General features: G+C 37.1%; 2 protein-coding genes and 1 pseudogene across 2 annotated transcripts; all 3 read left to right on the top strand.

Annotated features, from left to right (window-relative positions):
- Positions 1–3,343: 3,343 nt before the first annotated feature.
- On the top strand, positions 3,344–12,076 carry rce1a (Ras converting CAAX endopeptidase 1a). The gene is made up of 8 exons (XM_060874252.1): positions 3,344–3,610; positions 4,349–4,451; positions 5,206–5,289; positions 6,127–6,205; positions 6,847–7,014; positions 7,142–7,213; positions 7,305–7,367; positions 7,967–12,076. Exons 1-8 carry the CDS (start codon positions 3,447–3,449, stop codon positions 8,191–8,193), a joined length of 960 nt encoding a protein of 319 aa, XP_060730235.1. The 5' UTR covers positions 3,344–3,446; the 3' UTR covers positions 8,194–12,076.
- A 17,267-nt stretch (positions 12,077–29,343) lies between these two features.
- Positions 29,344–31,836, top strand: LOC132848129 (uncharacterized; annotated as a pseudogene).
- A 14,326-nt stretch (positions 31,837–46,162) lies between these two features.
- Positions 46,163–49,154, top strand: cd248a (CD248 molecule, endosialin a). Its single transcript, XM_060874251.1, has one exon. The coding sequence runs from the start codon at positions 46,378–46,380 to the stop codon at positions 48,697–48,699; it is 2,322 nt and encodes a 773-aa protein (XP_060730234.1). The 5' UTR covers positions 46,163–46,377; the 3' UTR covers positions 48,700–49,154.
- The last annotated feature ends 3,105 nt before the right edge of the window (positions 49,155–52,259 follow it).

Below are 52,259 nucleotides of genomic sequence, written 5' to 3'. Positions count from 1 at the left end.
GCAGCTGTTGCAGAGAGATTCATAAAAGAAGACAGAGAATCTAAATGCATTTGTCTACAAAATGATGCGTTTTATGCATCAACTAATATTGCCAAGTCATATAAGGTTCCATTTTTTTTGGCAAGTTATGATATGTATTTATGATAATGTATGCATTCTTTTATTTTCAGTTGCATAAAATAATTTAGATTTTTATCTTTTAACTTTGTAATTTGTCATTTTATAGTATATGTTCTATGCCTGCTACAGTATATGTGGATGAGTCCCTAGCCCATTACATTGAAGAGAAACTGTTAAAGGATTCTGTATAGCTTGACAGGACCCTCAGTTATAATATAACGATGTTTGTAAATGATGTGCATATAATTTTGATAGTTTGCTGAATGCCTGTTACACTTCATTGCATTTCAGAGATGGATCGTGCCTAAATGTGTCTTCTTTCATGGACTGCGGTGGACTTTTGCACAAACAGCAGCCTAGCTGCCACAGAGCCATCCTGTGATGATGGGAAGTTTGTATCTTGAAGTATAGGCTCTGATGTTCTTTTGAAAGCTTTAGTTGCCGCCAACAGAAGCTCATCTATGTCACAAACTAGTTGTTCTACATACTGCAGGAAGTTATTTTGCAAAGCATATCAGTATCAGAGGGTGAAAAGCAGCTTCAGAATTTCTGATTTGCTGGTGAAGTTTTACTGTGCTTTACCCACTTTATGATTTTGGGGTGATGTGTAGTGCCATTTGACCTCCAAACATAGTGTGTATTATAGCATCCTAAGAGTTACATTTTGGTCAGACTATATTCTCCCAGTATTTCACAGGCTTGTCTAAATGTTGTGCAGCAGACCTTAAACAAGCTTCAACATGACTTTTCTTCATCAATTGAGTTTTGCATAGTGAGCTTGCATACAAACCATGGTGGTTGAATGCATTACTTATTGTTTTCTTTGAAACAATTGTACCTGCTAATTCCAGGTCTTTATGAAGCTCTCCAAAAGTGGTCCTTGGCTCTTAGACAACTCTTCTTATAATATTCAAAAATCAGAAATATTGCGAGGATCACCTGTTTGTGTCCGGTTTATGGCAAAATGATGTTCTTTCTACTTTTCATTCTGTAACCAATGACATCAACATCTTTCACAATCTAAAATCATTGTATTGTATAAGCCACAGAGCAAGAAACATAGCTCAAAATAAACATAATGGCATCATGCAAAAGGGGAGCTTTCCTGGTGTAATGGTTAGTGCAATGGTCCCTGCCTCAGGAGACCCAAGTTCAATTTCTAGAAATCTTCTAAACTCATTTTATGTATAGGCCACATAATAAACATAATAACATTGTATTAAAGGAAAGCTTTCCTGGTGTAATGGTTGCTTTTGAATTCCTGAACACGCATTATAAATTTGGTGAAAATCGGATTTGGTGGAAATTTTCAGCTAAAACACTGTAAACCAAAGTATTTATGTTATCCATAAATTGACTGATGATGATTAACCACCATACCAACTTACTATTGAATTCCCAAACGCATAGTGTGAATTTTGGGGCCAATAAACACGTAAACCAGTGGCCTCAGAATTTTCCTATTTTTTTTAACCAACAATTTCACATTGTCTTCTCTTTACCATGTCTTCATCATGAGCCTGAGATTAGAGAAGGTCCCTCTGTTATGGAAGACGTCCTGCCTCATCCCTGTTCTAAGGAGTCACGCCCCAATTACCCAAAGGACTACAGGCCCATGGCGCTACTGTCCCATATTATGAAAATATTAGAGAGACTAATGCTGGAGGAGCTCAGGCCCATGGTTAGGCCATTCACAGGCCCCCTTTAGTTCACCTACCGGCCCCACTCGCGAATTGAGGACACCATCCTCTACTTGATGAACCGACCCTACACTCACCTGGACAGGGAGTCAAGAACTGTGAGAGTCATATTTTGACTTCTTCAGTGCCTTTAACACCATTTGTCAACTCTGCTGGGTGAGAAGCTGACAGTGATGCAGGTGGATGCTTCCCTTGTGTCCTGGATTGTGAACTACCTGACTGACAGACCACAGTATGCATGCTTGTAGCACTGTTTGGCACTCCACAGGGGACTGTTCGGTCTCCTTTCCTCTTCTCCTGGTACACCGCAGACTTCAGCTACTGTCCTGCCATGAAAGAAGGAAAGAAGGATGTTGTCTCTAAGCTACTGGGCATCTCAGACAACATCTTCCACCCACTCCAAGATGTTCTGGATAGATACAGGAGTATGTTGTGTGAATTTGGTGCAAATCGGATTTAGATACATTTTTTTGGTCAAAAAAATACTCAGACCCACGGGCTTGAGTGCTGAAAAATTCACCCAAATCCGATTTTCATCAAATTCACACTGTGTGTTAGGGAACTGAAAAGTAACATGGGAGGGTAATTAGGTTCTTCCTATTTTCCAAAAACCCTGTGATATAGAAGAGCAAATTATTTGCTGATAGTGTATATGCAGTAAAATAAAGAACACTAGATATGATCTCAGCTACCAAACATGATAGGAGGATATTAATTAAGCCACAATCTAAGTCTTGACCCCCCTAACACACAGCACAAATTTGGAGAAAATCAATCAATGTCAACGTTTTGCCGAAAAACACTAAATGGCTAAACAAGTGAGTAAATATTTTTGGCCCAAATTTTCACAAAATTCATACTGCGCATTATGTATCTCAACGGTAACATGCTAGGGCGATTAAATTCATACTATTATGCAAATATTCTGTAATAAACAGAGCAAAATATTTGATTATATGTGCATTACAGAACTATTTGAACTTTTACACCATCTGGCCACCGCTACAGAGCCACAAATACCAGCACAACCAGGCACAAGAACAGCTTCTTCCCCTCGTCTACCTCATGAACAGTTAAATGTTCCCCCATTACACAATAACAATGTGCAATAATCTTACATTTATTTGTTACCACCTCCATCTTAGTACATCCCTGCATCTCAATCTAATCTATTCTATTGTATTCAATTCCATTCTATCATCTATAGCACAGATGTACATACAATTTATTTACTTTTAAATGTTTGTCTCTATTTTGTATTGACATACGTGTACATACAGTATGTGTACATTTGTTATTCTCATCTTATTTTTATTGTCTCTGTGTGTGTTGTCTCTGTGTGTGTACTGAACACTAAAACAAATCCCTTTGAATGAGCAAAAGGAACATTATTTGACAATAACGTTCTTTCTGACTCTGATACAGTACAATACAGAAATACTGGCTAATGCATAATGACGTCCCTTCATGCTTAAAAAAGACAGACGCGCGTTATTGACGTCACTTTCCAGCGCCCTAGCGGGATCGTTTAGCTTGAGAGACATAACGCGTTAAACCATCGGTGTTAAACACGTTCGCGGCGTTTAGTTTTATACCGTCTGGAGTCTGCATTGTGTCAGGGTCACCATGCCAGAGGACGATGGTTTGATGCCGGTTTTGAGTTCTCAGCAGATCCACAACGATGAGCTTATTCTTCCGGATGGAGTCTGCTGGATCTCTGTACTGTCCTGTTTACTGCTCGCGTGCTCTTATGTCGGAAGTTTATACGTGTGGAAAAGTGACTTACCGAGGTATTGTTTGTTCTGCTCTGCTTTACGTCCTGGGATATACAGCTACACTAACGTGCTTTGGATTAAAATGTCATCATTCTGCCTAACTAGCTCGACAGGACCTTGTGTTTATTTACTCTCTGCTGTCACTGTGGCTGCAGGTCGAATGAACAGATTTTGATGGATAGAAAACTCTTTGATTGTTTTCTAGTGGCTTTTAATATTCTTACATGCATGTCTTATTATTTTTAGAGCACATTTAACACAACAGAAACTGACCCAGAGTGAGAGAGATATTATCTTCAGTCGACATGACAACATAACAACAGGACAAAATCTTAAGCCTTAAGATTAGCTTTAAAAAAGACTGATTTGAACAGATGTTTATGAGAGACAAGCTTTCCTAACCGATGAGCCTATAGCTTTAAAATGTCAATTCAAACCATAAAGTAATGATGTAGAATAGCATCCTTCTTTGTATGGTTCTTTACTGAGAGGTAACCTGTGCCTCTAAACTTTTTGCACATCCATTTGATTTCATTTATGATCTAGGCATTTTTGTTTCATGGTTTTAAATATGATGCATATATGAAGGTCATGATAAACTAATACGCTGAGAGATTTACAGTCATAGCACAAGGTTAAATTCCACACTGGTTATGAGACTATGATATTACACTCTGTATTATATGAGCTTGTGTGTGTGTGTGTGTGTGTGTGTGTGTGTGTGTGTGTGTGTGCGCGTGTGTACACGACAAGGGACCATCCATCAGTGATAAAGAGGCGTTTCACTAGTGTGCTGATTGTGTCAGCTTTATCTCCACTCTTTGTATGGGGATGGAAAGAGTTCACAGGCATTCAGGTGAGAAGATCTTGAGATTGTGCTTCAAGAATCTGCATTCTGCCTTCTAATATTTAAATCTTCTTGAACATTTTCGTTAGTTTACTATAGGCCTCATCAACAGTCGAATCTTCTATAATAATCAAATAATTTATTGTGTTTTGAATGCTGTGCAAGAAATGTGATTTTTTTTTTTTTTAATGAAATCGAAAATCCTGGATACCTCTATGTGCGTAAACATATATAATATACACACAGTTTATTAGGCACATCTGCCTTTTATGTATTCATCTGAGAAGTGTGTGTGTGTGTGTGTGTGTGTGTGTGTGTGTGTGTGTGTGTGTGTTTGTTTTCCTGGGATGAGTGTAGCAGATACAGAAGAATTCTTGAAATATTTAAAAACCTCTGAATCCTGGTTTGGTCTGTGGTCAGATACTGCTAAAGATCAAGAGGGCAATTAATACACATTCTTACAAGGGAAATAATAATAGTATTACTGAAAAATTAATAATGAACGTATGACTAATACGGTGGCACATCAGAAAATGTGTCCAGAACCCCAAGAGACATATGTGCTACCAAAGGTAGATAGGCAGTGTAACATAAACTGGCACTTCAGTGTGTGACACGCATCTATCAAATAGAATAATCTGTGTTTAAGTTGTAGTTTAAAGTGTGTTAGAGTTATATTTAGAAATGGCTTGAGTAATATTCACCATAAATGCTCTGTTGGTCTAGTGTTGCTTTTTATTTGTCTCTGTCCTCCACTATACAGCCTACTCCATCCTTATTAGCTCTCATGGGAATCCGATTTGATGGCTTCATTCCTGCTGTCATTCTTCCCCTCATACTGACCATGGTAAGGAATGATTATCTGTCATACGGTTTAATAAGTGCATCTCGTATGATTTACCTTAATGTATTATAATGTAAAAGACACAGAGTATCATCTAAGAGGTTTGCATGAAAAGAAAATACAGGATGAAGGTGCATTTTTAAAAAAATGATTGTTTATACTCCATTTCAGTTGATTTCTCAAATAAAGATTGGTCAGAAGGTGTCGGTGGATTTTGTTTGTTAATAGTTCTGACAGTAGTTCTGATTTATATTCGTGCACTACTGTTATGTTCTAATATTTTACAGTCTATAGTAAAATATTAAAACTTTCAATTTTTAAATAATTTTTAAGGACTTGCTCCACATAGCCCAATGTTCACATAACCAAATAAATGAATTAAAAAATGTATTTACCAAAGCAAATAGTTTATATACAGAACCATTATGTATGTTTATGTACAGAAACATTCTGTATGTAGGTCTTTATTTAACATTTATGGGTGGAATTCCCATCTGTGCTTTATACAGTGATTTATGTTTCATTTTAAGTTTTTTTCTTGTTTTATATGCATTTCTGGTGTGTAGTAAGTGACTACTGGTACTTTTTCTCATCCTAGTCTTCTATTTATCTCACTGCTCTGCTATGATACTAGTCTAGTCTTATTATAATATTTCAGTGATCAAGACTGTGATGTATGGGACTTTCACTATTTATTAAATTGCTTCTACAAGGAATAAAAGAATCACATTTTAGAATCATAAACTCGAAGCTATATGGATTGTCACAAATCTATATATATATAAACTCCTTTGAACAATTCATTTCCAGGTAAATAACGAGTGCGCTTTGTTGTCTCAGGTACTGTTTCTGGGTCCTCTGATCCAGCTGGCCATGGACTGCCCTTGGGGCTTTATTGATGGAATCAAAGTTGCTGTTGGTGAGGAACACAAACGTTTTTGTACATTACACAATGTTTGTACAAGTCTCAGTGTTTGCATTTTTTAATATACATACTTTTCAAATATATTTGCTAAAACTGTGCTCTCCACCACATCATCAAAACACCTGAGGGTTTCTCTTTTGGAAAAATGATATGCAGCCCTCCAGTATATTTTCGGGGAATTGTAATAAAGCAGTTTTTGCAGCTCCTCATTGTTTGTTTGTTTAAATGTCTTCGTTTTATTCCTATACTGTCCTCGTTTTGCAGAAAAACATTTATGTACTGGGGAAGCACTCAGTGTTCACATTTAGCAGAAGCATTACATATTAAAAAAAAAAAAATTTGAGAAGCTCATACAAGTGTTTGAGTAGGAATCAGTGTTTTTCTGAAACGTTTTTGGGAGTGAGCCTGAGATTTGAGCTTTGAGAATATGTCTGCAATGTGTTTCTATGTCTGTTGTAAATCTACACTATGCAAAACACTATGTAATTTACTTAAATTAACAATATTCACAAGCCAGAAATAATTCATATAGAATTAGGATTCTATTTGTCTATAAGCTAACATGAGACATATATTTCAGCTGTTGCTGTAGTCTTGCAGCTGTAAATGTGAAGTGACTTTTCTCTTGGTTGCAGATCCTTGCTTCTGGGCGTTATGTCTGAGTGACATGCGCTGGCTACGGAATCAGGTTGTGGCACCGCTAACAGAGGAGTTGGTGTTCCGTGCGTGTATGCTACCCATGCTGGTGCCCTGTGCTGGACCCTCCACCGCCATCTTCACATGCCCACTTTTCTTTGGTGTAGGTGAGTGTTAGTCTGCAGCTTATTCACAACATCTCTGATCTGGTTAAGAAAAGTGTCTCCAAAAATCTCCACATTTTCATTATCTGGTGTGTCTGTGTGATCATGTGTATCTGACTGATGATGGCAGCACATTTTCACCATGTTATTGAGCTCCTGCGCTTCAGACAAGGGACCATCTCAGGAATTTTTCTTTCTGCAGGTATGAAAAAGTTTCCTCCTCTATATATAAATTCTATAATGTAAATATACATTTGGCTTAATGTTCATGGATATCTGCACTTGTGTTTCAGTGTTCCAGTTCTCATATACAGCAGTATTTGGAGCTTACACTGCGTTCATTTTTCTCAGAACAGGTGCGTTGAAACCGGATCATTTCATGTTTGATATTGGAGCTCAACTTTAAGTACTATATTATAACATGTTTATATAAAAGCATCATTTTCAATACACTAAATGAAACATTAATAAAAAAAATGTTTATCGAATTATTATTTCAAAAAAGTTTGAAAATGTTTTGCATGTTATATTTAACTTGCAAATAATCAGATCCACAATGTTGTGCCAGTCGTATGCAATTATATTTTATGTGGCATTATGTGAAAAAAGGACTGGAACTGGAATAAAATGTATTATAATTTTCAAATGGAAGAAAGATTCAAGAACATGCCAAAACTACCTTGTCTTACCTCAAGGCATAAAAAGCAATGCATAACATGACTAGGCAGTTCATTTATCAGTTATTTATTTAGAGCATATAATTATAAATTAAGCTTTGAAACACTTGAGTACATGTATACTATTTAAATTATATTTGTTCTATCAGGCAGCGTAGACAATTAAGTTAATTTCAAATGCAGATATGCAGTGTCACAAATAGGAGGCCTAGTCACCAGGGTGCTTACAAATTCTATCTCCTCCTCTTTTTCATGTTTGCTTTTTCTGCCCTCCCCAGGTCACTTGGTAGGCCCTGTGCTGTGTCACTCATTCTGTAACTACATGGGTTTTCCTGCGTTGAGTTCAGCAATGGAACATCCACATCGCCTTACTGTTTTGTCCTTCTATGTGCTGGGAGTGTTACTCTTCCTGCTGTTCCTCTTTCCTATGACTGACCCAGTGTTCTATGGCTGGCCCACACCCGTCTGCACTCTTGCCTCCTCACTTGGTTCCCTCTGCTCTTAATTTTACACATTCCACATTGTCCAGCTCTTCTTAAGGACTCATGCTCTTTCGTACCCAAGAGGTCACCTGTGTCACCAGGTTGTGCGTTGTAATGAGGATTACAAGGGCCCCATGGAAAAGGTATGAACTCTCCCACAATGTATCTGTGGGCAGTTTGCACAAAGTTTGTGTACTCACTAGTTCACCAGAATTGCTCTTCGTGCATGGATCACACAAGTCAATAAGTCAGACTCTGGAAGAGTTTAGCGAAGACGGGTATTTATACATTGCTGCATGTTCATCATGTTTTTAATATATGATAATATATTTTGATTTGGGTCTATTTGGAAATAATGTTTTTATTATTTTATTGTTCCACTAAGAAGGGTTATACACTGTATGTTGCATCACCACAAGAGGATGTAAGACTTCTTTTTATTATTGAATTCACTTTGCTCAAATTAACATAAGCTGCTTGGTCTGGTGCTAGTACTTGAAGAACAGTGTTTAGATCTGCCCTGAAGCCTTTAGTTTAATACCCCTTATAGCAGGACTTGGCTCTTTAACATTTGCATTTCATGGCTCACCCAAATATCACTTCACAAAAGTTAAATCTAGGATTGTAATTTCAAAAATGATTAAGTCTTAATTCTCTTTCATAGTTAGGAATAGGTTTATGGATAGACATGCACGTAATTGACCTCATGCCGGACAGCTTTTGCCATTTTAATTATAGTTCGATGCACAATAGAAAGCTGTTTATAGATTTAAATCTACATGATCTGTTTTTGTTACTTTAAACAGATATTTGTAGAATGTACCAGCTTTCTGAACAATGGCATGTCATCTGTATGTGGAGAATTTTAATAGCATATGTGAAGTCAATTGTTACATATGTAACTGTGCTTTTATGAAGTCTGGTCAACCTTTAGGGGTGGTAGGAAACACCTGGAAGCCTCCTTGTTCGCCTTAGTACTCATGCTATTCCCTTCTGAGCAATGTCCCATTTTGAGAACCACAACCATGAGTTGACTTGGAATCAGCAGTGATCTACCTGAACCTTATCACACCATTGCCAGATCTTGGCTCTCACTTTTTTTTTTTTTGATGCATGAGTGGACTTTCCTTTGGAGATTTTATGCAAGACCAAGAGAGCTTCTCAACCCTTTGCCACCGTGATGGTTCATACTGCTGACCATCACAATTATCTGAATGGACCAACATATGGAATTGACCCAGAGCCAGATGTGGGCTGTAATTCCAGCTTGTTGATGTGTTTGATGATGTTGCAACAGGAGGCCACATGCTCCCTGTTATAATGCAGCATCACACTGCTAGCAGGCTGTGGAAAACATTGCTCCACTGGTGCACCATCTCATGGGGACAGTTTCTGTTAAAATTACCCTGTGACACTAGCAATCGAATGCTTGAATATCTATCTCTGAGACAGGGAAGATTGTCCATGGTACATGGATCTAGCTGTTGGCCTATAACCTACTTCTGAAATATCTGTTACTCCACAAAGCCTAGAGAGAAATCTCTCGCAGTAAGCATGCAAAAATGGCATTTATTAACTGAAAATGCCATTTAAATCCTAGTGACATAAGCTTTAGGATACACTAGTTTGATGTTTGTTGGTGTCCAATAATAAAGAATTCCATTGTTAGCCCTATTTTACTGTTGTGCTTCACAAATCTCTTTGGTTAGGATGCATTAGATAGATGAGGAGCACTTGGATCCCTTGGATACAAAAGGCCCTGGATAGAAGTGCACAGGTTTAGAAATCTTGAATTATTACGGCTATATGGAATATTTGTCTGGCATGCACAAGGAGGTGTTTCACACCACCCCTAGAGGATAGAAGGAGTAATATGAGACCACTTTCTGCACAACTAGATTGAGTGCTTTTACAAGTTGTACCTAAGGAAAGAAATTATTGCTGTGACACTCAACAACCTTTAATATTGAGTTTATACTTGGTTTTGAAGATCAAGCCATCGAAATGACAATAATGACAAGGAGTTTTTCATTATGGTCAAACTTCTAAATATTGTTTTATTATATTATGCATGATTGATTTCTATAAACAGTTTTACAATGACCACTACTCTGTATGCTGCTACACTGCTGGCCTGGGGATTTTTGTCATTGTACTCAAACTGGCACACACAATTTGATATCGGCATGAAATTGATCTGATGTAGAAACTGAATAACTTGTCATATATGGTTTGTAGCTCAGCATGGATAGAAACAGACTTGCAACGCGCATTTGTTCAGATCTTATGGGTAATGTTGGTATTTTGCCCTCTACATGTTAAATCTCACTAGGTTTTAGATTTTCTTTTTTTTTTCACAAAATATTGTTAATTGTTACTTTTGGAAATAACTGAATCATTGTATAGACTTGCTCATACTTATTCCTTTAATAGAAACTCTTCAAATAGGTGCTATCATCATATTAGGCTATTATTATGCTGTGAAGTGTGAAGTTATTACTGTTGTGTATGTCAAACGATTCAAATGAAACTTCTAGCAATAATAATAGATGTGACCAAATCAGGGATTTACATGTAATACAGCTACATATTTAGCCTTTATTAGCTCCTGCTGGATCATTTTCAAGAAATGTGCCATAGCGATTTTGATTAAAATCGTTAAATGCTTGGCATAACAAGTTAAGTTTGATATATGTATCATCAATAACTGACATGTTTACAGAGAAACAGATTGCTTGCAAATGCAGCTCTGCAGTTTGCTGCCTAATTGCTATTCTGATTGTATCAGGTCAAATGCTGCTTTTTGCTGTATAGGTCTCAGTCAGAGGTTTATCACATACTGCTTATGTGATATTAAAATGAAATTAAAGAGCAGAGAGCTATAATTTATGCTCATGTTACTTCCTAGAGTAAAGTCCTAGAAGTTAGATAAGGTTTTTTTTTTTTCCCATGATTTTTTAAAATATTTTATTTTTACCCTGTCGTTAATCTACATTATTATTATTATTATTATTATTATTATTATTATTATTATTATTATTTTTAAATTACAACCTAAAATATACAGAAACTTCTGTTAGTAGAACAGTAACACATTTATAGGAACTTATGTTTTGTCTGCTCACTCCTAGTGAAAACGGGGGGAAGTGACGATTTCCTGTAGAACTGAATCATTTTGTTCTGAAGTACTTTTGTCTAAGCTCAGCGTGTATGAGGCATGTTCTTTTGTGGCATGATCTTAAGCTCTCTTTAATGTTGGAAAACCGACTGTTCTTTAACCGATGTAGCTTTTTGGGATGGGATGTTTCTGAACTTCTGTCAAAAGCAGTTGCGTAGTCTTATATTGATTTGAAAACTTTGAAAAGTATGTTCTTTCCTTTCATTAACGAACGTCCACTGCTCATTCACTCTCTAGATGTTTTTTTTTTTCCCTTTGCTTTGGCTGTCAGCTTTTAAAAAGTGATTTGTGAGCCAGACATTTACTTCTGAAGATCTGAATCTTCACTTGAGCAGAGACGCTTTTAATATACACTCATGAACAGGAGGAGCAATAGACATTAGAATTTATTTTTTCAAATACACACCGCTGTATTTCAGTAGGATAACATTAAGCAGTGTTTGCATTGAGGAACACTGCTGTACAAATGTGCTGTTTTATAACAAGACTTTTAATTACCAAGAGTTCATATGTTTATACTGAGGACTATAGTTTTTTTATTCAAATGTATTTTGGTGTCACATGGAGGGTTAATGTACATGCAGGATGTTTTTAAACTAAGGCCATGTGCAATGCAGTTGACACACTGAAGGACAAATATTTTTTGACAATCTTTTCTGGGGGGTGTTTTTTAAATCACTCATCAATAAACTGTTGTTTGAAAATAAACTTAAAATGGTTAAACACTCCATGAATCTTCTTTTTTCTTGTTCGAATGTCTGTTAAGGGAATTAAATCTTATTCTTAATTAAAATACAAAGTTTTCTGATAATGTACATTTCCTGTCATACCACTAGGTGGAGATGTTGCGTTACTTTGCAGTACATATATGACATTGCCCAGATAGAGTATATGATATTTGGAGGGTGCCTTAATGATTTGAGGTACTCTTGAAAACCAAGATTGCAGGAAAAACAAATTTGGATTCAAATTTAATGTTAATAATGCATGCCAAACAGTAAAAATTAACTTTGATTCACATGGAGTCGATTGCAAGCACAAAACCACACACACTTGCATACATACATGCATACATACCTACATATATACATACGCACATACCCACTGACTTATGGCACACTGAGAACTTGCCTTGGCCTAGTTATTTTTATTATATTTAAAAAGGGTCAATCGGGGAATGTGGTAACTTAGTGGTTAAGGCATTGACCAACAGCTTGAGATGTTGTAAGTTTAAACCCCAGGTCCACCAAGCTGCCACTGCCGAGCATTTGAGCAAGATCCCTAATCCCTCAATTGCTCGGCTGTATAAAATGAGACAAAGTGTATGTCGCTCTGGATAAAAGTGTCTGCCAAATGAGATAAATTTAAACGTCATTCTTGCACATGCAAGTCATATTTGGCAATACGGAAAGGTAAAGGCATACAGGTAGAAAAGTAATGAGAGTACACAGATGAGGTCTTGCGTGCATGACCACTCCATCAATCTTCACTATTTCTGTCAAAAGATACTTCGTTGAACTGTTTCATGCTCAAGTGATTTATCTTCATTACACAAAGCTGAAGAGGAGAAGCTGACCGAGTTGTTGAAAAGCTGCACTAGAAGGTTACGTTCATCTTCTTTGGTTTCCTTCTTGATCTCTTTTGGCTTTATGACTTCTATGACTGCTATCTCCAAATTACATATTCCTGTCAGTTCTCTGTTCTGCCACCAGCATGTGTTAGTCATTCAGTTGTATGTTGTATATACTGTCAAATAAAGTAAAAACAAATAAAGTCTTTCTGTTGTTCAAATGCTCTGAAACATACACCGATTTTTGGTTGCATTACCTGCATTACCAATGCATTACCTTTTCTGCTTAGAAAAACAGTTTAGTGACCCTGTCAAATGTCTTTCTGTTTATATTCATGTGCCATGACAAGGTGTGTATTATTACATCATCTTTTATCCCAAGTAAAGGTGTTCATAAAGATAAGATATTATTACTATTAAACATAACCTCAAATTATTTTTTTTTTTTATAAAACACAGACAAAAACAATATGATGTAATTACATAAATAATTAAATGTATTATTTATTATATTGCAATAAACATTTTTTCTACTATGCAATGTAATCTATTATGAATAAGCTTTTGTTGCTAAGCAACACAACGGTCAAAGATCAGACCATTATATTGTATAGAACAAAGGCTGTAGAGTAAACGGTTTCATTTGTTTTGCACATTATTTCAGAATTTAAGCACGCGTGTGTGTTGTAGACACAGCTTTAAACTAGCTCAGCCAATCAGATTTTGGACCAAATAAAAATATCATATAAATGTATGTTGAGAATTTATGGTACAGTGAGTTGTACCTGTTATAGCATGTGACAGTACACATTTGCTTGATTTTACAAAAGAAAAGAAATATCAGAACACAGATCTAATATATTGTATGTTTGCCAGTTGCTGGTCTATTTTTCACGGACATTAGGATAAAAAGCACGTTAAAAAAAAAGTTCAATAGAAAACCATGATGATTATGCAACGAGGATTATTCAATAAATCTCTGAATCAGCTAAAGACAAATATACTGAATGATGGAACCCTATTGCAGTGCTACTGTATGACTGTCATTTTTATGTGTTTACATACAGACCTCTCTGGTGGAAGTTTCCACTTCAGGGTCAGATCAATGCCCTCAGATCAGCACACATATTTATGCCACAGTGGTCAAAGACCCCACATATACTTCCTAGTATGCTATGTATGCTTCACTGTATGCTTCACTGACTATTGATGTGCATTTCTCTATGTGGTGCAGGATTTTTAATTTTTTTTCCTGTTTGTTTTTGTGTCTCACACATTGGTGTGAGGTTAACCTTGACCACTTGGAGATTAGGAAGTACTGCAGCTGTGTATTGACTAAAAATATACATTTAGCTGAATCGTGTAGTCCCTCAAACACAATTTGGTGTTTTTAAAGTAGTAACAAATAATAGATATAGATAACCTAAAATGTTTGCAGAAATGATTGTTGGACTGACATCATTAACAACAGTGCACCATATGCCTGTCAAAAAAAAGTTTAGAAAAACTGGGATGAACTCCTTGATTGTGTTAAAATGTCCCTCCTGTCATGTTTTTACATGCACACTTCAAACACCCATTCACTCTATCCCCTTTTAGCGATTAGAAACAAGTTACCCTTTGGCCAAGCATTTATACTGAACCCTTTTATCCAGTACACAAACACAACATGTGTTATCAAGACCTGACCTGTACAATTTCCTTTTAACTCTTTTTATCAGAATTGATAAAAAAATGGGGGGCACGGTGGCTTAGTGGTTAGCATGTTCTTCTCACACCTCCAGGGTCGGGGTTCGGTTCCCACCTCAGCCTTGTGTGTGTGGAGTTTGCATGTTCTCCCCGTGCCTCGGGGGTTTCCTCCGGGTACTCCGGTTTCCTCCCCCGGTCCAAAGACATGCATGGTAGGTTGATTGGCATTTCTGGAAAATTGTCCGTAGTGTGTGTGTGTGTGTGCCCTGCGATGGGTTGGCACTCTGTCCAGGGTGTATCCTGCCTTGATGCCCAATGACGCCTGAGATAGGCACAGGCTCCCCGTGACCCGAGGTAGTTCGGATAAGCGGTAGAAGATGAATGAATGATAAAAAAAAGGAATTTGTGCCTGTTTTGTGGTGTCTATGTTCAGCAGTGAATTATTTTGTCAAAATTTTGTTACTATTTTGAGCAAGCAAAACACAACAAAATCGTAAACTGTGAGTCCAGTTGAATTTTGTACATATATAGACATCATTTCCTTTGTTTCCAGCTTCACTTCTGATGCTGGTGTATAAAAAAACCCAGCATGTGCTTTAATAAAAATGATCTATGGGGAAATAAATCAGGCAAACCCCTTTTTAAAGACAGATACAGTATATAAATGTCTTTCAAAAGAACCAGCTTCATAGATTGTATGATACTTCAGCTGATGATGCTTTAAATCTATTTATTATTATTACTAATGGCAGTGATTTTCTTTGATGACACTCAGTGTGATAGAAAATGATTGCTGTCTCTATGTCTGCACTTTAATAATCCATTGATGCCTCCATTGATCTTTTAGAGTGAAATTGCACGTTATTATGAATAAGTACCTTATGACTTGAAAGTGATGTTGTAATAGGTTGATGTTATGATAAACTCTTGACTGGCATTGATTCTGAACTCTGATTCATTTGTGCATGATTGGAAGGTGAATGGAACTCCTAATCCTCCTAGTTTGCCAACTGACTCTTTCATGATATGTTTCTAATAAAGACAGGTTTAAACTGTTTCATACAGAATTTTAAGTTTTAATTTGTAGTCTATCACAAGTATCTCTGTATATACCTAGCCTAATAGGGGAGATCTATTTACTGAAACATTCCAAGAAACACAAAAATGCATTAGATTTTTTTTTCATGCAAATGTTTATATATTTAATTTAATGGTTATATCCCTTTAGTTAAGTATTTCTACCACATTGAGATTTATCTCAGCAGATCTTTCAAATGTACCTCATGAATGTCATTCAACATAAAGCATGAAATATTTCCAGACCAAAGCTTGCCAATTTACAGTAATGGCTTGGAGTGAAATTTGTGAGCAAGGGTGATGGGTTTGGTTGCAATCTCTAAATATTAACTGGGCCAGAGTATTCCAGTAATAGTAAGAGAACAAGTTTTTTTTTTCCACTGGATTAAATTTGACACCAATAAAAATATTTTCTTAGACCAAGTAAGTAATATAATTTTCAAAAAAATATTTGTAACATGGTTAGCATTTCATGCAAAACTAGCAAGCTGCTAAACACTGCAAAATATCCTAACAGATTTCTACAGCTTTTACAGGTACTGTAGCAACACTGAACAACTTTCACTGCTCTTACAATGATGAATCAGTAGACAGCAAACTGGTGTTTCATTTTCAGATTTTCTTTGTGTATTTGTGTACTTGGTGTATCTTCAGATTTTTCACCAACAGAAGTATAACATCAGAATGTTTTCAAAACCTCAAGTTACCCATTGAAATGGTCTAGTTTATATACAAAAGGAAAAGAGAGCAAATAATTCTATCACCTCATTGTCACTATCTAAAATGTAATATAAACGATAACATGCACTTAAAGTCTCAACTGAATGTACAAAAATGGCATGCATGACTTTCTGAAGAAGAGAAAGTGAGAACCTACTAAAAACAACCAAAAACTGTGGTAAAAACCTGTAGAAAGATCATAAAAGAAGAAAGCAACAGATTTGTGATGTCATTGTGTCACCAGCTTGATGAAGATATTACAAGTTGGTGACACAATATTTTTGTGGGGGGACTGTATTGTAAGATAAATCAGGGATCTCACTTTTCTCTAACTGCTCCTGTTTCTTACAAGATAAGACTTGTTTTCTATAATGCTTGAATGTAATTTCATTTTCCCACTTGCTGAGAACAGAATGTGGCAAGTCATGAGATGGGATTTGTTTGGGTGACATAAGCGTATGAGACAAAATTTGACAGTGTGTGTTTTATGCCAAAAGTTGAGCATTATGATCCCTGAGGAATAATGTTGGCTCTCAGGATGCATTTAATGTTTTCACAGTAAGTATGACTACATGTATTTTGGAACAATTTGAAAGAAATACTGACACTTAACCTGAGATTTTAACTTATGACCCTGACATAGGATCAAAGTGTACACTCTGGTGCGAGGACGTACTGTATGTGTGTCTCGGTGCTACACTTTCTCTGCATGGTCACTTTACTGCACCATGATCATGAATACCTTTGTTTGCACACAGTTCATGGTACTGTGTTCTTATTTTAAAGACCAAGCTTGCTAATATAACTCTGTGGCTCAGGTTGGCTCACTTTCTATAAAAGATAATGTTTAAACAACATAACATTTATCAGGTTTCTTGCATCGAAGGAAAATGCTGTAGTATATCCTTTTGATAATTTCACAGAGCACAGTTTGCTTTTCCAGTTTGCCATTTCTTTTTTATTTTGCCATTCATTTTGCCATTTCACAAGACGTATTATGACATGATATCAGATGGGGGTTTTGAAGCATTTGTAAAACTAGGCCTATGAGTAAACAAGCAAAATAATGAAACAATACTAGTATCAGTATTGATGGTCTCTAATAATATCAGCTATACTGTATTAGACTTCAGTACCCCATACTGGTTCGAATGAGATCTACAAGACTGCTTTCTTTCATTACCACTGTATTTCATCTGCCATAGTGTTGTTTAGGTTTTTAAGAACATTCCCTTTTTTTTACCTTGTTCTTTACCAGCTGTGTACATACTGTACTTTCACCTATTTCTGCTGTTCCATCTCATAATTTATTTATTTCTCCCATCCTTCAGTAAAATTCCTTGATTAGAATGAAAACTAAATAGGGTGAGGAGTAGACGGACATCGATGAGGAATCTCTTTTCAGCAGGCAGCTGGAGGCTGAGAAGCTCTTCATTAATTCTTGGAGCAGTGGTTTTGCTCACATCTGCCATTGCCAGCAGCTGTAGATTTTAACACAACCAGAGACACTTACTGTTACGTTTGTAACTCTTACTGTTTGCTCACAATCTTCAGTTGTGAGCTTTTGCTTCGGCGTGTGAGACTTTGGTGTGCCAATCTTTATTTTGTACAACTGCCTTCCCTGCATTAATTCCCTGAATGGCATTCCCTGCCCTTCAAGTCCCTCTTTATACACAAACATTGGCAGTCGTATAAAACTGATATATTTTTGCAAAAGATAAATGCCATCATTCCAGAAAATCAGCATGGATTTTAATGTTTTAATCAGCCTTTTTGGCGTGCTGGACTAATGCAGCAACAGTCTGAGCAATAGTCCCTGATAAAGCATTGGCCTGCAGAGTGAGTGTACTGGTTCATTTGTTCATTCAGATGTGAAAAACTCTAGCAGCTCTCTAAGGTTCTGTAAAAATCTGGAAAATTGGTGAAACGGTTAATCTGCTTATCTTTAACAACTGAATAAATCACTTTATAATTACGTGACTGTTCCTTGAGTCACATTGCCTTTCTCACTTTTTCGCATTGCCTTTCTACCTATGAAGGCAATTCGTCCTCTGCAAATGATCCGTAACGCAGCTGCACAACTTGTTTTCAACCTGCCTACGTTCTCGCATATCACCCCCCCTGCTGCGATCCCTCTACTGGCTTCTGGTAGCTGCATGCATCAAATTCAATACACTGATGCTAGCCTACAAAGCAAAAAATGGACCAGCTCCAACTTACCTCAAAGTCTGCCAAATGCAGTAAATGTAAATGTCACTTTAACACAATTGATATAAGTGTGTTTTGTTCTCTTGTCACATGTTCATGTTGCTAATTTGAGAAGCAGATGCTTGAGCAGATCATGATCAGAGTCTTGCTGTGAGCTTGCTCATTTTCAGTACATCACCCTTTACCATTGCACAGAACAAAGAGGCAGTTTATCATTAGGTACTCATCAGCATCCCAACAGGAAACGTGTCCAAACATATAACTAGACTGCTCAGTGGTATTCATCTGTAATCCGATGGTAATTTGATGGAATAAGAGGCATGGTGACTGCTTTTAACGGACCTTTTCAAATGACTGTGTTATGGTACTACAAACCTTAAAAAGTTGGTTGCTGTTTCTGCCTTATTGTACAGTGTATAATGTAATGTGCAGTATTTTAGCACACTGAAATTGTGTTTGGTGACAGGTTAACTTCATCTCTAAAGCAGCATGTATTTTGACAGTCTCTGTGCTGTCCACATTACTCTATCATGTCTCTTTTGTGCTTGAATTTCACAATAAACTGATGATATGTATCGTAAATCGCAAGCTATTTCCATCAGGCTTTAAACACACATTCCAAGGAGCTTAGGCCGTATCAGACTCTTTGGAAAATGTATATGTATATATATCAGACGATGTTCCCTGTCAGATATGCTGCTGTCAGTCTTGTAGTTCAGTCTGAATTCCAAGGACTTTCTTGTAAAATGGTTACATAAAAAGTATAAGTATTCAGCCATTCAGTTGCTGCCATGTTTATTTGTTTAAACATGTAAAGGGTTTTGTTAGTGCTTTCATTATCTTTGGCTTCAATGTGCACTTAACCAGACAGTTGATGCTACATCTGTCACATAAATGTGATACAGACACAAAACAACTTAAATGGCCATCAGCTTCTCAGGAAATACGATAATGAAATAAAGTGGTTTCCAGAGAGGTATCTGAGCCATTGTTTTAATGCTTCAGTGTGTGCAGCCTGCACATATAAAAACCAGATGAGATAAACAATGGCGTATTCTTACTAAGTATTACATTTTGAAATGTTCATACTAAGTGAAATTGAACGGATGCCAAGCCACAAATACAAAGGAAAAGGAGTCACTAGGAGCCATATTAGTTGTCATGCAGATATGAGGAAAAGACCACAGGGTTATAGGACATGGGTAGTAATTCCATTGACCTCAAGAGACTCTGAGCACACACAGCCTCAGAACAGACTGGCAAGTATTTCAGAAACTTGAAAAGCATAAACAAAATACTGTACTTTTAGCCAAAGTTGAACCCCTCTAAATATGAAACAAATGCATGGCCAAATATATTATGCCATTTATTTTAATAGTGAATATTAAATAGTGAATGCTTCACTCAGGTAAGGACTCATGTGTAAGGACTTGACTTTATTTAAAAAAAAAAGAAAAAAATCATCATGTTTTTAGATAGATAGATAGATAGATAGATAGATAGATAGATAGATAGATAGATAGATAGATAGATAGATAGATAGGTTTTAGAAGCAATTTGAGCAATTTGACTAGCAATGGGGTTCTGGCAGCTTGATATATTATTAAATAAAACCAGATACTTAATCCATGGATGAGGGTTATTTATATAACCCAGATGGAGTGCACTGTGACTCCATTTTACACTGAAGATGGCAATAAATAATGGCATTAATCACATCTCTCATATTGTTTCACTTTATCATTCAAAGCACAGGGAATAGGATCTTATTGGAAAGCGATAATGTTTCCATTCCTGCTTTTCTATCTAGTCCCAGAGGCACATCAGCACCTGAACACAAAATGCCTCCGCTACTGTGGTACAATTGCTATTCAGGGCTACTCAGCATGAATTTTATGTATTTTGTATATCTGGGGCACTTCTTCCAAAGGGTCCTGCATTTGACACTCAAAAGATTCACACCAGATGACAGTAACATGCAGAAACAATGCCTGCCTGTCCCGTCACACAAGGATTTGTCATTGGTTTAATTGCCTTGTGCTTGTATTTTGCGCTATGGGATTCTGGTGAATAGAGTCTATGTGACCACATTCCTCCTAATTCTGTGTGAATTCTGTGTGTCTGTGTGAATTTTCTGTCCATGTACTTACTGCGGGTTCCCCCAAATTCTCTGTTTTCCTTTCATCAACTAAAAACATGCAAGTAGGTGGATTACCTATGTGTCCGAAAAAGTAGGTGGATGCAAATGCAATGAATGTTTATTGTGACAACCACAATTTTTGTTTCACAAAATCTTTTTCAGGACAGGCTCTACAATCCTGACCAAGATAATGTGGTTACTGAAAGTGAGTGAGTGTTATGGAGTTCCACACAGCACAAAACTGACCAACTGTCTATGGTTATTACTTTAGTTTCCATTGTGCCAAGCATTGTCTCCTGATCAATATAATATAATATAATATAATATAATATAATATAATATAATATAATATAATATAATATAATATAATATATCTGTGAAAAAGAGGAAGTTTTAGCTTGCACATTTTTGGAAATGACTATTTATTTGAACAATCATAAAGTGCATTGTATTCTGCCTAACTGTTATGTAGATACTCTTGGAATGCATCTCAACCAATTAAATCAGTAGTCTGTTTTATGAAATGAATACCTTTTTCAAAACCAACAGGATTTAAGAATTCCGCATAATGAATTTTTACAAATACTGTTTTAATATCTAAGTAGAGGTAATCATGGAGACAGTAGAGCAGATTCTGGAACAGTCTGTAGTACAAAACACAGCAAAACACCTTCCTACCTATTCTGACATTTTCTCAGCCTTTTATCTATAGCCTATCAAGGTTTCCTGGAATCAACTATTCTACACAAGCAGAGATAGTGGTTCAATATTTGATTGCTCATAAAATATCATCACATTCATACACTTTTTTAGTCTCATGAGCTATAATACTTGGCATCCTTCTCTGTAATCTGTATCACCTTTCTTATACGACATATATCTGTGACAGTCCAGTATGAAGAAATGTATTCTATGCATTTTCTTAGAGAGGAATTGTGAGAGGTGTCTGGAAGTGCAATAGTCCATATGATAGACTGCTCGACTGTGACATTACAGATCTGTCAGTCTTTATCCTTGATATAAAATGCAGCACAAAAGAACTGACTTTAAATTGCAAATCAGCTGCCTCACTTCTTCTTGAACACCACTGGATCTTTGTGAAGTAATAATTTGTGGTAAAAAAAAAAAATGAGTGTTTAATATTTCATATAGTGAAAGTGACTATTTTATGGCTGTCTTCATTAAAAGCTGGATTTCCAGAACACATAACGTGCTGTCACCCGACAACATGGTTTAAAAATTGTTATGGCTCAGTACGAATCTATATAGTGATACGTACCGTATGAGCTGCATGTTATCAAATGTTTACCTAACTTTACCTCACCAATGATAATGGTGCTCTTAAGAGTTTGGTATGGCACCCTGAAATGCCATCTTAACCATCCTTCTTGTGTTTCTTTCATGTAACATGAAAATGATCTTTTCAGCATTTTCAGTTTTTGGGTTGTTTGGGTTTCCATTTACCTGATGTTATCATTCTTTGCAATATAAGTATTGCAGTGACCTTTGGGATATGAACCTCCTTCCCAGGAAATAAATTCACCTTACAGTATATGCTGCTAAGACATGACCCACAAGGGGCATATACACATTTCTGAAAGGGGAAAAAAAACTTTTTCTACAAAAAAAACTTTTTCTACAAAAAAAGGCAAATGATTATGTAGTATTTTGTGACCAGATGTGTAAATTTGCACATTTGTTAAATGATTTAAATAAGGTGTCCATATCCAAATTAATGGAGATTAACATTATACTTTAAAAATCCTCCAGGATGATCTTGAGACCCACAATTTTTAGTGAGGTATGTTTTTAATCCCAGAGACAATGTGTATATGTTTAATGTTCCAAATATAACATACTGTTTCTATATTAGGATGTAAACTCAATAGAGATCTAAGGCATACTAATTTGTAAGCACAGCCTTTACAATTATATGCGCTTATTTGCTCATCATGCATCTTGATTAAATCTCCTTCAGATGTATGTGTTATCTGTTGAAAATCATCTTAGGACAGTGGTGACTCAACTGAGAAACAGCTTTCTAGCTTTCTGGGATATGCAAAACAATATGAACATGTATGAATGTAATGTATATGTGACAAATAAAGGCTGCTGCTGCCGCTATTAGTCTTCATATAACAAAAAGTAGTGATAATTCTTTTTTGCTATGGAGCAACAAGGAGAGAAGGAACTTTTTTGAATAAATGTTTCCATTTTAATACCAGCTCTTACTCTACTGCTTCATAAGGCTTTAAAAATCTGATTAAAGGCTTGTGTATAAACCTTGGTTCTTCCAGGAAACTCTATACTAGAGTTTTTAACCTCTTTCCCCTCTATATACAATCCATAATTCATGACGGGGTTCAATCAACATATTCTGAAATTGCCTTTCAAAGCTATATCTGCTATGGGCACTTCTTTACCTGTGAAGCTGAATGCAGCTTTTTCAAAGTCCACTTTAGGTTCACTTTATGATCCAGCCTGCTCTAGCCTCTCGCTTCACCACACACACGTCAACATCTACCCCATCTACACGCTTTTCATCTTTGATCTCGTGGGTAACGTATATAAATAATTCAGTGGGTGTGCTGTGAATTGTCAGTGCAGTACAACATATACTATCTCACCAAATGAATGATTCATAGATGTCATTTTAAGAACTATCTTGAGGAAGTAATGCTTAAAGAGGCCAGACTGAGCTAATCCAGCTGTGAGGTGTGTATTGGAACATTAATGGACACATTCTTGTACACATTTGCATTAGTTAGAAAGTGCACACAGTTATTCATTTGTACACTCTGTTTTTCTTTGTGCTTGTTTTGTCATAACTTACAAGTCACTTACAAATGAGGAAATACAAACAAAGCAATACATCAAGCAGAGGACAATACATTTAAAGAGACGTGTGTTAAGTCACTGGAATGCGCTGCAGATCTCACAGCTCTCTCGGGGGACAAACAGAGTCGACTGACAGCAGCCTCACACTACACCTGCACATGAGCAAAGAAATCCTGCGCTCTTAACATTACCATATAAGATTTTTAATTGAGTGCTAGAGGAGCAAAGTGCACAGAGTAAAGATAATGTAAGAGCTAGTAAAAGTGAAGAATTTTTTATTAATAATCTTTTAACATATATATGTTATATTATGTTATATGCAAATTCACCACCAGATCATCAAAACAACTTCTATGTTCTCTAGAATAGTGTGATTAAAAATAATCATAATGCTAATCATAGTCATTAATTCATTCATAATCATACATTATGAACCACATTAGAACTTAATGATACAATTCCAGTCCCACACTGATTTCATTTTACCCAATTAGTAAAAAGTCTTCAAGAGCTGTCTTAGGAAAACTTCACCTCAATCCAGCCTAAAATTTTCATCATGACTATGCAAATATAACTATCAGATTTATGTTTGTGGTGTCGGAGGTGCCGTCTTGAAAAATAGTCACAAGTATTGGCCAGATTACACTGTAGAGGATTCTCTGCTTTTACAAAAGAACACAGTGATGGGAAAGCTGCTGTTCTTTTTTGTTTATTTATCTTTTCCTTTCACACATCTATCCATATTCAAGGGCATTTTTTTAAATTATATGTGTGTACTTTCATCTTGCCATTAGTACAATTTATTGAAACATAAACAATTCCCTAAATTCTATCTTAGTGTCAGAGATTTTCAATGTCCCTAAAATCTCTGATACTTAGGGAAGGTTTTGTTGTTGTTGTTGGGGGAAATGTTAGCCTTTCATACCATATTCTTTATTCATGTCAACCTCAATGTTTATTTCCTTTTAAGGAAGTATGGGTGTCTGTTAGGGCCAGGCGAAATGGCCTACAGCCTGAAGCTCTAAGTCATTCTTAAACTTATGTCCTTCTGGTCTGGATCTTTTTGCTCTGTGGTGTCTGCATACAGCATGATCTTTTAAAGTGTGCAAGCTACTGTTATAGTCAAGAGGATGTTCAAATATAGTCACAAAGTGGACTTTCTCATGCTTCTCTGTCAGTGAGAATGCGGATGACTAAGAGGACACTCTGAAACGCCCCATGGAAAAAATTGCTTACATCCTACACAGTATCCTCTAAAGAGTAGTTCCATTAATTATTGAAGCTGCAACAATTAAAGTCATATGTGACGCATTTTAAAATTGGAAATGGGTGTAATGTGATGTGATTATATTATAATTTTTATATAATCACCAATTAAGTACAAAGGTAGGATCCTGCACTTCCATTGCCGTGGCCCAGGTTTGATTCCCAGGCAGGTTAACAACCCAACAACTAAGTGTTTAACTCTCAGTACCGGTGCCAAGCCTGAATAAATTTGGATGGAAGGGCATTTGGCTTAAAACCTTTGCCAAAATCAAATATGTGGATCAGATGAGCCACTGTGATGACCCCAAACAGGGAGCAGTGAAAGGACAACAACCTAATTACCTCTTACAATTACAGTAACATTTATATTTAGGGTGGCATGGTTGTGCAGCGAGCACTGTTGCCACCTCACAGCTCCAGGGTCTGTGTAGAGTTCTATAAATTGTTAGATTGGTTAACCTTATGATATTTCTGTTAGATGGCCCTAAAAACAGTTTACAATGACTTAAATGCTACGATGATACATTTGTTTAAATTTATGTTCCTTTATATTATATGTGCTAATACATAATTATACTACGTTATATTCCGGTAACTTGGACTATGAGTTAAATGTGGAGTGTTGCTAATGTTTTGGTATTTATGGTGCACTGGAAGAATCTCAGCTGGAAAACCGGAAAAGCTAAAAATAGGGAGTAATGAGAAAATGAGGATCTCTTACTCACATAGCCTTTTATACAAACGCACACACACACACATAGACACCCACATGCACACACTCTAAACAAACACACTGTTGCCCCTCCACCCTTCATGCCTGACCTCTTCTACCATTATGAGACCACTCGACTTCCTGTCATATTTTGGGAGGCTGAGTGAGACCGTGAGAAAGGATCCAAACCGAAAGGAGAAGTCCCAGAACATGGAATAGACCCCATCTCATTTTCAAAGAATGTGTACTACTCAAAATGTTTAGCTCCATATCCATTTTCCCCTCAGTTTCATTGGAATTCAGTTCACATTCTAGTTCAGTGTTTGTCAACTCTGTATTTTGGCTATATTTTTCTTCAACTTTTATGACTGTGTTTGAAGAAGCTCTTATACCATACAAATTTGTCCTCACAATTTTTCCCTTTTCATTATTGTGACAGGTCTTAGAACTTAGTTCCACTCTGTCTGTAACTGAAAGAAAAATATTGATTCGGCGTCAGAGTGACTATATTAATAGGTCGTGTTTATATAGTCAATTTTCTATTCATCTTCTTCTCAAGCAATGTTATACCAGTCACAGATATTATAGGACTTAAGTAAATTTGTCAAAGGTTACGTGCATTAATTAATTTGGCAGGTAAACAAACACACAACCTCGTTCTCACCAGCTACTTGCTGTGTGACTATAGGCTAATAGTTTCCATATGTGGGAGTAAATAAGCAAGTAGGCTGTCTGATGTGAACATGAATCCCACATTAAATTTGAGAGAAAATTGCCCTTGTGATAAAACTAACTTCATATAAACTAGTCATTAGCTTTCATCACACAATCAACTGTGGGATCTGAGATCTTCTACATAAGAAGAACAATATGAATTAAGTGGTGGCTGCCCACAGACTGAATTAATTATGAAGAAGGAAATGGCTGGAAAAGATCAGGAAACCTGGAGGGGGGCTGCTGCCTGGCAAACAACCCCCAAGCTGGACATCAAAACTGGGCAGCCTTTGCTGAGTGAACCCCTATAAGGACATTAAAGCCTGTAGAACATGATGGAGCATCCAGTAGAAGCCAGCATGGGCTTTAATATTGACTGTAGGTTATTATTTTCTTGATGAGAGTATAGCTTGGGGGTTCCACTTTGTGTGTGTGTGTGTGTGTGTGTGTGTGCGCGTCACAATTAAAAGGCCACAGAGATATGCAGTGCAGAATACTATTTCAACTCTTATGTTTTTCCTCAACAAAAATGCCATAATAATATGAATGCTCAAAAGTATGCAGAAGATTGTTTAAAGAAATTAAAGCACAACTATGTAAAACATATACTGTTGTAGAGTGTTTGTCTATTAATGACTTAGATTAGCCTGCACTTCTCACTTCCCTTTTATTTTCCACCCTCTTCATGAACCCTACATAACGGTTTTGGAGAACCAAATAAATTTATGAAAATCTCATAACTTTGGTAACTAATGTAAACTTTAACTTGAAGAACTTCAAAGCATAATTTGCATGGTTTTCTGCACTCTTTTAGCAAAAAAATAAATAAAAGTGTCTATCAAAAGCACATACTCATGCTAGTTCACTATGTCAGGCTAATGTGCTATCAAGAACATGTTGTGAAAACCATTTGTTTTAGACTATTCACATTATTTAAGGAATATAAAACAATAAAGAAACACAAACTCATAATTTATGACAAAAAAAAACTAGTCATTCTTTTATGAAAGAAAAAATGTTTAAAGATTGTTATGATTTTTAGGAGAACAAAATTGCCTCATAAATCAGTTCCACAGCATCCTTTTATGCTATATACAGTATACTTAAACAAATTTAAAATAGCTGTTTCCTTGTGGGATGCTTTTAATATCCATGATCACTTGGCTATAGTGTAGATCTTTATTCTGATCTATTCCCATGTCACACCATGTTCTTTTTACCTCACTGTAATTTGTCTCTGGATTTGAACTTTATCAGATGCTGTATTGCTTTGTAGTCTGGCATAGAAGTGAGTCAAAATAATGTCCACTTTAGCCTTCTTGTTTTTTCTCTTACTGTTTACTTGTCATTTATTGTTTCCAGCCCTCTGTTTCCAGCCCTGCTTGACCTTATATGTAGTTTTACAGGCATCGCATTTAGTGACAACAAATGCTTTTCAAAAATGAGCACCAAAGAAACAATAATGAAAAATTAAAATGTGTAATGTGTAACTGTTGTGCTTATGAGCTGTGTTAGGAAAATGCTTTGCATTTTGTGGTTGAGCAAAATAAGCACAACAGTTACACATACATTTTAATTTTTCATTATTGTTTCTTTGGTGTTCATTTTGATTATCCGAAAGCTACTATTTTACCTGGTATTATGCTCGCAAGTCAGATCTTAAACCAATAAGTGCATGTTTCCATGTTCTATACTGAATACTGTGTTGTGATCTGGATTTTGCCAGCATGACTAGATGCTCTAACTGAATGTGAATAATAGATCATCAAGTGGTTGAGGAGAAAATTCTTGAAAATTGCCACTTGAAAATTCAAGTGGCATGTCTTCATACTAAATGCAAGTTGTAGTTTCAACTCAATCCTTTATTTTATAAGATATAGTATCTTCAAGTACAACAAACCAATGCTAAAGCAGATTGAGATTAGTGCTGTTATGTTATTTCTCTCACGGTTATCTTACTTGATGTTCCTATTATTATTATTATTTATTTTTTAAATCATTATTTACCTGTCTATAAACCACAAACATCCATATTTAGATATTTGGCCAATATTTTCACATTTTTCACAATACTTTTTCCATATTCAGAGCTTTCTTATGCAAGTGCAGTCCAAATTGTTTTTTTTTTTTTTTTAAATAGATTTAAACCACAAGCTTTAAATAATAGAACTTTCCTTAAGTCTAAAAAAGGCATCATTTTTTTCTTGCCAGCAGCAACAGAGTGTACCATAAAAGCACAGGATAATGTAAAAATAACAAAACAAAATACTGTGCTGTGAACAGAAACCATGGAAATGGCTTTGGACTGCAATTACCACAAACAGGTTCATACTCAAGTCTCCATACAACACTATTTTCTGGTTAAATATAATTTTGACCACATAGTACACAGTAATACATTTACTGCTTTTTGACTGAAAGTTAAGGGTCTTGCTTAATGGCGTAGCAGCTGTCGCTTGGCAGTCTTGAGATTCAAACTACAACCATTCAATCAGTAGTCCAACTCCTTAAATACTGAGCTACCTTTTCCCAGTTATAGAAGGGAATAAATTATAATCACACTATCCTTTATCACTTAGATGAGGACGGCTTTTGAGTACAGTTCATTTTTTGAATTTTTATAAATTTCTCTAAAGCTACTTTGTTAGAAGTGATATACAACTAAAATTGAATTGAATTGAGTATATTAACGAGAAGACTAACAAGTTGAAATACTAGTGTGTCTGGAGTTTGCATGTGCTCCCTGTGCTTCAGGGGTTGCCTCCAGGTACTCCAGTTTCTTTTCACACTCCAAAGATGTGTGTTGTAGGCTGATTGGCGTCTTGAGATTCTCCACAAAATGTGAACAATCCATTGGTTTCCCCTGCCTTGTGCCCCCTGGGACCGCCTGAGATCTCCAAGCTAATTCATGTAAAGGAAACATGTCTCTGTTTTTGGGACACTCCCCCCACATGAGCATGTCTTGAACAGTGTTTAATTTTGCTGCTAGGTACAGTATGAGGGCTGAATGCCCTTGCACAAATCCTGACTTGTACAAATTCAGTCTCAGTATGCATGAATAATGCTCTTAATAATTGACCAAAAATCTTTAAAAAAACTCCTGAAAGAGGTACAGGAAGTGGTTAGGAAGGCAAGGTCTGGGTCTGCACCAGGACCAAGCGGAACATCTTACAAGGTGTATAAATACTGCCCCAAGCTGCTACAGCGGCTGTGGAGGATCTTAAAGGTTAGCTGGAGGAAAGGAAAAACCTTAAAACAGTGGCGGTTTGCAGAGGGAGTTTGGATCCCAAAAGAGGAAGACTCTAATACCATCAGCCAGTTCAGAATCATCTCGCTTCTAAGTGTTGAAGGAAAGATCTTCTTCAGCATAGTTGCAAAGCGTTTGGCAGAGTTCTTCCTCAAAAATGGATACATTGACACCTCTGTGCAGAAAGGTGGCATACCAGGTGTCCCAGGCTGCCTAGAGCACACAGGCGTGGTTACACAGCTCCTCAGAGAAGCAAAGGAGAACAGGGGCGATCTGGTGGTGCTGTGGTTAGACCTGGCCAATGCCTATGGCTCTATGCCCCACAAACTGGTACAGGAGGCTCTGGAGAGGCACCATGTTCCTGTCATAGTGAGAAACCTTATCCAGGATTACTACAGTGATTTTATGCTGAGAGTCTCATCTGGGTCAACAACATCAGAGTGGCATAGGCTAGAAGTAGGAATCATCACAGGTTGCACCATCTCAGTGATCCTGTTCGCCCTAGCAATGAATATGTTGGTGAAATCTGCTGAACCGGAGTGTAGAGGGCCCAAATCCAAAACTGGAACACGGCAAACAACCAATCCGTGCCTTTATGGATGACCTCACAGTGACAGCGGAGTCAGTGCCTGGGGCCAGATGGATCCTTAAGGGGCTGGAGAGGCTGATTGAATGGGCCAGGATGTCATTCAAGCCTGCTAAATCCAGATCCTTAGTGCTGAAGAAGGGCAGGGTGGTGGAGAAGTTTCTTTTTACCATATCAGGAACTCAAATCCCAACCCTGTCTGAAAAACCAGTTAAAAGCCTGGGAAAGACTTTCGACAGAAGCCTCAGGGATACAACATCCATCAGAAACACCTGTGAGGAGTTGAAGAGGTGGCTGAATAATGTCGATAAAACTGGGCTCCCTGGAAAGTTTAAGGCATGGGTATACCAACATGGGATTCTACCAAGGATACTGTGGCCTCTGCTTCTGTATGAGTTTCCGATTACCACCATCTCTGGAAAGGAGAGTCAGCCACTTCCTAAGGAGATGGCTGAGACTCCCGAGGGGCTTAAGTAGCATCGCCCTTTACGGAAACACCTGCAAGCTGCAGCTCCCTCTAAAATCCATCAAAGAGGAGTTCAAGATCTTGCGCGTAAGAGAGGTGCTGCAGTACAGTGAGTCTAGGGACACTAAAGTCTCCGGGGCAGGGGTAGTGGTCAAGACTGGCAGGAAATGGAGGGCAGAGCCAGCAGTAGACCAGGCAGAGTCACGGCTGTGCCATGGTGTTCTGGTGGGAGCAGTGGCCAGAGCAAGGGCTGGGCTAGGAACCTTTCAAGGGCCCCGGTTCGACAAGGCTCGGGGGAAGGAGCGGAGGCAGCTAGTTCAAGGTGAGGTGAGGGCTGCGGTGGAGGAAAGGTCCAGCAAAGCAGTGGGAATGGCACATCAGGGTGCCTGGACTAGATGGGAACAAGCTGTGGAGAGGAAGATCACCTGGGCTGACCTTTGGCGGGCAGAGCCACACCGCATCAAGTTCCTGGTGCAGGCAGTCTATGACGTCCTCCCCAGTCCATCCAACCTGTACACCTGTGGTCTGGTCGATACACCAGGATGCGTCTTGTGCCAGAGAAAGGGAACTCTTGAGCATATCTTGAGCTGCTGCCCAAGAGCTTTGGGGGAAGGCCGGTATCGCTGGAGGCATGACCAGGTGCTTAAAACAATTGCAGAGAACATCCAGGCTACTATCAACAACTGCTGGAAGTCAAAGCACCCCAAGCAAACCATCAGCTTCATCAGGGCTGGAGAGAAACCAGAAAGATCTGCCAGGGTAACATCAGGGCTTCTGAACACCGCACAGGATTGGCAGCTGAAAGTGGACTTGTGTAGACAACTTAAGTTCCCCCAGCATGTCATCAATACCACCTTGAGACCTGACATTGTCTTGGTATCTGAGGGAACAAAGAACCTGGTCATGTTTAAGCTCACTGAGCCATGGGAGGACCGAATGGAGGAAGCTTTTGAGCAGAAGAGGGCGAAATATGAAGGCCTCGTCAACAACTGCCATAACCAAGGCTGGAAGGCAAGGTGCTTACCTGTGGAGGTGGGGTGCAGAGGCTTTGCAGGGCAGTCCCCCTACAGGGCCTACACTGCACTCGGGATCACGGGTGAGAGAAGAAGGAGGGCTATCTGTAATAGCACAGAGGCTGCAGAGAAGGCTCCGAGGTGGCTCTGGATCAAAAGAGCAGATCCGTGGACAATTGCTGCTAGGGCACAAGCTGAGGCATGATCAACCTCAGTTGGGTCACCTGAAGGAGGGTGTCTGATGTTTCGAAAGACCCGAAACACCCAATGAGATCAGGAACATCACTGATGATGTGCCCTAGCTTAGCATCAGTTGATGTATCATTACAACTAAATATGAAAAAGACTGTGTCTGGCTAGCCTTGTTAGCTTAAAACAGCTTGAAGCAAATATAAGTCATTTCTTACATTGTTTCAGCATCTGGGATGGTTACAATAAGACAATGATGCATTGCAAGGTAAACACTTTTTGTAATATGATGTATCAAAATGTGTAAGTGATTTAAGTAAACACTGAACACCATCACCTCTTGGTTGTCCCATCATTTCTTTTCTCTTGGGTATAAAAACATCACAGCTGATTTCCTTCAGCTATCCTGGTTAATTATAGCTAATTAACATTTGACTACATCCCTTAAAGTTTCACAATGCGTACTTTCACTCCGTTGTCCCTCACTTGATTGATTTAACAAGCAATTAATACTTGATGTGGTGGCAAACAGTTGCAATCTTTTTTCAATAGTCAGAAAGGAGAAGTTTGTCTAAAAGTATATACCTGTGAATCCTCCACTGCCCAATAAACTGTCTCCTTCTAGCCAATAAAACAAACAGCCTGGAGTCTGCCCACATAGTGAGTAAATGAAAGGCCAGAGCAAAACATGGAGATCTGTAAACACTCCTCCCTGTGCCTCTGTGTATGCAGCAGAGAGAAAAAAGAGTATACTGTATGTGTGAGAGGGCATGTGTGAATGTACAAGTTTGTAAGTTTGTGTCGGGAAGAAAAGGTGTCACTAATGAGTCAATGTTTTATAACGTGTTCATGGTCTGGCAGGCATAAGAGAGATTAGTGTTAATGTGTGGGCTTGTGAATGCCTGGATTTGTGGGAGAGAAAGGGTTTGTGTGTAGCTTGTGTGGTAGACCTCCCATACATCTGTGTGTGATCCTGGCTTTTGTCCAGCTGTCCTATGCTCTTTAGACATCCCGTAATGCAATACAGAAAGTCAAGAAATGAAAAAAAGGGGTGATGTGAAAGACAACACACTCTTGCCTGGGATCATTTAGTGTGACACACTCATATGGAGATAAGAAGCTGCTTGCTTTATAAATTAATAATTTGAAAGAAGTAATTGGAAAGAATTACGAGAAATGTGTCCTCTCATATGCTCGTAATTTGTAAAATATTCTACTCCACAGCAGGGATTTGTGGGAATTGCTCCATTGGCTGCTCTCAGTATTGGATGTGTGGGCTAAAAATTACACTTTTCATTAATAACTTTGCATATCGATACTTTACAGTAACAACAATCGTGCACTAATACCAGAATTAAAACTCAATTAAATATGAACTAATCAATTATGGCATGTACTAATTACAAACAAATGAAGCGCTAACCTTAACTAAGACATGAGTCTTATGAATTCATGCATGAATAACAACCACACTATAATATAAGTATTAATTAACAGGTAATTAAAGGTAAAATAACTCAAATGTGCTATAAAAAATTTTTTTAATTTAAATGTAAATATGGTATCTTGAATTGTTGATATAATTTGTTATATGCAGCTGTTTATACAAACATCACTGAATGGTGCTGGATTTTGGTCATAATTTACACTGATCATCTTTATACAGTAGAACATGGAAACATGCACTAATAATAAACACCAATAATTTCAACCTGTTTTGTGTCATTCTTCATTTCTCTTCCCATCCCACTGAAGCACTAGTACATGCTTTGGGTGGCTCGGACCTCCTGCTCTGCTGCATCACTCACAAGGGGGAACAATTTGGAATTTTTTTCACAATAGAAAAATTAGAGAACATGGAGAAAACCTACATGGATACAGGAAGCTCCACACTGTCAGTAACTAGAACTAGACTTGTGAGATGGAGGTGCTACATGCTGAGCCACTATGCCACCCCAGCTCACTCAGTTCCACAGTTAAATGCATAATATCATCAGGACATGTTACATTTGCAAATGTAATGTGTAAGTATGAACACTTATTAATGTATGTATTATTGAAAATCAACAAAATGTTTCTAATGGTTTTTAAAGGGACTTCTTTGGTGGGAAGAAACGATTAATTCACATATTTGCTCTTGGGTCTTGTTTCACTTCCATGTTTTCCTTTTACTTATCACTTTATTTTCCCTGTTCCACTCTGTGTGCTCATTATCTACAGTTGTAGTATGCAAGGTTTCTTCCATATGTGTTCTGTGTAATATCATGATGCTCTGATATCCTCTCTCTAATATCTTCTAGCTTTTGTTTATGCTTTATGTCAGATCAGTGAACAGCTCTACATGAGGCTTGACTCATTTCAAGCCTTGCTCTCACTCTCGTATTTCTTGTCATCCTTTAGTTTGTGATATGTAGAGGACTCCTGGAGGAAAAAACACTTTGCTGATTGGTATTCTTCTGCATTATATGTAATGGATTCTGGCAGTAGGAGGTATGAGATATATATAATTCCATGACTTATTCCTTATGTCAGGACCTTAAAACATGATCATTTATAATGGCCTCTTATAGATAACATTGCTAAAGTGAAATGGTGGTTGTATTTAATAAGGTGTGGCCATGTCATTTGAGGTTGTGAACATAAAAAACATTGCATTCCGAGGAAATAATCACTCAAGAATGATGTTTCAACAACACATTAAGCCCTACACTCAAGTCACACAATATATATCTTATCATCACACCATCCTCAAATCATGGCCAAAACATTATGAAAGATTTTATATGAAATATTGTCATGATAGAATATTATTTATGGCACACACAGACATACACAATGATATGTGTATATGTCAGCAAAGTAATGTTATATCCTTGAAAAAAAAGAAGAAGAAATGTTAAGGAAATTTTTGCTTAAAAATGTTTCAGCGAGTGCAGATAGATAGATAGATAGATAGATAGATAGATAGATAGATAGATAGATAGATAGATAGATTGAACTTTATTGTCATTGCATAGTACAGTACATAGCAACAAAATGCTGTTTAGCAACTACCAGAAGTGGAAAATTAGTAGAAAAGTTCAGAAAAATATGTCAGTATACTGTATGTACAACAAATAAATAAAGTTATGGCAAGTGTTATGTGCATAAGAATGGTATGTGCATAGGAATATGTGCCAGTTATTTCGACAGTACAAAAAAATGTACTGTATATATGCTGTGCAAATGTGTGCATTGTGTACTGTACTGTATGTACAAACGTAACCAGGAAATATACAGTGGATGTACAGATGTACATGAATAAACATACATTATTATATACGATTTTAATTGGTAGAAAAGGGTGTGACAGCATGTACAGGGTGGAGCAAAACCGCAATGTGATTACAGATAGAGTAGAGTTTAGTAGGTTTATGGTTGTGAGGGGGAAAAAACTAGCTCTGAACCTGCTGGTTCTAGTGAGGATGGTCCTGTATGCCTTCCTGGATGGAAGGAGGTTGAACGGTTTGTGACTAGGGTAAAAGGAGACCTTGATGATATTGTGTGCTCTGCACAGATATTTGCAGTGGTGAAGAGACACAATGGCAGGAAGTGCCAGTGATGCAATGGACGGTTTTCACTACCCTTTACAGTTGTTTCTTTTCACATACTGTGGAGTTGTCTAACCACTATTTTAATAAATATTACACTGGAATAAATATTTTAATTCTGATGGAAAAGGACTAGATTTGTGTTTTTTTGTGGAAATCTCCAATGATCAGTATAATCTGTTCCTCTCAATTTGGCCTCCAACTTTTGTTGTTTCAGTGCTTTTTATTATATTTTAGTACTCATAGTCTGAAATCACCTGTGCCTTTCAGTGGAAGAAAAAGATTTGCATAAATGCAACATAACTGAATACAGAACGTGACATTTTTTGCTTTTACAACTGTCTACTTTAACTAGTTTAATGTTGTCTTTAAGTCATTTGGCCTTCAGGTTAAATTTGTGACCCAGGGCATGAGCACTAATCTCATCCAGATGTTCACACTAAGAATGCTACTTTAGGTCACCACATTAATTTGACAGAGATGATACTTTTAATACTTTTTAAAAGTCTTGTTTAAATGCTGGAAATAATTGTTTACATTCCTCCATAGCTTTGTCCTAATTCCAAACTTTGTTGGGTTTAAAAAAAAAAAAAAAAAAAGAATTTTCCCAGAGAAAAAAATGTTGAAGTCTGAGTTTTAGTGAGTGACTCACTTGTTGAATTTTACATTCCTTATTTTTGTCTATATGAAGATAAAATAATCTACAGCCTTGAAACGTCCACAAGGATGTGGTTACTGTTCAATGTCTGCATTCTTTCCACCACTGTTGTTTTATTTTAAATTAAATTTAGCCTTGATTGAATTAGCAAAAAGTTTTGTATTGTGCATTAAAAAAACTTCAATACAACTTGAAAAGTCACACAAAGAATCGATTTACAGTCCCATATTGACACGTTTTGTTTTTGCCCAAGGTCTTTTTCATCCAGCATTTAATTGCTGTGGCCCAGGGGTTAATGATGCTGTATAAGCAAGAACTCCAACATTGAAAATTCCTGGCAGATTTACAAACATAAAAGTACAACAGGGAAAAGGTTATGCACAAGCTGTGAGGAAAGTGAATACATTTTTGGAAGGCATGCTTTTGTAACATCATTTTCTTATGTTTGGTGTGTGTTAAAGCAGGGCTAATGTTAAATGTTATGTTTAAAAATGACACAAAAAGGGAAAAAAATCAAGCAGAAAAGAGTGCATTAAGAAAAAGAGAGTAAATGTGAAAGAGAAGTAGAAGTAGGTATTGGATTACAGTTCAGCTGAAACAATAGCACCATTCACCCACAGTAGGTGCACACACTTCATCTGCTCTCACAGTATGATAGCTAAACCAGTGACCTGCAGGAACAGCCAGCTGCTCTGCACAATATCACCCCTGTGATGAGCCGACGTCTGTCCCTCTAACTCTCAGCCATGCTATCTCTCTCTCACTCTTTTCTACCGAGCAGCCAACCAGGGAGTTCACTGACAAGATTTACGGGCGTTATATGTCATTCCTACCAAACCGCTATATCTACACTTCAGTAGGAAATTTCAGACGTTTTTCAGTCTAGACATTTATGGGTGTGGACTAGTGAAATGCCATTGGCTGAGACATCTAATTAGATTTACATATTCTTTCTCCCATACGGTTATCCTTTGAGACTTCTTCCTGTGAACAGTTTGAAAGCATGATAAATGTTACCAGGTTAAGCAACACAGATGTATTATGGGCTGGGCGTCATGTTTAAAGCAAGAACGTTGTTGGATTTGACGCCTCTTAAACCATCCAAGGGTGTTAGCTTTTTCCAGGTTTTAAGAATAATATCATAAATTTTACACCGTGTCTTGCTGTTTTCTGTTAAAAAGATTATGCAGATATGAGTATCTAGAGCTTTCTTGCAGCATTGCAAGGATTGTTAGAATTGTTATAGCTTAAGAAAAATGAAGTAGAAAGAGACATAAATAGCAGATGAATCAATGCAATTTGGTTAATTATACAAATTCAAAATTGCTTCTTTAATCAGATCTGCAGGCTACATGGAGACCTTCACATGCTGCCAATTAGATAATAAGAATTCAGCAATCAGTAATTACCTGTTTTTATTAAGGCTTATTCATAATTTTGAACTACTAAAATCCTCTACTAATAAATGTGATTATTAGTAGATGCACTTTCAAGATAAAATATATGCAAAAACATTCATCCGGCATACAGTAGTTGAGGCATCATTCTGGTTTGTATTAAGAAAGTATGACATTTTACTGAGTAGTAAGGTAGCCCATGCTCTTCTTTCTTGATTCATATTTACTAAACTGTAAAAGAAACATTCAAAATATTTTTTATCTTTTTTTGTTTAAAGAACAATAAAGTCACAACTATTCACTTATTTCAACATAAAAATAATTATGAATGTTTTGTCCTTGTATGGTGCTTTCAGGCAGCACTGTAACTGCATCTGGTCTGTGGCATACATGTTTGTATTAGTAATCACTTACATTGTGGCTATTTGCCACTAATGAAAACTTATGTTGCCTGATAAGATCCTATTTTACTATTTTATCAGTCTGAAATCTTTTTTCAATTTGTTTTACAACTGAAATAGTTTAAACAAACATACTTTGCTAGTCCTATTTGTAATATATTGATGATGTCTTATGCCAACAATTTCTCAGGGGACATTTTCATAGCATTTTGCTTATCCTTTGAGACATTTGCTGCGTTATTTGGGTCTGAAAAGGGTAACACAGAGGATTAATCTGTATTTTAAAGTTTTACACTTATATTATTGTCCCAGTATTTCCCTTATTTCTACACATAATCTGTTATTGTTACTCATAACAAAGTGTATTACTGTAACCAGCCATAACAAATACCAGAAAACAGTTTCTGACATGTGATGGAGCCTTACTCATCACTGCCTTTTATCTGGTTTCTATTCAACATAATTCCTACAACAAACGGTTTGTGCTGTGAAGAAGAAGGAAAATGCCATAAAATGAAATATATTCTTTGCAACTGCTCAATGTTTATGTCTGATCTTGATAAGTGCAGAATGTTTGTATTAGGAGAGGCAAGTGCCAATTACTTTTTATGGGTTTGCTTGATAAGGACATGCTGAAGAACTCCACCAGTTCATGTGCAAGGAGGTATGAATCTGAGTTATGGGAGTCATGGTTTATCCTGTCTGAGGGGGCTTTCACACTGGCAGTTGAACAGATGAAATTCCGTGTGAAAAATGTGGCCCAGGAAGCGGATGGTGGAAATGATCCTGGGACTACCTGTGGGAGCTGCGAATTTAGTTGCACTGGAACTGTGGTGCGAATGTGAATGCAATGTACTCAGGTCTCCAAATGTTCATGAAGTTAAGTAACCTGTGCATGTGTTTTAGTTGATGGCAAAATCATTTCTTTTCACAACACATGTACCTTAAGTGGCAAAGCAACATTGTGTGATGAGATGCCTTACTTGTTTTTTGTTAAAAAACAAAAATCCTGCATGTTTAAATGATTTTCATCCTAGTCACCAGACCAACTCTGTGGGGGCTCCAGGAACACTCATTCTGAGTCCTCCAGAGTCCACCTAAATGTTCTCCTCTGTGCATGCAAAAAACAATCCCTTTATATAAAAACAGTTCAAATATTTAATTAAATCATCATGTCATTGCTATATATTTGCAACACCAATGATGCTAAGACAAAAGCAACGGCAGTATAATCATTTATTCCTTTTGGCAGATGCCCTTATCCAGGGCATGGATTTCAGAGGGACAAACAAAGAACCCTTAAGAGCTTGAAAATGCCTAAGGTGGTTTTCACACTGGGCATGTTTGCTGCAGTCTGAATCTGAGTGTGAATATTCCCCTGCAGCATTGGTCTTGTTTCAGACTCACTTAATTCTATTGAAACCCTTTTCCCAAACCACATGACAACTTTCACATGATCAATTTCTCATGTGAACCCTTCTCTGTTTCCGACTAAAGTACCAGTGTGCAAGCAAGTACACTCAGAGAGTTTTCTCAATAGACCATTTAATTTAACATGTATCTCTAAAAACCAAGACTAAATCAAGCAAGGGCTGGTTCAGTGACATCAGTAAACAAATGAGGTTCATGAACAGTAAAAGAAAATCATGCAGTGGAAAATAATCCTGATCATAAATATTGTAAAATGAACAATATAAAGCCTCCAAATTTAATAAAATATCACATTATTGGATGAGCCATCTTTTCGTTTATTTGCATGGTAGAAAAAGAGGAATGCACAACCTTGATAAGTTCAAGGAAAATAATGATTGTTCTCTTGTGAGGAGAAGTGATACAGAGCACAGAAACCAGTGTCTTTAGAAGAACAACAGGCACATACGCTATAATCATTAGAGAAGGGAAGTAAGGATAGTGAGACAGACACGTCACATAGCACATCTCCCTGACGGGACTATGGGCCGGACGATAAGGAAGGGTTAACTCCTCAGCACATACAAATGATTTGAAAGCCAGACAGTGAGAGAACACAGCAAAAACAGACACTTGAAAGGGACTGTTCTGCACAATATTTATTCAGATTATATTTATTTTACAGTTTATTGATTATTTTAGATTTATACAATGTGTCAGTTATATTTTCTCTTTATAAGTATTTTCCGTTAATTGCACTAGGGTGTAAATGCTTCAACCTGTCGAGCAAACTAATATTTAAATGATAAGTTCTCAGTTGGTGTTTCTGTCATTTTTTGTTTTGTTTTTCTATTTTCCAACAGTCCACTGTGTGCTACCTAATTTCCACATTTCACTTTTAGAAAACAGTTTTACTTACCAGGTTATACTATTTCAAACAGATCTGCAGTAAATCTACCAAAAATCCAAAGTAATAAATCCATACAGTATGTAGTTTAATCCTTGTGCTATTACTTATTCAGTCCAGTATAAACAATAAAATACAGTTTAGGAGAGCATGTGAAGCCAAGCCAAGATATATAAGCAAGCTTTAACATTAGAGACATTTGTTGTCATAAGCTCCAGCTGATTTAGAGAAAAATCTGTCTTGAAAAGCAAATAATATCTGCTGTCTATGGCTTTAAACAAATTCTAGTGGGATGTCTGCCTAAAATATCTGCTGGTCAAGGCTACTCTCCTTACCTCAGCAGCTCTGTCTGTGTCTCTGTCTTTTTCAGAATCTCACTCACTTACTCACTCACTCACTCACTCACTCATTTTCTACCGCTTATCCGATTTTTCAGAATCTTACCGTTAAAATTGCAAAATCTGTCTTGTTGCAAAAAAAATAAAAAATATGACACAAGATCATTACTCACCAAATTTGTGTTCTGTTTAAAGTGACCAGAGAGCTCTGTGGGTGTTTTAACCAGGAAATAATAGCATTAAAGTTATAGGTTTACCAAATGAAAGCATTTATAAAGTTCTGAGAGGAATGTTTTTTTGGATTAAGTGAACACATGTCTGGATTTTTTTTATTCAGGTTGAGTTTTTTCATGACATGAAGACTGAAAGAATAAGTAAGCAGTGTATAGGTTCAAAGGAATGGCGTTTCTTATTATTCCATAGTTGATCCACATCACTAATCTGTTTATAAAGTTATAGGGTGTAACACAGTGCCACTATCTGCATCTGTGTAGTGCTACAAATATCTATATCTGTATTTGGGATTATACCGTAATTGTGTGTGGATTTTAATTGACAGTGCCGTTTTATATGTATATCAGTTCCTTCCAGGACTTGGTGAAGATTTTTTTATTGTTACAACCAAAAATGATTGAATTAGCTATTTTGTGTTTTTTTAAACTCCCTCTGCTGAAGACACATTTGTAATTATTTTCTATGATAGCTGTACTTGTGAATTGAAAAGGGATTTGGCTGAATGTGTATAGTGACGATGTCACACAACATGTCTTGTCCCAGGTCAGTGAAATATCTGCTGTGATTGGCAAGCCTTTCTACCCTGGTAGAGTTTTTTTTTCTTAATACAAGCCTGTTTGATAACACGATGATGAGGATATTGTTTGCTAATATCATTACAAGAACTCTACCAAGGCAGCTTCATGTGTACTTTGTACTATTTTTGTTAACTCATTTGCTTGCAAATTCAAGCACCTTATCTGAAAAGGACTCATTAATCACTGAATTAAATAAAACATTCTAATCACACAGTGGCTCACTGATAGGGAGTTTTGTTATGTCACAGTTCAGCTGTTAATATTGGTGTTATTTGTGCCAAATTATAATCATGAATGCCTTGATGCCTGATGACGCCTGAGATAGGCACAGGCTCCCCGTGACCCGAGGTAGTTCGGAGAAGCGGTAGAAATTGAATGAGAGTGAGAGTGAGTACAATCATGAACTGGCACAGGTTATCGGTTTATGAAAAAGAATATGAATCTTGTTTCCAAATACTAAGATAACAAGACTGCATCCTGTATTGGCAAACACAAATTATAGTAAAGACTAGTAAAGACCTCTGGATAAGGGGGTCTTCTAAATGATATAAATATAGCCATCAGCAGTCTTACTGTATGTAAGCTCCAGTAGGTATTGTTTATCTGCAGATGTTCCATCATCTGAACTTTAGACTTTGCATTTTTTACTTTTGACTCTTGTTCTGCTGAAATAGAAAACATCTAATGCAGATAAACGTAAATAAGAAACAGAAAAAGTAATTCACTCAAGCGGAAAGGACGTGAGATATGAAAGATTTGCTTCCAACTTTATCTAGGCGTATTTTCTTTGACCTGTGCATTCACAAGCCAGAGTTAAATGTGAGAACTCACTCACTCACTCATTCTCTACCGCTTATCTGAACTACCTCGGGTCACGGAGAGCCTGTGCCTATCTCAGGCGTCATCGGGCATCAAGGCAGGATACACCCTGGACGGAGTGCCAACCCATCGCAGGGCACACACACTCTCTCATTCACTCACGCAATCACACCAATCACGCAATCGATGCCAATCAACCTACCATGCATGTCTTTGGACCGGGGGAGGAAACCGGAGTACCCGGAGGAAACCCCCGAGGCACGGGGAGAACATGCAAACTCCACACACACAAGGCGGAGGTGGGAATCGAACCCCCAACCCTGGAGGTGTGAGGCGAACGTGACAACCACTAAGCCACCATGCCCCCATCTGTGAGAACTGCATATTATTATTATTATGTAGCAGCCATGTCGTCTTGCCCACTTACATGCTGATGTATGTTTTTAGCAATGTTTTAGCAATGTTTTATGTATGTGTGTATGTTTGTGTGTGTGTTTTCCTGGCCTGATGATTGAGCCACAAGTAAGTCTCAAAGAATACACACAATTCCTCAACAGTAGAGTTAATCTTTTATTTATTTATTTATTTATTTATTAAATTGAGTGCATAAAATATTTCCAAGTTTTTATTACTATATAGAGAATGTATGGCTTTCTACAGGTTTCCACTTCTTTCTAAAAGTAAAAGCTGTGAGACTATTTTATATACTGTATAATATTTCACTGTTGGATTATAAACATACACAGAATATTAAAAAAGCAAAGGTTTTTTAATTTATTGGCTAAAATACCATGGGTTGTTAATACACCTGTGTTGAGTCACTCTGTGCACTTAATTAATCTAAAAGCATGATTTGAGTAACGGTTATCTGAAAAGATGTTGAACATTTACCTTGCTGCAAAATGAGTTTTGAAATTGCTGTCACTATGTGTTATTTGAAACATCTATTAGAACATGGCAGGAGGTGATGTAAAAGAAATGGTATGCACACACATCCTCCTCTCGGCTTTTGTCGTGTGATATAGATAAGAGGAGAGAGGATCACACAAGCACTTTCCATCAAATCAAAAGACATCTAGAGCCTCTAATCCTTAAAGGAGACAGATGATATGCACTTTGTTACCCATGGAATGTATTACATCAGGTGTGTATGAACTGGTCATGACCATGCACTGGACCCTGTGGATTTAAGCATCTAATGTGATTTTGAAGAGATTAATTGTGTCTACAAAATATCAAATCATTACATGAGCCACAAAAACAGTCCAATACAGAACCTTTGAGCACAATAAGGCAGTACTTGCTAAAATGTACCTTTATGCTGTGTATATGATTAATATGATGTGTACAAGAGAGTGTATTTATTGTGTGAATGTAATTATATGTTGCATAATTATATTTTAGTATATAGATATCTCCCAGAAACCCAAAAACGAGTCAGCAGTTACTGTAGAGTTGCTGCTCTCCAAGCTGTGAATGAATGTGTTACAGTATGTACTGTACATGGTGCTGCAATGGAATAGTGCCCTATCGTGGGTTAATTGCTACCTAGTGAACACTGTATCCAAAGTAGGCTCAGGAAACTGATCATGATAACGTGGTTACTGAACGTGGTCATCACACCCCTTGCTGAACCACACTCCATCTGATCCTCCATCATTGCCCGATTGCTCACACGATCTGACATTCGACTCTCTTCTGGCACCTACATACTTAAAAATAAAGCTGTCAGGAGAACCAAATAGAGGTTTTCAAAGTGATCCATAGAAGAACAAATTTTGGTTACTCAAAGAACCTTTCAGTAAAAGGTTCTTAAGAAAATCAAACTTATTTCTTAGTGCCATGAAGAAAAATTGTATAGTTATATATTCTAAGGAATTATTTATAGTCTGTTCCCTTTTTCACTCCAAAGAACCATAGGTGTAATGGAAACATTCAAAGGCTGTTAAATGTTCTTCATAAAACCAAACCCTGACTATTTATGAAACCTTTATTATAAGAGCATAAGTGGGGAATGAGCATCCCATAGATGTTCAAACAGCTGAGTCTACCTTCACATGACAAATCTAAAGACAATAAAGACCGTCTCTTTCTGGAGAACTTAAAAAGCTCAAATTGTGTTGTCTGCATGCTTTTCTTACTATATTTCCTCCCAAAACAGTTTTAGACTGATGATATTCCTGGTGAATCAGTATCATGGTGTATTCATTGATAGAAACTTCAAAGCACTTCTATGTTCTGCTCTGGATAAGGTTCATTCATGAAGAGTGCATGAATTAACTTTATTTATAGATTCCTGCCTTTTTAAATGTTTATTTATTTATTTATTTATTTATTTATTTAATTGGTTAGCTTTATTAGTTTTATTAGGTTTTTGTGAAAGCAGTCAAAAAGAATAAACTGAAATGTTCTTTCTTCTTACTGCTGACTAGGGAATAGCAAATTCTTGCTCTAAAAACCAAGGCCTGTCTGAGATTTAGGTCCTTTGAGAAGTGTCTCTTCAAAGAGGCGTAACAAAATAATGAGTTTTTTTGCTTCAGGATCTGCCTTTGTTGTTTTGAATAAGAGCTAAACAGTTCAGCTTGTATCATCATCCATTCCCTGGTCGGTATGTGCTCTCATGTGCTTATAAAAATACTGTAGCTGAAAAAGGTAGGAATTCTAAAAAAAGCCTACTTCAAACCCTTAACATAGCTGTTGCTGGTTTGTAGTATACTCTTTAGTCTGTGCACAGTATTTAATTGATAAATAAGGACTGAATCCATCCAAAGCCTCTGAACAGCTTAATTATTTGTTTAGAAGGAGAAACCCAACTTAGCAGACAACTTAATTTGCAGTCAGAGAATAGTTATTGACTTACAGTCCTAACAAAATGAGCAAATAAGAATTAATAGGACAAGGGTGAAGAGTTCCAGGAGAATAAACAATTTGTACATGTATGGAAAAGTATTTTCTCTGTCTCCTTCATCCAGACTTAATGACACAGCTATAGACACTGAATGGATTGCTCTTCACCAGTGGAAACGCTAGCATAGAGAAAAGAGAATAGTTATAAAAGGAAAACTCATTTGTATGTTTTATTAAATGATTATCACACATTAAATATCATCCCAAAATGTTTGTTTAAAATTTTTTTATTTTTATAGTATTTGAATTTCTTACAAACAAAACAATAACACAAGTGTAAAATTATTGAATAACCGTGTAATTTGTATGTATATTTTTATATATCCCCTAGGATTGCATGCACTTGATTTATCTAGAAATGCTGACCACTCAGTGGATTCATAATATTCCAACAGATATGTGAATATGGGCTTGTTTAGAATTTCCCAAGCACTACAGTACATGGGTACAGTGGGATCTTTGTGTGTGTGTATGTGTGTTTTAAGTAATCTGGACCCCATTTTCAACATAAGAACTCCAGGCAATTCAGCTTCTCAAATAACAAACTCTGCTGTAGTTTGTTTGAATGGTATCTGTTACAATTGTGCATGCAACAGTTTTTTGTTTTCATTCAAGAATTTATATAAAATTGTCTCAAAGCACAGTTTTTGACTATTTGGAGACAATTACTTGTTGATTGATTACATGATCAAAATGAAAGGCAATGTAAACAGAAGAAAAAAAGAAACACCAAAGAATGCTTAGCAAGAAAAATAAAACTGGATGAGATGGAGTCTTGCCATGATCACTACTCTTTGACTTAATCGTATATACATGCTCTATTTTTCAATGTAATGTTGATGAGTAGTGTATGTGGAGATCCTAGTGGAGAGAACAACTGTATCATCAGACCACAGATAGAGGGTAGCGGCGAGATACTAAACCATTTCCATAAGTGTACTTATGAGAACCATACGGCACGCTCTGAGAAACAGGGAGACTGCTACACCTCCCCCAGATTTCCAACACACACACACAGGCACACACACACACACACACATCCCTCCCCCATCCCTCCCTCCTCTGAAAACATAAAATTCTGTTTTTTTTTGCAACACTTCCATTGCTCCTGCCTCCTAATTCCCCAGCCTCCCTCCTTCCCGAAGAAATTCCGAGGACAGACTGCAAGTCCTTAGTCCAGACGCAAAGCCCTGTTAGACTAGAGAGTGAGCACAGTGCAAGAGAAAAAGTAGACAGAAGGGTTTAGGTCAAGCAGGTTTCAGTAAATGTAGAATAGCTAGAAAAAGTAAAACAAGGGATAAATTAACAGAGAGCAGGAGAAAAAGAGAGAGAAAGAGAGATAGAGTTGTGAAAGAATGGGCTCTCCAGTGATCCATGTGATTCTTCTCACTATACTGGTTCATCTTTCTGGCATGCAGAGTCAAGAGCTGCAGTATGAAGATACTCTATGCAGCGAGAACAGCTGTTTGGTCATTTACTTTCAGCGCAAAATCTTCTTGGATGCCTGGCGCAGCTGCAGAAAACAGGGTGGCAACCTTGTCACCATCAAGAGTCCAGAAGAGGCACAACAAATAGAGACTCTCTTCTCTAACCTGGACCTGACGGAAAGTAGCCACGTGTTTGTGTGGATTGGTTTGCAAAGGCAGCCCCGTAAGTGTGCTGCCAGCCGCCCCATGAGAGGCTTCTCCTGGATTACTGGGGAGCAAGATACACAGTACACCAACTGGCAGCAAGAGGACTCTTCAAACACCTGTTCAGTTCCACGTTGCGTGGGCATAGGTTACAGTACCTCCACTCAAAAAAGCCAAGACAACTTTAAATGGAAAGATGGACCTTGCTCAGTCCCTGTGGATGGCTACTTGTGCAGGTACACTTTCTCTGGCATGTGTAAAGCTATTTCAAATGAAGGGTTTGGAAATGTGCTGTACACGACCCCATTTGACCTTGTCACATCGCTCTTGACTCACATTCCATTTGGGTCAATTGCCACTGTACCCTGCTTAACTAAAAGTGACCAAACAGTACTGTGTACTCAAAGAGAGGATGGAACTGTTGGTTGGAACAGAGATTCTCCATACTGCTCTGATATTTCCAAAGCTAGCTGGTGTGATAAGGATAATGGTGGCTGCCACCATTACTGCATAGAGGATGACAATGACTACTATTGTGAGTGTAAAGAAGGCTTTCTCTTGGCTGAAGATGGAATGAGCTGCTTTCAAACAGACCCCTGTCAAGGGTCTCCCTGTGAATATGAGTGTCTGACAGTGATGGACAGTTATCGCTGTGCCTGCCCTGATGGCTACATGTTGGCACCAGATGAGCAAGGTTGTCTAGATGTCGATGAGTGCTTGCAGAGTCCATGTGAACAGATCTGTATAAATGCACTAGGCAACTTTGAGTGTCACTGTCATGATGGCTATAAATCTAACGAGGAGGGCACTTGTGAGGATGTAGATGAGTGCGCTGAGTCTCCATGTGAGCATGGTTGTGCGAATGTAGTAGGTTCTCATGAATGTCATTGTCATTATGGCTTTGCTCAACTTCCAGGGGATCCAAGTCGCTGCTACGATGTTGATGAATGTCAAATTGAGGGAACTTGTGAACAAATGTGTATAAATTCAATTGGTGGATTTGAATGTTACTGTAATGAAGGTTATGATCTCCAAAGTGACCTTTATTCATGCAGACCCAGTGATGAGCAGCAACCCTCCACAGTACCTACATCCATCATCTTGATCACAGAGCTTACTAATCATACGACAGAACTTGATGAACATCAAGACCTTGATTACGAAAAGCTAACTGAAAACGAACCTCTGGATTGGCTTACCGAGCTTCCTAATTTAGCGATGGTTCCTAATGACCTGCTGTGGCCCACTAGTGCTACCCAGGAGGTGACTGAAACCACGTCACCAACCGAAAGCCCTACTAGCCTCATGAACATGGAATTGGATTACATAGACCAACAAACAGTTGCTATGGATGCGTTTGTATCTTCCACCAAAAGCCCTTCTAGCCACATGAACATGGAATTGGATTACATAGACCAACAAACAGTTGCTATGGATGCGTTTGTATCTTCCACCGAAAGCCCTTCTAGCCTCATGAATATGGAATTGGATTACATAAACCAACAAACGGTTGCTATGGATGCGTTTGTATCTTCCACCACTTCAACTCCATTGTCTGAATATTACGAGGAGGAGAGTACCACAGAATTCACAGTTTTCCTCACCACTACTGTAGCAGGCGGTGCTTGGAAATGGATGTGGTTCAGTCCTAGCCCAAATGAGCTTGACAAAGAGGAAAGTCCTTTCATTACTGAAGCAGAGTATGAAACTTTTGAGCCTTATCTTGATAATGGCATTCATGATTATGAATCTACATCCTCTAACACTGAATTACAAACACTTACACAGACCCTCCTATCTGCTCCGGTAGTTAAGGATGGCAGCAGCAATGAACAGAATCAGGGCAGCAGCTGGTTGCTGGTAGGATTGTTGGTACCACTCTGCATCTTTATTGTGGTTATGGTGGCACTTGGTATCATCTACTGTACTCAATGCAGTAACTCTAAGCCACAGAACAAAAATGCCACTGAGTGTTACCACTGGATTGCTGGTGCTGGTGATAAAGCAGCTGCTGATATGACAAGCAGTGGTCCAACAAAGGTGTAACCAAACTGTGCAAGGACAAACAAATGACAGATGTACAGAAACATTTTTGATGTAATTACAGCACATGGTAGGACAAGGAAATTAGATGAAGAACCATCTTGTATCAATACAATCCTCGATTATTAATGGTGGATTACATGGAATATCTGTCAGTGATAAGACAGGGGAAATGGGAGGAACTGGGAAGCCCCTAGCACTGTTTCTCTGCTGTATTTTACTGAAAGAAATAAAGATCCCGTTATTTTCTTTCTTAGCCGCGCCACCTTACCTGTGACATGGTTGCTAAACCGTTGCAATGTACAGTAGCAGCCACAAGATCAGAGCTAATGTGAAAAGACACTGTAGCCATGTTTCACATATTTATTTTACTTTTTTATTGTTTGAAGCATCATTTTAATCAGAATATTGTTTGTGCCTCACAGCAGCCTCAAAGAAGTGTAATTTTTGTGAAAGTACTCTTGTGTTTTCCTTGATATTGAGCTGTACTACTTGTTTCAACTCTCTGAGCCAGATCCGATAGATGAATTTTTTTGTTTTGTAACCCTGAAATGAAAAAGTCTGTGAACAGACATCACCATGCTCTTTCCTCTGACTAAGTCACATTTAACTGTCAGCTATTAGTGTGAATTTATGCTTTATTCACAACATGCCATTAGCAAAATTTTACAAGAAACAGCTGTAAATTCGATGGAAATGAACTAATCCAAATTATAATGTTTGGATTAGATTAGTAAAGATGTTTTTTATTTTTTTAATTTATGCATATTCTTACTGGTGATATTATACTCACACAGGGGGGGGGAGTGGTCAACAAACGGAAAATGCTTTTAATCAATATATATTTCATATCTAAATAGGCCATAAACCCACTAGCATGTGTTAGAGAGGTGGGAGGAAAAAGAGGACACACCAAAAGGAAACCAGTGTGGACATAGAAAGAACATGCAAAACTCCACACAGGCAGTAATCTGAGCTCTGGTTTGAACCAGACATGCTGTTGCAGTGAGGCTCCCTGTAGAGAACATATGAAACAAAATACTTTGTTTATTCACTGTAGATTGTAGCATGAAAAAATCTAAACATTATGAAAGTTTTCTGCTGGTTCATACAAGTTCATACAAATCCATTTTTTCCCTGCCAAAGCAGTCTTTATCAGAGAACACAGCTTTTAGAAAATATGCATGTTCATGTGAAGGGAAAGAGGATTTTAGCAAGCAAGAAGTTTTTTGGCTCAACACCAGACACAAACCCAAAGTAAATATACATACATTATGCATGTCTTCTATGTAGACTAGTAACTTTGTAGAGTTTATGAGTTTGCAGTGATCTTACGAGATGTATCTCAACCTCTACAACGTTTTACAGAGCAGCATCTACAGTACATGCGACATCTGCATAATGCTCAATGTCAGGTAGTTTCTGTAGATTGGTGTCTTGTAACATAGTAGGGGATTGATATAAAAATACATTCATCTAATAAATATTTTTGCCATTTGCATTCTGTCTGCCCACACAAAGTGTTTGTGGACATATTCAATTTGTTTGGCCACAGTCTCCAGCTTTATTAAATCAGTATATTGATTCAGTGTTTGATCTTGACCTTGTTTGTGAAATCATAGAGAACAATTTGTCTTATATAGATAATGACAAAAGTTAGCTATTTCCAATTCAATTTATTATGTACAGATTACATCCACTACTCTAATGCTATTATGTACCACAATACAAAAGTGAAGCTTTTCACTTCACTTCACTTTTTCACTATGCTCTAAAGAATTTAAAATTGTGAAAACATCTGTAAAAGTATTTAATTAAACCATTTAAACCATACGATTGGTTACTTATACACTGTCAGACATTTTAAATGAGTTAAACCTAAAACAAGAGTGCCTGGAGTTTGTGTAAACTCACCTTGATGATGCACTTTGTTTCAAGTCACAAGTAGTCAAAACAGTAGATTACATAAAGTTATTTTTTTTTTTTAAACTTATAAACTTTAATTCAATAACTGACAACTGCAGTTAAAGAGAAAGAAATACGTTCACATAACATAAATGTGCTACAATGATTAACAGTGTATTGTTTTGTACAAAGGCTTTGAAATGTTTGACTTTCAACCTCATGTGATGTTAGTTTTGGACAGATTTGAGATTTGGTACAATAGGTTCTTTTCTAAGAATGATTTGCAGAGGCACAATCCAACAGTAAAACTTTACCACTATTAATATTCTGTCTAATAGCAGTTATTAAATGAGGCCTTTGACTCAAGGCTGCATTTCCATTTCCTGTCAGTGGATTTGGATTGGCTGTAGTGAGCCTGATTAGAGGAAGGAGACATTTAGTGAGTTCTAGTCAATCTGCTCAAATTCATCTTCACTGCTGTTGTTATAAGGTTATATGTAGTCAGACTCTAGTGTGTCCTGAGTCTTGTGTTAGACTTATGTAGACATGCAGTGTTTTCTCATGATTCAAAGCTTCCAACATCTGGATAGTTTTATCACTCAGCTATGTGAACTGCAGTATTTTCATTGTTTTGGGCTCTTTAATAACTCGGTATTCCTGCTGAAATTCTCTGATATTTTTCTAATGGTCTGCTCATTGTTAATACATACTAAATTGTATCCAATATGTAAAGTGGTTAAAATTACAGAGATAGTAAAGGGTAGTGGTTGTAGCTTTTCAACCGGTTGGCCATTTGAAATGTATTCTTATTAACTGTAAAATAATATCCATAGGTTTTATATTTATAGGACTTATTTTTTATTAATTTAGGTTTGGATTAGTTATTAGTTAGTTAGTTATTAGATGGTACTCAAGAATAATAATTTTTGTGGATTTGCTTAAAACACCTTCAATGCAGTTTAAAGGTTTCTGAATACCAGATGAATCAAAAAGTAAAAATGGCAAGTAAAGAAATGTGAAACATTAAAATCAAGCATTTTATTAAAGTCTATGGGCTTTATTAACTAGCAAGCTAAATGAGATAGAAATGGGATTTATATTGTGCTTTATTAAAAACAGGCCACAATAAAATACACAAGAGCATAGAGAGAGAAAGTGTATTAGGCACAAGCATACAAAAAACAGAACTAATGCATAACAGGTTTCTTTTCATCTTGTGTGTGAATGAGCATTAGTGAATACATGCATTATACGCACCCTGGAAATAGAGAAATTAAAAAAACTTCCAACAAACTTTTTTTCAACTAAAAATGAACTATGCATATTTACTGTCTTCTGAGGCTGTAATACAATTACATTGTTGTGTTGACCTGGAAGTAAATGAATATTTTACAAAGAGAGAGAGAGAGAGAGAGAGAGAGAGAGAGAGAGAGAGAGAGAGAGAGAATAGAAAATGTTAAATACAGTGCAACATTATCCTAAATTAGAGTACACAACATATTTGTATTTATAATTATACATAAACCTATGATGACAGTATGTTTTTTTTTTTTTTTAATTGGTCTGTTTTTTCCCAATAAAGCTCAACCCAAATATGTCATTTTTATCTAATTTCTGTAAACCAGTGATCCATCAATATAAAACAGAACACACTGTTG

Source organism: Tachysurus vachellii, chromosome 7 (genome assembly GCF_030014155.1).
Source record: "Tachysurus vachellii isolate PV-2020 chromosome 7, HZAU_Pvac_v1, whole genome shotgun sequence".
Taxonomy (NCBI): Eukaryota; Metazoa; Chordata; class Actinopteri; order Siluriformes; family Bagridae; genus Tachysurus; species Tachysurus vachellii.
This window is presented reverse-complemented; position numbering and strand designations above follow the sequence as displayed.

Coding starts and splice junctions, on each gene's coding strand:
- rce1a (XM_060874252.1), top strand. CDS start 3,447: ATGCCAGAGGACGATGGTTTGATGCCGGTTTTGAGTTCTCAGCAGATC. Junction 4,452..5,205: donor AAGAGTTCACAGGCATTCAG/GTGAGAAGATCT, acceptor TCCACTATACAG/CCTACTCCATCCTTATTAGC. Junction 6,206..6,846: donor TGGAATCAAAGTTGCTGTTG/GTGAGGAACACA, acceptor TCTTGGTTGCAG/ATCCTTGCTTCTGGGCGTTA.
- cd248a (XM_060874251.1), top strand. CDS start 46,378: ATGGGCTCTCCAGTGATCCATGTGATTCTTCTCACTATACTGGTTCAT.